The following is a 72,089-nucleotide window of genomic DNA, read 5'->3' as shown; positions in this document are numbered from 1 at the left end:
CAGACCGAAATGAGTGGTCACCCTGGGAGGACTTCTCTCGATCGTCGACCTCCGGGCTTCCCTCCTCGTCGTCAACCCGGTACTCCCAATCTTCGGCTCTACCGCTCGTCATCTTGGTGGCCCCTCACTTCGGCCCTGACGGGCGTTGTAGCTATCTAATGATGTAAGGGGGTCCAAATTAGTTAGACCCTCGGGCGTCGGTCCCCCACCTGGTTGTCCTGTTGAGGATGGTTACGTACCTATGCTCCCCGGGCACTGCCTGCCCCCAAGCGTTGTGGCTTTCGCGTAGGTGCTCCTGATCGGGCATCCCTGCGAGGTAGGAACTGATACTCCGTTCTTTGGGTCGGATGCATCGGCCACTTTCCTCGAATGGGATCTCTGGAGTCGGAAGAGCCGGACACCTTGCTGCCTCTCTCGACCGCTTCGAGCCGCGCCTTAACTTCCGTAAGCTCGGCGATCACGTTAGCTACCATGACGGGGTCCACTCCCGTGTTGGCACTTGGCCTGAAACGCGCACCTGTGTTCCCCCAACTGCGGAGACGAGGTACGCGGGGTGGCAACCCGTTCCTCTGAGGTTGTAGTGGCGGAAACTGATCTGAGGTGGGATGGAAGTCCCGCGCTTCTATGGGATCTGATGTGGCAGGCCGACCTCCATTTTCTTTGACCACCCTCACCTGGGGTCGTCGTTCGATGACAGGAGTCCCAGCCACCCGAGAGTACGTGAGGCGAGGATGGGCACGGGAAGTGGCAGCGTCCCTCATTGGAGAGCGGATTGGTGAAAGTTGAGATCGTGACTGCTGTGAGCGGGTTTGGGCCATTGGCTTAGATTGCAAAGGGTGATACTGACTTCTAGATGTGTCGTCCCCACAGACGGCATCAGATGTTTGAGCTCGAAATTGCCAAGCTCGAATAAGTATTAGATCGGAACGTACGGAATGAGCTATTGGCCGCTGTTCCACTCCTTCCCAGACCACTTACGAAACCTGCAAAACAAAGTTAGCACTCCGACGAGCAAGTTAGTTCTAGTCTGAGCTAACTCGCCGAGTTTATCTAGGATTGCGTACCTTGCATTTAAGGCAAGGGTTTCTATTTATAGAAACTGGGCCCGACAGAAACTCCGACACACTCTAAAAACGCGGCGTGTTGTCGAGTTCGAAAGAGACCGCGTTACGGACTTTGTCATAGGTCGGCTCGATGTTCTAGCTCATACTCCGTCTGCCGACCTAAGTGTTTTGGAGTCAATCTTTATATTTTGTGTGCGTGTCGATTCAACTCGCATCTTCGAACATGATACGTGGCAATCCAGGATTCGTATCCAACAAACTAAAATTTATCTTAGAATTTCTTATAATTGATGCTTGTTGATTTTCTTGTTAATTTTTGTTTAGAAGGCATCTTGATACGGAGAGTTTAAAAAAAAAATTAAATGTCTTTTTTTTGTCCCTTGCTAAGAGGAAGCGTTAAATTGCTTTAAAAATATAAGCTTTTATGTGTTTATTATTATTTTTCTTACTTGTTATTTTTTATTGATTCCAAAATGGGGAGAGGTAATAAGAAAAATGAATGAATTTGTGAGAAATTAATTTTTGAATGAATTTCAAGTATGATCTATATGGTAATATGTTGAACTTAACGTTATTATTACTTAATGTCTATGCATTTTTCATTAGTATTTTGTCATCATCAAAAAGTGAGAGATTGTTGGTTTTTTAGCCCTTAATCTCAAATTTATTAATTTTAAATAATTAATTAATTAATATTTTGGTAATAACAAACTTAATTTTGTTTATTAACAATTTTAGTGTTTTTAAATTTCCACAGCGTAGAGCTCGAAACGACAATTTTTTTCCCCCAATTTTCTCTCCTATTCTTCATGTTTTTTTTTTCTGTTGAAAATTTCAATGTTAACATTGAAATTTTTTATTTGAGAGATCTTGAGCTTGTAATTTTATTTTCTCTTAGTCATTTGACGGCTTTTATTTGTACGAATTTTTTTTACAAAGATGTGAGGGTAAATTTGTACATCCACTCTTTGAGAAAGTTGTAATCTTGTTATTTAAATTTTAAATCTTGTAAGGGTTGCTCCTTAGCCCCGAAAAAGAGTGTTTGTAACGGTTTGATCCTGAATCGTGGAAAGCATTGAGATTCTTCTTACCCCCGAAAAAAGAAGGCATTGTATCAATTCGACTCCTACCGTGGAAATAGTCAATTTTCTTAGTGGAACACCCAAGAGGAGCTTGGGAAGTGGAGTAGGCCGATGTTGCCAAATCATTATAAAATTTTCGGTGTTATTTTCTCTTACCCTCTTCTATTTAATTTTTGCAATTAATTTTATTTATTATAAATTGCATGAAATTAATTGTTAGAATTTATTATTCATGTTTTATGTTTAAATTAATTAGGGTGCTTGAAATGTTATTTTTAATTTAGTAATTAATTTTGTGTTAAAATTACAAGTTCGTAAAAATTTTACTTATTTGTTTAAATTGGGCCCACCATGTTAAAAAGTTTATAAAGTTTCATTAAACCCTATACACCCCCCTCTAGGGTTGTCATACCGATCCAACATGTACTATGTAAAAAACATTGTCTTAGCAAATTGTAAAAGACTTTCTTCGTATATGTATATGAACGCTTTAATTTTATTGTATACAACTTCATTATATAATTTTGTGTTACTGTGACATTGATAAACTATAAACTATTGTTTATTCTATTTTTTTTGACCTTTTTAGATGTCATTAAATCTGTCTACCGTGACGTTTATCAACATCATAAAATTCATTTTTTGTGACATTTTTTAACCATCACGAAATCTATTCTTTCCTAAGTGTTTTAAATGTCACAAAATTCATTTTCGTGGCGTTTTTTAAACATCATGAAATAAGTAGTTTGTGACATTTTTAACCATGAAATCAGTCTTTTGTGACGTTTATTAACCATCACGAAATTTGAAACTGTCACATTTTCTCTTTTATTGTGACGTTTATTAAACGTCATGATTTAACTTTTTTCATGACGTTTTTTAATTGTCACAAAATCATTTTTTTGTGATGTTTTATCACCGTCACGAAAATCTACTCTTTTTGTGATTTTTTTAAATGTCACGAAATCTATTTTTCGTAATGGGGGCATAGGTGACGTTGTAAAAACGTCACGAAAGGGTTTCGTGACGTTTAAAAAATGTCACAAAAAGTGGAATTTCTACTAGGGATATCTGAGGCTCACGTATCCGTTCTTGATCAACTTCACAATCAAACAAATATAATTAGGCTTAATATGACCTTTAACTCCACAAAAAATAACACGTAGTCACAAATTTGATTTTACATGCATATATTTAGAATTTTCATGTTTAGGTACAAATTTAGCAATATGCACATAATTAGTTCTAACATAAGCGTGTTTATGCACAAAGTTCAGTTTTGCATGCATATTTCTATCATTTCCATGTTTAGTCCTAAATTTAGCATATGCCTTTAAATTTTTTTTAGACAACTTGCATTTACATTTCAAGCATTGAATTTAGACAAGTAACCAGAATAAGCTTTATGTTGATACTTGCCACATGAGAAACAAACAATATTATGCAATCATTTATTTCTTTCAACAAATTTAAGTACCATACTTTTCTTTGGGAAATTTTCTTTTTGAGCTTTGCAAAACTTTGCTTTTCAGAAAATTTTCTTCCTTGAAGAAGTAATTTGAGCATATTTCAATTTTAAAAACTTATGTCTAATATGATCTAACCACAATTATGACATATAGGCACAAAGCTTGTTATATCATACTTAGATACAACCTTAGGTATATTAAGCATAAGCACAATAGGAGACGTTTTAACAAACATAGGTTTAAAATTTGAACACGAGAGAGTATTCATCTATGTAGCCTAAACTTCTTTTATCATCATAAGGTTTTACCTACTTCAATTATTTTGTCTAATCTTTGAGCCTATATTATCAACTTTTTAATGACTCTTTTGCAATTTCAAGCTCTTTACTAGCAAGCATTATTTCATTTTCTTTAAGCACATACAAAAAATAATTTTTCTCATGACTATCACATTCAAGAAAGTTGATTTTATCAATAGATTTATTTCTCTCTTTTTCTAAAGAAATATTGCTAGTTTATAAAACAACAATTTAACTTTTCAAACTAGCAATTTTATCTTTTAATTCTAATGAAAAAAGTTTCGGTTTTCTAATTTTTATTCCTCAAATCATTTAATTCATTTTTTAATTCATTAGATAAAGATTTGAAATCCCCATTTTCTTTTTCAAAAAATTTAATCCTATCATTCAAAACATTTCTCTGATCACAACAATTATCAATATGCAAAACATCAATAGTAACTCTATTTTTCAAGCAATGATTTTCATCTATCAAAGATTTGTTCTCTATGAATAATACCTTATACTTCTTTGATAGTTTTACATATTTAGAGCTAACTTTTTCAAGGTCACATTGCATGTTTTCAAAGGCATAATATAATTCATCATATGAAGGGGCTTACGAGTTATCTCATCCTCATCACTTTCAAATCCGCTCTTATTGTCTGAATGGGCCATCAAACACAATTTGATTTCATCATGCTTTTCTTTTTCGATTCCATGACATTTTTCTTGACTTTGAGAATTATAATTCTCCTTCACTAATAAATCATTAGTAGTACAAGCATAATTTTCTACATTATAAGCATCATCATAATAAAATTCCAAATATATATCATATGCATATGTAACATGTGAATGTTTATCACGTATTATTCTATCTAAAGCACAACATATGATATTTATAGCTTGAACATTAAAGAAAACATTTCATCACTTAATTTTAATTTTGATAAATCATTTTCACAAACATACAAAATATCAAAATCAATAGATAACAAAAGAGGTTTAGGCTATAAGAGAGGGTTAGACAAAATGACAAAAAATTTTATAGTGGTTCGGCAACATCGACCTACATTACTCTCCTTGCTCCTCTTGGGTATTCAATTAAAGAACCCGACTCTTTCCACAACTAATAGTAAACCGGTACAATGTTCTTTTTTCGAGAGCAAGAACAAACCCAATCCTTTCCACGGTTCAAGATCAAACCGTACAACGCTTTGTTCCGAGCTCAAGAGCAACCCTTTCAAAGAATTGATAATTTCAAAAAAACAAGCTTACAACTCTCTCAAAGAGTACATATACAAATTTACGCTCACAAATTTGTAAAAAAAATCTTACAAATAAAGGTCCTGAATTAGCTAACTAGCTCAAGAATCTCCCAAAATAAAATCTCTCTAAAAAAATGAGGATAACATTGAAAATTTTCAGAGAAAGACATGGAGAAATTTGAGATAAAATTTTGAGAGAATTGTTGTTGTGATTTTAGGAGAGAATGATTGTTTAAATAGAAGGGAGAATGAGTTGAAAAATATTGGGAATCAGGTTTAAATTTGGAGCATTAGATATTTAATAATTATAGATCCGAGGTGGAGATTGAATAGAATAATAATAATAATAATAATAACAATAAAAACAATAAATTAAGCACTCATATTCTATGCCTTGAAATGAGTGTATTCTATCGATTGAAAGACTATTTTGTATCAGACAACTTTTGTTTGAGTTTTGTGTCTGGATTTTGTTTGTGAATCCAGTTCCAAGGATATATATTGAGGAGTTACTAACGGTTTGGGATAAAATGAAGTTGTTTTCTATGGAGGAAGAGGTCACAATAGATATCGGCATTGGTGCTGCTGCATCTTCTAGAAAATGGCTACATTTGTGCTTTGTTGGTAAGCTCCTTCTTAAACAAATAATTTCTTGTGAGGGATGCAACATATTCTACGACAGGTTTTGCAAGTGAAAAATTGTTTGATGGTGGAAAGTTTTTGTTGGAATATTTTATTTTTCATTTCAAAAAGAAAGTTGAAAAGAATAGTGTGAAGACCTTGGTTTTTCTACAAGGGGCTTCTTGTTTTTGAAAAACCCAAATTCAATGGTGACACCAGTGGATCTTGATTTTACAAAAGTTGGGCTTTGGGTTCATTGTGGAATAGTGGATCATCTTATCAAATATAGTGATGAGATTTTTAATGGGGATGAAACAAATGAAGGCAAACAGAATCAATACCGTGCGTGGCTCAGATTCACGAACATGATGAAATCTTCGATATCAATAAAAAATTAAGGTAAAAAAGATGTCGATAATCCTTCTACAAATTTAGAAGGCAGAGGAACAAATTCTCTTCACAAGAAATATATAGAGGCGATTGGGCAGATGTCTGGTCAGCCGTTTCTAGCAATTAGGAGGAACACTGAAGTTACACAAGATGGATGGAAGATTGAGGCTTACAAAGAAAGTGATTATTGATAATAATTATGGCATAGGAAATTTGGAATCTAGGTTGGTTTTTTGTAACAGCGTTTCCAAGTGGGGAATTTTTTTAAATTGAATAGTAAGTCACAGTTGGCATCCTTTTAAGAAAGAAAAATATGTTGGTCAACTTGTATCTAATTTGACAAATTTCCAACGAATGGAGAGGGACCGACAAGTGAAAATCTGGATACAATGTGTCAACCAGATTTGGTGGTACAGGTTACGACCGAGAAGCAATGGATGATAGGATATTCCAAGTAGAAGGATGATGTTACTACATTTATATTCGTGATAAGTAAAGTTCTAACCGGTGAGATATATTTGTTATGGAGAGATGAAATTGTGGTAGAATTGGATTGCCCTCAGGCAATTCTTCCGATCACAGTGGTTAAGAAGACAAATGCTAAAGCAACAAATTGGATAAGAGTTATTCACGAGTCTTTTCCTCTATTTTTTAACATATCTTTTCTGAATGTTTGTAGAAACCAAAATGGTGCTGCTGATTTGCTTGCAAGACAAAGGGTTAATAAAGTTTTGTCTATGTTGTGGACAACCCACTTCCCTACCTAGTTGAGTCATGTAACTAGGGATGAGGGTCTATCAATCTGTAGCGTAAGTGACATTCTTTTAGAGTATTAATTATAATTTGTGTTTCAAAAAAAGGAAAGAGCAGTTCTATATTTTCCCCTTTTTGAGTTTGTTTTTTTTTCTTTCATTTCTTTTCTCCTTTTTTTAATTCTTTTTTTTCTTTTCTCTTCTCATTACTTTTCTTTCTTTTCTTTTCCTTTCAATTCACTACAAGATATTCAATTTTTGGCGGTGAAATTCCCGCACTTTCTTAAAACATTTGACTACAAAATTTAAATTTTGTCGTAAAAAGTTATTACTGGCGACGAAATTTGAATTTCGTTGCCAAATATCCTAACCGCCCAAATTTTCGATAAAAAAGGACAATTTTTTTACTTTTGGTGACGAAAGCGTCGCCAAAAGTGAATTACATAATAATTTTGTGCTTCATTTTCACGAGTTTGGAAAACCCTCCACTTCTTCTTCATTTTCTCCGTACCGTTCCCCCTATCTCCATCGACGTCGCTCGCAGCTTTCTTCCCCTCCAGCCACCCGCTTTTTCTCTTCCCCGTTTGGCCACCACCTTTCTTCTCCCCCTCCGGCCGACAACCTCTCTTCCCCCTCCAACCGCCTATCTTCCTTCTTCTGCCGCTGTCCTCTCTTCCCCCTCTGGCTATCGTGTATCATTTAGAGCTTTCGTTCTTTGCCATGGAAGTTTAATTTTGCTTGTAATTTCTTTATTCCTATTCCAAATCTATTTTCCAATTGAGTTATGGCTATTTGATGAATATTTATGATTATGATAATTGATGGGTATTTAGAGTGTTGTTGTGAAACTTTGTGGGTATTGAATTGTTTGTGTTTTGAAATTTTGAAATTATTTGGTGGACTCAATCTGAAACATATTTGAGATTAATATTTTATGTATTCAACTTTATGATTGTGGAATTTGTAGATAGTCGAGGTTTGAACGAATTGTATATGTCATGTTATTACGAAATGTGGTGTTTGATTCTAGCTTGATTGTGTAAAACTAGAATCAAGTTATAGTTATAAAGTTATATTGTTTGATTCCAGTCTTGTGTAGTAAGCGTTTTGTCCTTGTCCCTATTCAAGCAAGTCGTCTGCATGCTCGAGCTTGTGTTGTCTGGATATATCTGTCTATGCTGGAGCATCTAATTGTGAGTAGCACCAATTTTGTTCTACCTCTAGTCCGGTTTGAGTACCAATACCCTAACATCTTTCTATCACTACTACTCACAAACAACGCACCCCTTTAGATAAGTTTCAATTGCAACATATCCAGGTTCAAGCCTTACTTCAGTATTACTATGTTGGACCTCTATATTCCCCCCTTTTGGACTCAACATTTACCAACCCTTGTACATTACTTGTCTATTCTAGCAAACATCTAAACATCTCTCATTTTTCATAAGCTTATAAGTTTGGAGGTATGCTGGAGCTTTTTCTTCGATTGTCCTTAGTCGTATTAAGGACAATCATCCTTTTAAATTTGGGGATGTGTGCATTCGCTTTGCCTATAGCCTTTGGTAGCTAATCTGCTGTACAACTATGAATCTTTCTAATATTGTAATTCAACCCGCCTAAAACAAACGAAAGAGGCTGCAGGATTAGTAAGAGCTAGTACCTCATAGTTGAAGACGCCCAAACGAGTAATATAAAAGCTAAAGGTTCCAAGGAAGTGAAAGGGAACTTGAGAAATAAGTCTATAGGAGAAGCGAATTTGTGAAAAAAGGAAAGTAGAAAGAGGTTAGAGCATGATGGAAATAACCTTATCTAGAGTGAGCAAAAACTAAACTACTCTCTTTTTGTGCCCTAGCTGAAGCGATCTGTAAAGGTTGCTTGATTTCTTAGTGTAGCAGACAAAAGTTATATGCAGGGGCATGAGGCCAGGTGCTTGCTCATAAGCTGTGAAGTATTTTCTCTCTAAAGGATTTTGAGCATGGCCTTGCTTGGGGACAAACAAGATTTTAAGTTTGGGGGTGTGATAACTCACCAAAAGAGAGTTATTCTGGTAATTATTCAGATAAATCTGTGCATAATTGTGAGGTTTGTGAATAAATTGTTTATAAAAGTGAGGAATTGAGCAGACAAGTTAATTACCATGTTCTAATTCCTTGTGTTGAAGAATTTATGCAAATCCTGCTTATTTTTTCCTATTTTGAATTAATTATGCAGAATCTGGAGAACTTGTTGAGGAGCAGCAAAATTAGAGGAGAAATGTCGGAGCGTTGCTAGGCTACATGTCATGCTGGAGCATCACTTTCTACAGAAATTCTTGGGCAACGCAGTAATAAGTTTCACGTGGTATTTTTATTTATGTCCATACAGTACGCATTTTATTGAGTTTTTGTCCTAATTTTCGGGGGAACAATAAAAGCAACAAGATGAGGTTGTCTCATCATCAATCCCTAAGGGGAAAGGATCCCAATAGAGAACATTCCTGGCATGCTGGTGAAGATAAAGAAAACCATTCCATTTTCGGGAAGAAAGCTAAGGACAAATGGAGGAAGTACCTGGTCCTTGCATGCTGGTGCATTTTTCGTCTGCAACTTTGACTTATTCCTTAAAATGAGTTGTATCTTTTACTTACCCATTCAGTTTTCCCTCTTCCCCATGAACCAAACCCCATTTCGGGGGACATATCCATGCTGTAACTCTTGAACAATCGATAATCTAACTGGTTTCATTTTTCTATTAAATAGAGCTGTACTGATTTGTTTCATCTTGCTAAGCATTGTTGGCCACTTTGTTTAGTTTGCTAGCTTCTGTATGATCCTAAATGATGTATGGTTAGTTAATCTGCTCTATTTGTGATTTAGTTGCTGTTTATTTTAGTAGGTTCGTGGATACTCAGGAATAGGGTCCATTTAATTTTATTGCTTGGGTATCTAGCAACGGGAGTTGTGAGTATTCATGTTTGGGTATCTTGGAAGGGAATTGCATCGAGTTGAGAGCAATAGCAATCGATTTCATGCTAGAGTGTAGATTAGGATTGAGTGAGAGCTAAGGAGTCTCCCTCGTCTTTTCCATATCTATTATCCCATTTTCTATTCTCTATGCTACATCTTTGTCTTGCCCCAACATCAATAAGTTGAATTCATTTCTTGGAATCATTTATGGCTTTCGTTATTGTTATATCATTCACAATTTTCAGCACAAATCACTACTATTTTATTTTCTTGCACATTTGGTATTCTTAAGCATAATCTTAAAATATTACACTAAGTCTCTGTGGATTCAACCTCGTTCGTACTACAATTGATGAATATAGTGTACACTTGCACTGGTATTCACCTCACTTGCACGGGTGTTTTCTCATTTTTTCCATCACTTAAGATTGTTTTTATAAAGTTTTAAGTTTTAATTTGGCCAATTAAGGTTTGAACATAGAAGGTTGGCAAGGCTTTTAGATATAAATGTTCCGTTCAAGTAGCCTAGATATAGAATCTTGATCTGTGGTTGCGATTATTTTTAAGCTAAAACTAAGAGACTTCTAGTAGATATATTAGAAATAACTTAGTACTTCGAGATCACCTAGATATAGGTAGATTAAGACGCGTAGTCATTAATGAGCAAGAGAGATGCTGAGCATCCGAGCTAGTCCCCACATTTTCTAGCTAATTTGAACTTAGAGTTGGGTTTTATTTCATTAAGTTTTTAAACATCAAAACCAATATCAATTGGGTTATTTGTTACTTCAACATCAATTGCAAAGTCGCTGATCATCATCATTTTATTAAAAAAGATTTCATTAGTCCCTATAGATCGATACTCAGAATACTGATTCCATTTATTACTTGTGATGGGTGTACAATTGCGCTCTAATTATTTATTTCGAATTCAAAATTTCAAACAATTAACAAAGAATACAACGAACCCTAACTTCACCTTATTCTTTTTCGAGCTTGAATGGAGTTAAAACTTGCTAGAAAGAATTTAAGAAAAATAAATAAATGCAATACACACGAATTGAAACATCAAAAGAACTAAATGAGAATTAACAATTGAGTTACAATACAGCTATGTTCGAAAATCACTGAATTGTAAAAAAACGAGAACAAACTAATTCAATTTGAGAACTAAGACTAAAAGATGGTAAATTCATGATCTCTTCTGCTGAGGAAGCTCTTCATTTTATAGGTGTGAAGATGGTTGTAACTTTCCACCAAAATATGAGGGACTTGAAGCTTAAGACATGGGATTTTGTTGAGCATACTGATTCTTTGACTCAAACCATGTCGATTTTGGCTAAGGAAGCACCTTGGAGATGTCTATATTATCCTTAAACCAAAAAACATACGTTTCATATGACTACGCGGCGGTGGCCGAAGAGGACTACGCGGCGCTGGCGGCGGCGAAGACGGCAGCGCTGTAAGTGAGAGTGGGGAAACCGGTGAGATTCATGCCGATGATGAAGAACGTGAAGTCGAATAGAGAGGGCGGCAGAACAAGAGACGCAATGAGGAGTCGTTTAGAAATTAGGGATTTCGTCTGAAAGGGTAAAGGGAGATTTACGGATTTAGTGTGAAGGAGAAGTTTTCATGAAACCTTTACCCTTTTAGAGAATACAAAATAATTTTTAAAAGATTTTGTAGTTAATTTTATTTTTTTTCCTCTTCTCTATGTTTTGAAATTTACATTCTACAAACAAAATTTCTTGTTTTTTTCAAGATTTTCTTTCTCAAGATTCATTAAATCTTTTCGATGGAAGGAAAAAAATATATGAAAATATTGGGTATTAAATATATAGGTAAAATTAGAAAGTAAAAAAGAAAAATCGTAATTATTTGGCCCTCAATATTTAAATAATATTATGAGAGCAAAATTTCGAATAAATTTTAGGCTTCTAGACTTTTATGTTTTCTTAACTTACATTCGAACAAATTAGCTTAAAATAGTTAAATTCTTTATTTTTTTTCTCCAGTTTTGTAATTTATAAATTTCAACAAAAATTTTCATTATTATTTTTTTAAGATTTGCAATATCAAATTGCAATCCATTGTATTAAAAAATGTAAGCATTATTTAAATCTTTTTGGATTGATGAAAAAAAATCCGTGGAAAACTGACTTTAACACGAAAAGCAACTTTTAGTGACGTTTTATCAGATGTCACTAAAATATAGTTTTCCAACTTATAATGACATATAAACAACGTCACGTAAAGTCATACCTTTTCACGAATAAGACTGAAATCTTCTTATCGTATCGTGATGATTATAAAATGTCACAAAAAATAATATTCCGTGACGTTTTATACACGTCATGAAAAAACCGCCAATTCGAAGAACTCCGTCTTTTCCCGCCGAAAATGCGCTCAATTTTTTCGTGACGTTTTTTAGACGTCACGAAAAATAAGTTATGGGCAACTTATCGTGACGGATAAAATTCGTCACGAAAACACGACAATTCGGAACACTCCGTCATTTCCCGCCTAAAACGCGCCTCAATGTTTTCGTGATGGAAAAAAAGCGTCACTAAAATTCAAAAATCCGAAATTCTCCACTTTTTCCCTCCAAAAATGCGTTTTAACCTTTCGTGACATAATTAGACAATCGTGAACAATATTTTACTGTTCAGTACCGTCACGAAATCCAAAAATTCTAGTAGTGCATTAAAAATGTCTCGAAAGTAGCGCCAGGTGCTACTTACCTGCATGTTGAGAAAACATAAGTTTTTGTTATGTTTTTACCAAATGGTATTTATTTTTATCTCAAAATGCTTTGCTTTGCATACCGTGCAATAATAATAAGTTTTTTTTTTCACTTTTAGGATTATATAATCAAATCATGCATAGTAGGGGAAGAAATGAGTTATTTTTCATATCCAAACATGCGTAGAAAGTAACCTAAAAACCACGACAAACAAAGCTCATCACACCCCCAAACTTAGCTATTTGCTTGTCCTTAAGCAAAAACAAAAACCTCTATTCCAATAAACAACATACTAAATGAATGAATGAATCACAATCCAAATGAACTAAGAGAATGACTAATATTTGTCTTACGAAAAATTTCAAAGGCTGAACTCCCTACTCTTAATCTCAAGCCAAGTTATCATAATCATAATTTTGTTTTGAAAGTGAAAATATTTCTAGACCCTATTAGTTTCTAAACCAAAAACTCTTTGCAATATTAATAAATTTGCACACTTCTTGTTTGTTTCAAAATTTAAACATCAAGAATACATGTGAACCGGTTACTAGCCCCTGGGTTTTCAGTGCTCTAACATCAGCTTCCAACCACAGCCACTCATAAAAACCCTTTAGGGTAGTGACCTAGTCATAACATATCAACAATGGATTTCACGAAGTCACATTAGACTGTACGGGAAAGTCCTTATACTTACCTTATAGAGCAATCTTGAATTCTGGAGATGATGATGCCATTCTTGGCCTTTGTTGGGTTGGAGGAAAGTCATTCTCTACTTCCAAAAGTTTCGCAATCGAACCACTTGACTAATTAACTTTGTATTTGGATTTACTTGTCCTCCATTTGGTTTTCACATTGACTTCTCCAACGTAACATTTTGTGTTCTCGGCAATAGCATTGTTTAGAATATTTCTTGGACAAGTAGTTTCCATAATTCCCTTCACTTGGACTTCACTTGTCCATGGTCACCTACAAAGAGAAATAGCCTAGTGAGTAAGAAGAACAAATATATCATACTATACTCACCATGAAGTGTTATTACAAAAATAAATCAAAGTAGTAACAACTTTAAGATTTAATTCATACTTACTTTGTAAGACAATGTTAAAGTCATGATATAACGGTATGAATGAGTCCTTTAAGCTCCATTTTTTCTTTTATTACCCAGTAGTCGTCAGTCCTTTGGTCTCTATGCCCCTATACCTGGGGGTATGCACATTGTTCTTTAAGCTCCATTTGGTCATGAACCTTCAAAGCTTTCAACATTAGTTATTCTTGGTCACGATTGATACAAAGAGGTTGTAATCTCCTGTAAAAATCTTAGAAGAGTACGTACAAGTACTAGGACAAAACATGTTAGCTTGAAAATAAGGATCTATATTCAACATTCTAATAAGCTTTGGCTTGTGGGGCCAATTAAGGATGATCCTACTCTTCCTCTCTTCATTCTTCTCTCTAAATTCATTTATTTTTCTCTCATATTCCTCAACTCACATACATCCACATATGCATGATACTTCATGCACTCATGTTCCAACAATAGATATCTCTCCATCAAAAGAAACTTTGTAACCTAAGTGACTAGGAATGTTATGCATAGAATCATAAAGTATTTCATTTTCTACTATACTATTATTCTCACTAATATCAAGCAATGTTTTGTTATCAATTGGAATAAAAATTTAATGCATGGTTTCACAAAGCATTTCTTCTTCAATCTCATCACTTCCATTTTCAACAATAGACATACAATCATGTAATACTATGCAATCTAAAGGAATGGGATAAACATGCATGTCATCACAAAGTATTTCATTTTCAATCTCATTACTTTCTTCATCAACAATAGATATAAATTGGTGCAATACTTTTCTATACTTGTTGAAGGTATTTCATATATAGTTCAACATAACATTTCATATTCAGGAGTGGAAAAATCGTCAAACTAATGTTATTCATGATCTACCTATAAACGAAGATGTAGATGCTGAACATAACTACAATATTTGGTTCAATCACATTAGTTGGAGATTTCTACCAAAGCAGAACATAATAATATTATTAGGTAATTAACAACATAACTAAATTTTTATACCACCTCATTTACATGCATTAAACTTTTTTTCACCATTTTCATAATATCATGCCCAACATGACTGACTGCAGTATGATACATCTATCCAATGTTACCAATATATATTGATCTATGAATTTGGATGTAGCCATATCGGATCGTAGGAGAAGACGACAACATAGAGGATCTAATATCTTCTATTATGATCCAAATGAGCAAGAATAGGAACATCACTATAGATGAAGGTGAGCTTAGATATACATGATTGCTTCAAATAGTGACCATGTATAAGTATAGTAATTAGGTTTAAATTCTATTTTTTTCTATGAATTTTGAGGTTTATTTTATTTTGATCCATGAAATTTCACGACATGTTTTACTCTATGATTTTTTTTTCCAAAAATACTTAATTTGATCATTACTATTACTCTATAATTGTTTAACATATAGATGGTGAGAGACTTCGAATAATTGAATTAACATGCTAATGTAAACTTGTATTAAAGTCACCTAATTTGTAATTTAATGATGTTGGTATTATGTTGGGTGAAAATTGACGGAGAATGTCAGTAAAAGAAAAAATAATTACTTTTTTGAAAGTTATACTATAATTGAAATTTTGACTAATAAAAGATTGACTTAAATATAATTTGAATTTAAAGAAGAAAATTATTAAAGTGATTTTGAATGTAACAATGTGCTAGATTTACGAGTTTCAATCATACCAAATGTTTTGATGATAACAACCTCTATTTACTTATGATTTTAGTGTTTTAAAGTGTCCATACAAAACCAACACCTTTTGAATTACTCAAATCAGAGTTCAAACGAAAAAATTATGGTCAAAACAAGTTGGTATAAAAATCCTACTAATGGAGCGAACAATTCATTCTGCAGTTAAATTATTGGATCGGCATTGAATCTATACTTAGAATACTAAATTGATTGAGAGAGTATAATACCTTTGTAGAATCTCTTCACAAAACCTTCCTCCCTATGACTCGAACAATGGAACAAAGTTTATGGGAAACTCCTTGAAAGAAATGAGACAGAATTTCGAGAGGATTTGTAAAGGATATGAGTGTGTTTTTGGCTTATCCAAAGGGTCGTATTTATAGGAGCTCGAGGTAGAATTTTTTTAATATCTCATACTAAAAAGTATTATATTGTTTGATTATGATAATATTTTATCTTAATAAAATATTATCTTTTCCTTTCAATGTATCAAATACATTAATTTGGATTTAATTTTATGCCAAATAAAATATTTTAATATATCATATTAAAATTTTATATTACTTGATTCTTAATCAAATAATTATTTTATTAGTATATCTTATATATTAATAAAATATTTTTTTTCTTTAAATGTATCATATACATAAATTCATTATTCTCTTTTATTATTTAATGTAATACATTAAATATGAATTCTTGAACCTTTCAAATTTAATTTTGTTTCAACATAATTGATCAATTAATGTTATTATGAGCTAGCAAGGAGATTTTATGGACCTACAGTTTATAAGCTCAAATGATACATAATTAATTAATTAATTAACTTTCATTCATTAACTCAACGTTACTCCACTATAAACTTGGAGTTGTACTCTTACGCAATGTAGAACAGGTTATGTCCATGAATATAATCACTACATGCAGGTAGAACTTTCACGAGTTGTTCGAAATTACAGCTGGGTCAAAAGTTCGTTTTACCCCTATAATTACATCTTATACCTTAAGTACCACTATCCTCTAATGAACAATCCGTTTATGATCCAATCATAAACTAAGTCCCTCTTGGACCAGTGAGAGAGTGGGGTCCCATTGTTCAATTCTTGAAATCAACACTTAAGGGAACTACTTGGAAGGAGTGAATTCCATCTTGTGAAATTATGTTCTCATCTCCCTTTTGGTCACGTCCCAAAAATAGTAGGCTTATCGAATCGGTTACAAAAATCATTCTTACCCATGTAAATCAAAAGACATGCTCTCATAGGCAGGAGTTCATAAATCACTCAGGATTAAGATCGAGTCACATATGATCATCTTATTGAATAATTATCTTATCTTTTAATGGATTTACAAAGAAAGATTCAATATTTCGTGGTCCAGTACTCTTATACAAACTCATTGTATATGATACTCCCACTCACATGTCTCCACATGAACAATTTTGATCAAATCATCTGTAACATTTACAAAGTGGATCGTATCAATAGTGTTACCAAGATAGGTCACCCAACCTTATCTATATACTATGGACTATTTAGCTTATAACTTGAACACAGTCTTCTTGTATGACAACTATATACTGTTAAAGATTACATTTATAACCTTGAATTTTCATAAAATTGGATAATATTTGCAAACAAGAAGGTAAAATAAAATAATTACTTTATTCATCAATAATTGAAAGTTTACAAACTACGAGGCTTTAGGGCATAAATGTTAACATCTACGTGGCAAGTGAGCTTGGACAAGTGAAAGACTTAGAAGTTGACACGTGGCATTAACATACATATATTTGCTGATGTGACATTCAATAATTGAACAAATGAGAACATGACATGTGGCGATTTCAAATAGGAAGAAACCACAAATCTCCATAAATTTGATTTCAATTTCCATATTTTCTTCCAATCTCCATAAATTTCCCTCATTCCTCTTCCTTATTCTTCTTCTTAATCTCAATCGTTCATTCAACTTTGCCCTAAATCTAATGGCCAAAATTTTTCCTCGAAATTCTATATAAAGCCACTAATTTCATTCTCCTACACACAAATTATCCAAGCAAAAACTAGCTTTCTCCTCTTCAATTTTCACTCTCCAAATCTCTAAATTCCCATTCTCTCATATATCAAAATTTGCTGATTTTTGTTATTGTGAGGGATACATTAGACTGGGAGCTTCGTCTGTGTATTTGAGCGATATTGTATATTCACCTCTGTGAGGTATTTTATTTGTATTGTTTATTTTACTTCATTTAGGATTCTGTATTAAGGTGTGGGTGCACCTTGAGATTGTGATAGCAGTTTGATCTTGAACCAGTTAAAAGGATCGTAGTGGTTTGATCTTGAACTAGTGAAAAAGATAGTGTAGGTTAGGTCATGAACCTGAAAAGGATCATTAGGGGGTTTACTCTTGAGCCCACAAAAAAGAGTGGTCGATCGGTTTGGTTCTCATACGCAAGAGAGTTGTTGCAGTAAAATACCTAAGAAGGAGTCTTGTGGAGTGTGAAGGGATGTAAATCCCGCAGCGGAAACGACGATCTTTGTTCTTGAGTCTTTAGGAACAAAATCCCATAAAAACAAAGAGAAAAATACAGGGGAAAAGAATTTTCCTTTACTTTTGAAGAACTGTTCTTCAAGGAATCACCAATGAACACCACCCCCGATCTTCCCGCTATCCTTTGGGAACGACGATCTCGCTTGTGGGAGCTTTGATTTGGAAACCAATAGGGAGTTGAGAGAGAGATTTTTTAGAGAAAAAATCACACGGTAAACTTCATCAGGTTGTTTTTGTACAATTATTATGCAAATAAAACAAGGATGACGTGGGGTAATTCCCCACGTCATAACCACCCTCCCACTCCCCTGCAATTAAGCATGGGAGTGTTAATATTAATAATAATCAAATTAATATTAATTATATTAATAATTAATAATTCATATATAATAATTAATATATATAATTAATTAATCTTATCAATTAATTAATTAAATAAATAAATAATTAACACTTGATTATTTATAACAAAATTAGAATCATATTCTTCTTGGGTGTGTTGCCCTAAACTCGTAGTTTGTATTTATGTAAAAACAAATGTATATTCAATAAAGTTTTATTCAATCAATTTGTTCTTGAATTCATAGCATTACATTGTCCAAAATCCAATAAACTAAACATCCAAGGTTATTATCATGTAACCGGGACAGTATATCTATTGGGTATATATTTGATATACCCCTGATATACTAGGTATATATTTGATATGCCCGTTATATACAAGCGGATAACGTTCCGTGAATAACCTAAACGATCTATAGTATATGGATAAGGCTGGGTACCTTATCCTGACAACACTATGGATACAGCCCACTCTATAAATGTTACAGACAACTCAATGCAGGTCGTTCGTGTGGAGACATGCGAGTGGGGGTATCGTATGCAATGACTTTGTATAAGACCGGACTGTGAAATAGCTAATCTTTAGATGTAACGTCATTGACTAACAGATTGCTATTTCATAGGATGACCAGACAACTCATTCTCAATCCTGAGTGAGTTATGGACTCCTGGCCGTGAGGGCTCGTCCTTTGATCTGTATGGGTGAGAGTGGCCCGAGTTGCTGACTCAATATTCCTACCATTTTGGGGACGAGACCGAGTGAGGAGCTGGGAACATAACTTCACAAGATGGAATTCACTCATCCCCGACTTTAAGGGAGTAGATGATTATTCTCTTAATTACTGACTCTGGGACTTGAACAAGGGGCCCACCCGCTCACTGGCCCGAGAAAGACTTCCGATTATTGGTCGGACCATAACCGGGTTGTTCATTAAAGGAGCAGTGGTATTTAAGGAGCAAGATATAACTTATGGGTAAAATGGTAATTTGACCCAGCTTGAGTTACGAGCACTCGTGAAGGATTGACTTGTCATTAATGGTCATATATCTATAGACACGAAAACATTATGCAGTGAGAATAGTGCAACTGCGGGTCTTTAGTGGAGTGACCCGTAGTTAACGAATGTTGATTAACTCGGTCAATGAGTTTGATCGATTAATCTCGTATCGTTGGAACTTCTGATCTGTAGGTCCATTAGGTCCTCTTGCTAGCTCATAACGAGTAAAATGAGGATCAAGTTTTTGGAAGAATTTGAACTGCTCAAATTGCACAAGAGAATATATGTATATTGATACATTATAATATATAGTTAAAACTATATATTATCAGAGAAATTATTTGAATCAGATTCAAATAAAATTAATATTAATATAATTCATATTAAAACTATAGGTTCAAAATAATATGCATAAGATGTACATTACAACTATAGGTTATACGAGAGAAATGCTATAGAATATGATTCTATTTTTATAATAAATAATTAAATGTTAATTATTTATTTGATTTATATATGTATATATTAATTGTTAATTAGATTAATAATTAATTGTTATTTATTAATTAATAGGATTGATAAATTAAATATCTATATTAATTATTATTATTTATTAATAATATTAATAAATAATAATATAATTAATATATATAACTCCCCTGTAAAAATACAGGGGAGTGGGGAATTAAGTGACGTAGGGTAACTCCCCACGTCACTGTTTTTTGGTTTGCTTTTTGCAGAAAATTGCTAAGCCAGGAACAAAACTTCCATTGATCAACATTCTCTCACCATCTCAATCTCTCTCAATACTCCCTCTCGTTCCAAACAAACTCTCCCACAAGCGTGTTCTCGAGACCCAAGAGGGTATCACAGACGATTTGGTGGTGGTGTTCGGGTGGTGATTAGAAGAACGGTTCTTCAAAGGTAAAGAAATAATCTTTCCCCTGTATTTTCATTTTTGCACACCTTTGATTTTGTTTCTCAAAATTCATGAACAAAGATCCGTTTTCGCTCCGGGATTCACATTCCATCAATTGGTATCAGAGCTGTATTGATGTTCTGATTTTTTGGGAGCAAAATCGGTGTTCTTGGTGGGTGTTTTCATATTTTCGAAATATGGGTTTGCGGGTTGGATTTTTCCGGTTTTGGCATGTAGATTGCAATTTGAGTCTTGATTTGATCATGTAAAGGCCCGGTGTTTTGGGCATTGAGTTTCTGTATCGAGTCTGTAAGTTCAGGTCGCTCGAAATTTGTTCGTGGGCGTCGGATTGGGAGAAAAGTTGCAGAAAATAGCGAAGAAGACGAAACAGATCGCGCAGACAGTGCCATGGCACTGCGGGGACAGCATACATCCCCACGGCGCTGTAGCTCCGCGGCGCTTTACAGCACCATGGTGCCATGCTATAGCACCGCGGCGCTGCCCTTAGGCGCCGAGGTGCTGTCCTGGGTGTTTTTCGACGTGTTTCCAAGGCTCCAGTTTGCGGTTCGAGGGTGGTTGCAATCGTTTTCTTATTTTTGTATTATTTTACTTTCTTAAGGTTCCAAAAACCGGTCGAACTTTGCTATTTAATTATTTTATGCATTATAAATGTGTATTTTAATTAAAAGCATATTGCATAGTGTATGTCATATAGTTTTAAAATCCTACCATAGGTTACATGTATAATATGTATGTTTGATATATAGTATGTATGTATGATCATGCATCATATAGTTATAAATGTTATAATGTATGAATGCATGTTTTATTTTCATGATTAATATAAGTGTTGTATTAATTAGATGAAAATAAAGTTGCATTGAGCATGACATTACTTTGGTTAATATAATTGTTATATTAATGTGTGCTTACAATGCATGATTATAGTTTTAATTTCTTAAATTTTATAAGAGTTATAAAATGTGGTAGATAGAAATTAAAATCTATAATAAAGAATTGCATGTAAACATAGGGTCTAAGTTAATTAATATTAAAGGGGTTTAAAATTAATTAGACCTCAGGTTATATCTTCTAATATCATTAGGGGTAGTCTTTTATTTTGTTTTAACTACATTTAAAATGAAATGATAAAAGACTAAATATAAAATATTGCCTATAAGAGAACCTTGTCTAAGGAAGGTTCTGTCTAGGTTGAGGTATTTAAGCTGACCGTAAGGGAACACCTCTACCTGGGAACCGACCTAGGGGTTGAATGAGTCAATATTTTATATGCATGCAATAATGTCCTTAGTTTATTAAATCGTTTAATAATCTAAAACATTAATGTACAACTACCAATGTAATAGTTATATTGAGCCGACTAAAAATTCACTTAGTTAATTTCACTTAGCCGAAATTTATCTAAGTAATATACCCTAGTCTTAGAATACTAAATGGGAGCAAAAGAGAATATGTAATATACTGCGTATATATTTGATATACAAAGTATATATAACATACTTTTCTCTCTCTTTCACGTTCTCCTTTACATTCACACTGTAACTTCCATGCTCGGCTTCGTGTCGCCCTAGACGCGGCCTCCCTACGGAAGGTGTTTGCATGGTTCAATATCGAGGTGAATGGAGATAGTATTCATAGTAGGTGGGAGAAGGACGTGTGACAACATATCCTACGGTCTCCACCATTGGTTTGCGCTGTGAGGTTTCATAAATGACCTGCGTGTCGTCCTAGAGCGACCATCCCTACGAAGGGTTCATTGTATGGAATCAAAACCAAGGCAAACTCCAGAAATGGATAAGGGTCTCTTAGGTTTTGCTCCAATATTTTCCTTCCATACGACGGGATTATTGGGGCGGACCTCTGAGGTTTGAAAATGATGGGTCACACTTACGGGGAGTTGTTAAGTTAGTTAGCAATTTTCTGATCAAATAAACGATGACTAAAGTTATTCTGGTGTAAAATTTAGTTGAGAACGTCTCAATTTAGTGAAGGAGTACCTGTTGTCCTACAGTGGCTGTTGCTTTAAATCACTGAAGCGTCGTTGCAAAACAATTTTGTTAGGGTGGTTAATTAATTTTGGTAAAATATGATTGAGTTTAAAGGCTAATCTCGTATCGTTCGTTCGAGCTATAGGTCCGCCCCGATTAATTGCTAAAATATCGTTCGTTTGACCGATTAATCTCGTATCGTTCGAGCTTCTGATCTGTAGGTCTATTAGGTCTTCTTGCTAGCTCATAACGGGTAAAATGAGGATCAAGTTTCTGGAAGAATTTGAACGGTTCAAATTGCACAAGGGAATATATGTATATTGATACTTATAATATATAGTTGATTCTAAATTAAAACTATATATTATGAGAGAAATTATTTGGATGAAATTCAAATAAAATGAATATTAATATGATTCATATTAAAACTATAGGTTAAAAATAATGTGCATAAGATGTACATTACAACTATAGGTTATATGAGAGAAATGCTATAGAATATAATTCTATTTTTATAATAAATAATTAATTGTTAATTATTTATTTGATTTATATATGTATAATTAAGTGTTAATTATTTATTAATTGTTAATTATATTAATAATTAATTGTTATTTATTAAATAAATAATAAATATATATATTAATTATTATTATTTATTAATAAATAATATTATAATGAATATATATAACTCCCTTGCAAAAATGCAGGGGAGTGGGGAGTTAAGTGCTTTGGGGAAACTCCCCACGTCACTATTTTTTGGTTTGCTTTTTGCAGAAAACTGCTAAGCCAAGAACAGAACTTCCATCGATCAACATTCTCTCACCATCTCAATCTCTCTCAATACTTCCTCTCGTTCCAAACAAACGCTCCCACAAGCGTGTTTTCGAGACCCAAGAGGATAGCACGGAAGATTTGGTGGTGGTGTTCGGGTGGTGATTAACTTGAAGAACGGTTCTTCAAAGGTAAAGAAACAATCTTTCCCCTGTATTTTAATTTTTGCACACCTTTGATTTTGTTTCTCAAAATTCATGAACAAAGATCCACTTCCGCTCCGGGATTCACATCTCATCAATTCTAAAGCATTTCTCTCGGTTAACCTATAGTCATAATGTACATCTTATGCACATTATTTTTAACCTATAGTTTTAATATGAATCTTATTCATATTAATTTTATTTGAATCTCATTCAAATAATTTCTCATAATATATAGTTTTAATTTATAATTAACAATATATTATAATGTATCAATATACATATATATAATCTCTCGAGAAATTTGAACATTTCAAATTTTTCCAAAAACTTGATCTTCGTTTTACCCGTTGTGAGCTAGCAAGGGGACCTAATAGACCTACAGATTGGAAACTCCAATGATACGAGATTAATCGGTCAAACTCATTAACCGAGTTAATCAACATTTGTTAGCCATGGGTCACTCCATTAAAGACCTGCAGATGCACTATTCTCACTATAGAATGTTTTCCTGTCGATGGATATACGACAATTAATGTCAAGTCAATCCTTCATAGTGCTCGTAACTCAAGCTGGGTCAAATTACCGTTTTACCCTTGAGTTACATCTTACTCCTTAAATATCACTGCTCCTCTAATGAATAACCCGGCTACGGTCCAACCAATAACCGAAAGTCCTTCTCGGGCCAGTGAAAGGGTGGGGCCCTTTGTTCAAGTCCCAGAATTCACTCCTTACCGAAAGTCGGGGAGGAGTGAATTTCATCTCGTGAAGTTATGTTCCCAACTCCCCACTCGGTCTCATCTCCAAAATGGTAGGAATATTTAGTCGGTGACTCGAGCCACTCTCACCCATTTAGATCAAAAGACAAGCCCTAACGAGCAGAGTCCATAACTCATTTAGGATTGAGAATAAGTTGCTTGGTCATCCTATGAAATAGCAATCTGTTAGTCAACATCGTTACATCTAAAGATTGGCTATTTCGTGGTCCAATCTTATATAAACTCATTGTATAGGATACCCCCACTCACATGTCTCCACACAAACGACCTAGATCGGGTCGTCTGTAACATTTACAAAGTAGGCCGTATCCATAGTGTTGTCAGGATAAAATACCCAGCCTTATCCATATACTATAGACCCTTTAGGTTATTCCCGGGACATTATCCACTTGTATATCGAGAGTATATCAAATATATACCCAGTATATATACTGTCTCGGTTACATCATAATAACCTTGGATGTTTAGTTTATTGGATTTAGACAATGCAATGCTATGAATTCAACAACAAATTGATTGAATAAAACTATATTGAACATAATTTTGTTTTACATTAATTACAAACTACAAGTTTGTGGCAACACACCCAACCAAAAAAAGTGTAGTTTAGGTCCTGAACATGCAAACGGATCATTAGGGGGTTTACTCTTGAGCCCGCAAAAAAGAGTGGTCAATCGATTTAGTTCTCACACGCAAGAGAGTCGTTGAAGTAAAATACTTAAGAAGAAGTCTTGTGGAGTGGAGTAGGGATTTCAAACCACTATAAAATTTCCTAGTGTCATCTCTCTCTACTCGTTTTTAATGTGTGCATTTAAATTTCGTTTGATAATTGTTATTGTTGAACTTTCTTCTTAAAATCTACAAATTCATAAGTAACCATATTCACCCATTTAGTGTTGTCATATCGATCCTACACAAAGATACTATAATTTTTGTTTTTTTTAATATAAAAAAATAATATTCAATTTAATTAATTTAAAATATATAATTTTGAATTAAAAAAAGTAAAATATTGAATTTACTTTGAATATAATAATGTATTAGTAACCAACGGCAAAATTTAAGAAAAATAAAAAATAAAACATAACATGCATCCAAGCAAAGTTGACTTAAAAAAAAATAATTTTGTTAGATTGGCAAGGATTGGATTAGAGGGAAAGTTTAAGAAACAAAAAATAATTGAGGAATCTAAGCACATTTGGGATTAAAAAATAAAATCATTCAACCATATTTAATATATTAATAAAAAATAATGAATTGAGTTTAATATTTTATTATAATTGAAATAATACCTCCCCATTTAATACCTATCACCGAAATAATGACTCAATTTAATACGTCTCACCAAACAATTACTCTATTTTAATATACTCTCCATTTAATACTTCTAACCAAAATAATTGTCAAACCAAAATAATATTCAATTTTAAAAAGGCGATGTTGATGTCTCAAGGGATAGCTTGGGTGGCTTAGGGCTTCAAGGAATATCTTTGAGGTATCAGATGCAACCGCCGTTACATAAGATGTAGTGGTAATTGGCATATATGTCTAATCAAAAGGTTGTGAGTTTGGTCCTTACACCCACATATTGTAGTAAAAAAAACACGCAATCAACGCCCCTCTTTAAAAGCTCGTTATATTAATTGCAACACCCTAAAATTCTAAATAGTTTGAACTCCAATTTTTTTTTTTTTTTTTAAGAAATACACATGAGCTCAAAAAGTCCCACAACTTTAGGGCTTATGATGGGGTTTGCTATAAAGATGATAAAATCAATTATATTTTTTAGGATAATGTAAACAAATTATATATTAAAATTGTTAAAGGTGGTTCTTACATGGAAAGGAATAAAAAAAATTGGGGAAGCGGGGTGGAGATAGAAAAATAACAAGAAGTACTAAAAAGAAGATTGGAAATAAAGACACGAAACTCCTAAGACATACCAAATAAAGAATTTAATACTTTGGTGAGTTTTGTAAAAATTGCAAAATTTTTAAAATATTTCTTTTGGATTTTTTTGTTATTCCAAGATTGCCCTTTTAGATTTCCAAGCAGTATATCAAATGAGTGATACCATTCGTCAATCAATATTCATATAAGATATATCATTATAAATGAATATATTGATGTGATACATATAGAAAATACATCATCACTTAACTGATATATTTTGATGTACTTCATGCTAGGTACCTTTATTGTTGTATCTTATGTGTACATCAAGGATATACCATGATGTACTACATCAGTTATATAACTAATATACCCAATAAGTAGAAGTATATTAGTTATATCTTATATATTCCTTATATGAAGTATATAACATTACATACTTGATGTCAAAGCGAGCAGCGGTAATTGGCATATATCTCCAACCAAGAAGTTATGAGTTCGATCCCCCACCCCCACATGTTGTACTCAAAAAAAAAAAAAAAACATTACATACTTGATATAGCTAGCTAATTTTAAGTACATAAAGGTACATCAAATTGATAATTTCTACCATGATTTCATTGTTTTGAGAACATAAGTGGAAAGTTGTTATGATATCCCTTCTATAAATTGGTACTTGAAACATGTGTTTCTAATGTGAGGAATTATTTTCTCTTCCCTATAAATTTATCAAATTTAAGGTTTCTTCATCACAATTTAGACCACAGATCAAACATAATTCTTTTAGCCTGCTATATTTTCTGTTAAAGGTCAAAACTTTTATTAGATAACCTCCTAATTAAATGTACCAACAATTGTGAATGACGTCTCTTAATTACAAATGATAAAAAATGTCCAAAGATTCAATCTTTGAACAATTCTAAGATTCATTGTTTGAACAATTCTATCTGGGTTAGAAATAAAAAGTTTTTATGATCTTATCTAAGATTTATAATTTTGAGTGAAACTAAACTTTCAACACATAATTGCAAATGAGAAATTATTGGAGTAAAACATAACATATCAACACTAAAGTATATCATTGGTATATTGACATTCACATCAAGTATATCAACATTTAAATCAGGTATATCAATAGTATATAAAATCAGGTCAATGAATGGGTATATCAATACTAAGGTATATCAGTAATTAAATAAGATATATCAACGATATATCAAAGGCTCAGTATTATATCAATGGTATATCAAGATAAATATATATCAGTAATTAAATAATGTACATCAATTGTAAATTAAAAACAAAATGATATGACTTAGAGGTATATCAATGATATATTAGAGACTAAATGATATAACTTTGAGGTATATCAATAGTATATCAAACACTTAATGGTTTGAATATAATGTCTATCAGTGATATACAAAAACTGAGTGGTAGGACTATGAGGCATATCAAAATAAGAGAGACTTTCCAAAATTTTATGTGTTTTTTTTCAAAATTGATATGTAGTTGCTAATTAGTTTTGCAAATAAGTACTAGTTTTTGTTGCTAATTTTACCATGCCCAAAATAAAATGTAAAATTAAACATGCAAATAAAATCAGGAGAAATTAAGGGGGAAATTAATAAAAATAAATGAAATAATAAGGGGAACAATTAATAAAAATAAATGAAATATTATATAATTTTGAATATTTAATAGCAATTAAGGGGAAATTAATGAAAATAAATGAAATAAAAAAATATTATATAATTGTGAATATTTAATAACCATTAATATACTAATAAATATTCTCCATCAAAAGTATATTCAAACCGACTTTTTTTTAATTAAATAAGTGGCCTTAAAGGTTTTGGAGGTAGGGATTCAAACTCACAAAATCTTTGGTTGTAAATATTATTATTATTTATTTTTTAGATAGAGTGTTAACCATAATTAAATTGGCTAGTGTTAAAGGGTTAAAGTATGGTGAGAAATTAAATTGACATTTTATGTTGAAATTCTTTTTGTGATATTTAATGTAGGCTAGAGTTTCCCAAATATTGTAATAAATATAATTATTAACTTGCACTGATAACCACAAGACCATTTGTCAAAGCGTGTATATCTCATGGATAATTGAAATATATAACAATTGCAACAACCCCATATTTTAGAGATAGTTTGTGCAATTTTCCTTATTTTTTTTGTTTAACAACTTTGCAAATATGTAGCAACGAGTTTTAGGATTTTTTTTAAAAAAATAATGCATTTAAAAAAATGATATAAATAATGTAGTTTCAAAAGTATTTACAAAATTAAGGTAGGTAAATCGCAACCATTGATTGCAATTCAAATAAAACGCATCCAATGACCATAATTTAAGGAAAATCAAAAGAAGGTCGAAGCCATGTCGATGTGATGTGGCTCCAACTTGACAACCGTTTGAATGGATCATAGAAGGTGCAAGATGTGCTTCTATTCCTTTACCTATTTTTGTGCTTTTGCATTCTTTTATCACTAAGCAAAAAAGGATCCTTGCTTCTGGCAACTTGGGACCCAAAAATTAGATAGGGGTCAAGATGCATTCGGGTGTCGGCAGCTAACTCAAATGCCCCCAAGCATCGTCCCAATTCCAATATGATCCCCTTGTCTCACTCGCCAACTGGTTCGTGTAGAAGAAGAAGTTACACCCTTGAATTCTTCGGTGATAGGGAATCCTTTTTTCAAATTATTTACTTATTTTTTATTTTTATTTTAAGATTTTTTTAATAATTTATTCTTCCAAAAGTTCATTATAATGATAACATTAATTTGTATCAGTATGCATTTCTATGTTTTATGGTTCTTTTATTTTTATCGTCTATAATTTTAAATAATTTTTTTTTCAATTGGTATGTTTCTATTACATACATTGATATTTTTTGTTCTATAAATTAGAGCTCGTAGCTCCCTATTGATATAAAAAGGGATGAAGGATGAAAGAAAAAATAAGAAGAGATCGATATATTTTTATTTATAATTTTTCCTATTTTTTTAATATATATATATTTATTTATTTATTTTGTTATGGATGTGGAGCTATAACTTTACTTATATATTCAAAAATAGTCAAAACACTAATAAATAAATAAATAAATAAATAAATATATATATATATATATATATATATATATATATATATATATTTATTGTTATGGATGTGGATCTATAACTTTACTTATATATTCAAAATAGTCAAAACACTAATAAAATAAATAATATTTTGATTACCCCGAGTCTTGCCACCCATTATAAGTTTTTCTATAAAAATTATATTAATTTATTTTTTATATGCTTAAATTTCACCTCTATAAATTGCAAGCTCCTCGGAGCTGTTTTGCATGCCAACCAAATTAAAGCACAAAGTTCACTTAACAAATCCAAATCCTTTTTTTCATTTTTTTTTTGAGCTCAATGACCTTGCTACTCATTCTCTCACAAAATGCATCATCCATCAATGTTGATACTCGTCCATCCGCAAACTTTCCACCAAGTACATGGGGAGATTATTTTCTCTCCAACACTTGTGACACCATGGTATTGACTTGTTTCTTCTCGTTAATGATAAATTAATAATAGTTGTTCGATATTTTTGTTGAAACAGAAATTACGGCCAATTACTAAATGCCACGTCACAATTTAAGGACAAATCACAAATTTACATGTGTCCTAAATTAATTTAAAATTGGTGAATATCTCTTTTATAGCCGTTCGATGAAATCAACTAATTGGATCAAATCCATAAAGAGATTGGGCTCAAGCCCTTGGCCCATTAAGCCCATGGCCCATATAAGACCCACCAAAACTCTATAAATAGAGGGGTCACCTCTCATTTGAGTGGGGGAGAGATCCAGAAGCATCGAAGATTCAGAGTCATCTACAACCGTTCAGAGGGCGAAGCGGATCCAGAGCAGAGGCATTCAGAGGATTGAGAAGAATTTCAGACTCAAAGTTTTCACCATCCGGAGTCAAGCGAAGCATCCAAAGCCAACAAGACTTGAAGAATTGGAGACTTGAAGAGTACGAGACTTCAAGAACATTGGATATTATCTTCCCAAGCAACAATACTTGAAGACTCCGTCAAACTGCAAAGTCTTCATCAAATTGGCAGGAGAACTTCAACAAGCTGCAAAGTTGAAGAACTGCACAAGCTGCAAAGCTGAAGAACTTCACCAGCGCAAACCGAAGAACTTCACCAGCGCAAAGCCGAAGGCTTCACAAAGTCTTCATTAAGCTACAAGTCAAATAACTTCATCAACAAGTCAAAGTCTTCAACAAGCTCAAAGCCGAAGACCTCAAAGATCGTTCGACAAGCAAGAAGCGGAAGACATCAACCATTGATTCAAGAACAAGCCCACAAGCCCTTGAATTAAAGTTTACATTTGAGAGGATTAATCAGAGGATTATACATCAGAGATTGTAACACTCACATACATAAATACAAATACAAGTTCATTAATTCGAGTGTTCTCCTGTTGAATTTCTCGTCGAACAAATTGGCACGCCCAGTGGGACCTCTCTACCTCTCATCTCTTTCTCTCAAACCAAAGTAATGGCATCCAAGGAAGCTCCATCCACCATGGAAGAAAAGTTGGTAGAAATGGAGAAGAAACTTAACATGCTGACAAAAATGGTCGAAGAGAGGGACTATAAGATTGCTTCCCTTATGAACTAGATCGAAATTCAAGATGTTGCAATTGTTGCTGAGTCAAGCCAAAATCAAATTGCGAAAGTCAGCGACAAAAGAAAGAACATCATGCAAGAAAGACAATTGGAACACTCTGTTTCAATTGCTTCACTATCTGTCCGGCAGCTCCAAGATATGATCACAAATTCGATCAGAGCTCAGTATGGCGGACCTTCTCAAAGCTCCCTCACGTACTCCAAATTGTACACCAAGAGGATCGACAACTTGATAATGCCTGTGGGATATCAGCCTCCAAAGTTCCAACAATTTGATGGAAAAGGCAATCCTAAGCAACATATTGCTCATTTCGTTGAGACATGTGAAAATGCTGGCACTCGAGGAGATCTACTCGTCAAACAATTCATCCGAACACTAAAGGGCAATGCTTTTGACTGGTACACAGATCTGGAGCCTGAGTCCATCAACGGTTGGGAGCAATTGGAAAGAGAGTTCTTAAATCGGTTCTACAGCACAAGGCGAATCGTAAGCATGATGGAACTCACCAACACTAAGCAACAAAAAGATGAATCTATTGTTGATTACATCAATAGGTGGAAAGCTTTGAGTCTCGACTGCAAAGATCGACTAATGGAATTATCTGCTATCGAGTTGTGCATTCAAGGTATGCATTGGGGACTTCTCTACATCCTTCAAGGAATAAAACCTCGCACGTTCGAAGCATTAGCAACCCGCGCCCACGACATGGAGCTAAGTATTGCTAATCGAGGAGATAAAGATCTTTTAGTCCCTAACTTAAAGAGAATGAGCAAGAATGCTGAGACGACTCTTGAAGAATCAATGGTTATCAACACAACTTCTCTCAAATCTTCTTCAAAAAGAAAGGATAAGAGGGTCGAAAAACGATAAGAGAATGAAAGGCGTCGCCTAACTCTAAAGGATTGACAAGAAAAAGATTATCCTTTTCCTGATTCTGACACCTCTGACATGTTAGAACAACTACTGAAAATGCAATTGATCGAACTCCCTGAATGCAAATGACCAGAAGAGATGAGAAAAGTAAATGATCCTAACTACTGCAAATACCATAGAGTTGTTGGCCATACAGTGGAGAAATGCTTCATCTTAAAGGAACTAATTCTAAGTTAGCTCAAGAAGGAAAAATCGAGCTGGACATTGATGAATTAGCTCAAGCAAATCATATTAGAGTAGCGACAAACACACGTCATCAAATATGCTCGAAGTCATGTCATGGTCAAAATGTGGACGAATTTGCAAGTACACATTACATAAATGTGGAGGAAGTCGACGATTCAAAAGAAATCAAACAAAAGACTTCTGTCTTTGATCGCGTCAAGCCTTTAGCTACTCGAGCTTCAATCTTCCAAAGAATGAGTATGGCCGCGATGAAAGAAGAAAATCAATGTTTGACTCGACCTTCAGTCTTCTAAAGGTTAAGTGTCTCTACATCAAGAAAAAAATCAAGCTTCAACATATACTTCGGATCGTCTTAAAGTGGGGGCAAATGATCAAAACAAAGGAAAGATGAAGATCTTGGAGACGAAAAATTTTAATGGCAAAAAGATTGACAACCTTGTTCCTTCATGTATGAAGAGAAAATTCTCCCTTGTCGTAAGTACGGAAAGTTGCTTGAAGGTGAAGCAAAGTCTTGTCATTTCAACAAATCCTACAAATGAAGGATACGGTCAAAATCATGACATTTGAAATGTAACGCTCCTTATAGCAAGAGCCTAAACTGCACGATACTCGTAGCCCACATAAGTTTAAAAGGTGAACGGTAAAAAAAAAATTTGCAAATGAACTACGTTATGACTTGATCCCTCTCTTTAAAAGGGTACGTAGGCAACTTAAAGAAAATTTTATGTTCAGTCCAAGTTCAAAAAAAAAAAAATATCCAAGTTAGAAAAAAAAAGAATCAAGTTAAAAAAAAAAGAATCCAAGTAAAAAAAAAATCAAGTTAAAAAAAATCCAGGTAAAAAAAAAGGATCTTTAAAAAAAAGTATGGCGACACCACAATGACGCTGCAAGATGCATATGTACAACCTTCCCAATGGTGATGATATGGTACTCAACCCTATTGAAGGCTAGCTCTATAGCATAATGAAGGATGGTCACCAGGGGCATAAACCATCAAATTAGGTTTTGCTCTTTATGATAGGCATCATCCCCAAACAGAGTTTTTGCTGGATCGTTGATGAAGACACTGCATCCGCTCGATCTTTGGCGAAGAAGTTGCACCCGCTGATCGTTGGCGAAGAAGTTACACCCGCTCGATCGTTGACGAAGAAGTTGCACCCCCTCGATCGTTGGCAAACAAGTTGAACCCGCTTTATCGTTGGCGCCGCACCCGCTGGATCATTGGCGAAGACGTTGCACTCCCTCGATCGTTGGCGAAGAAGTTGCACACGATCCTTGGCGAAGAAGTTGCACCCTCTCGATCCTTGGTGAAGAAGCTGCACCCACTAGATTGTCGATGAAGAAGCTGCACACGCTCGATCGTTGGTAAAGAAGTTGTACCCGCTCGATCGTTGGTGAAGACGTTGCACCCCCTCGATCGTTGGCAAACAAGTTGAACCCGCTTGATCATTGGCGTTGCACCCGCTGGATCATTGGCGAAGACGTTGCGCCCCCTCGATCATTGGCGAAGAAGTTGCACCTTCTCGATCCTTGGCGAAGAAGCTGCACCTACTGGATCGTTGATAAAAAAGCTGCACACGCTTGATTGTTGGTAAAGAAGTTGCACCCGCTCGATCGTTGGCGAAGACGTTGCACCCCCTTCATCGTTGGCGCTACCCGCTAGATCATTGGTGAAGACGTTGCACCCCCTCGATCCTTGGCGAAGAAGTTGTACCCGCTCGATTGTCGGCGAAGAAGCTGCACCCGCTCGATCGTTGGTGAAGAAGTTGCACCCCCCTCGATCGACCCCCTGATTGTTGACGAAGAAGTTGCACTCGATCCTCAGCGAAGAAGTTGCACCCGTTCGATCCTTGGTGAAGACGCTGCACCCACTCGATCCTTGGCAAAGAAGGTGACCACTGCTGACCCAGGAACACTTCAACCAGTAGAAGAAGCGTTAACCTACTCAGCAATGAAATTATGCAGGAAAGGTGACCACTGTTGACCTAGGAACACTTCAACCAGCAGAAGAAGCGTTAACCTACTCAGCAATAAAATCACTACAGGGAAGGTGACCACTGCTGACCTAGGAACACTCCAACCAGCGGAAGAAGCGTTAACCTACTCAGCAATGAAATCACTGCAGGGAAGGTGACCACTACTGACCTAGGAACACTTCAACAAGCGGAAGAAGCGTTAACCTACCCAGTAGTGAAATCACTGCAAGGAAGGTGACCATACTGACCTAGGAACACTTCAACCAGCGGAATAAGCGTTAACCTACTCAGCAACGAAATCACCGCAGGGAAGGTGACCACCATGACCTAGGAACACTTCAACCTGCGGAAGAAGCGTTAACCTACTCAGCAATAAAATCACTACAAGGAAGGTGATCATGCTGACCTCGGAACACTTCAACCAGCAGAATAAGCGTTAACCTAAACCTACTCAACGATGAAATCACTGCAGGGAAGGTGACCACCGCTGACCTAGGAACATCTCCAACAGAAGAGGCATTAACCTACTCAACAATGAAATCACTATAAGGAAGGTGATCACTGCTTAATGTTTGTCAAAGATAATCAACCGCTGCAAGGAAAAAGAATGTTGTTAGAAGCATTACATTTGAAGGAAAAAAAAGTGGAGGTCAAAGTTACATTTAAAAAAAAAAGGTGCTGGCATTGAAAAAAAAAAGATGAAAAAAAAGAAGTATTGTTAGCGAAGTCTTAAAAAAATTGCCAATAAAAGAAAAAGAAAAGAAAACGAAAAGAAAAATACGATGAAAAAAAAAAATAGCAACACTAAGAAGGCAGCCGTATTGGCCACCGCTTGCATATGAAGAAGAGAGATAAAATCTCTCTCTCTTACACATTCAGCTTTACTGAAGGACCTCAAACCTCCTTCATCGAGCCAGCGAGCCACCAGACCACGATATGTGGTGGCATAGCAAAGGTGATTGCCAATACTTTGCCGGCGACAATCTTTAGGAGCGTTGAAACCCACACCGGTAGACTGACCCAAGCCATCTCTTTCTTGAGCAATATCGCAAAACGGTGGAAATCACACCGACGAACCAGGCGGCGATGCTGCAACCACGAACGCCCACACCATCTACTTTCACCCCGACGACTCACTTGTTCGCAGTGTCTTCCATTATATATAATTTGGAGAATATAATTCTTGGATCTCATTGATTTCAAATGAATGATTTTTTTTGGGAGGATGAGATTCTTTCTTTTTTTTTCCTACAATTCGAATCGGGAAGGATTTGCTTGATTGAGAATCAAAATTTTTGGTACTGCCTTATTTGACAGCAACACAATTCAATCTCTTCAAGACAAAGCTCCAATTCCTGTTTTACTCTAAACTCGGATGAATCAGGGGCCATTTACGTAAATAAACTTGGAATCAAATCTCTCCAGCGGTCCAAATCCAAATAAAATCAATTTGGAAGCAAATGTCACCAAATTCCTCTTGCTTTTCGTTCAAATTTTAGAGTATAAATCTTACCCGAAATCAAAATTAGGGTAAATTTTAAGCTTTATTCTGAAGCAAAATTTGAATATATTATTTGTCAAATTTAAATCAAAGTCTTGGCCACATTATGGGTTTTAATTTTGGTAACCAAATAAAAAGGTGAATCAAAGTTAAATGTCTCCATAGTTGGAAAATATTATTTCAATTTTGACGAGGGAAATGTTGGTTTGACATATTATTTATGGAGTACACAAATCAAGTCCGTAAATCAAGTTTAAATATCTCCAAAATCAAAGTCAAAGTCAAATAAGGATGACAATTTCAAATTTTAAATGTCATACTTTATCAAATTCTACTCCAAAATTCAAAATACGAGTAGAAATTTAGTCGAGAATAAAAAAAATCAAAATTTGGTGCTAAAATTGATATGCACATTGAATCAAAATTATAAACCATACTCTATAATTTTGGTTAAATGTCACATATTACTTTTTCGAGATTCACACACTCATATACGTGTATAAATCTCGAAAAGGGGACATTTGTTGAAACAGAAATTTTGGCCAATTACTAAATGCCACGTCACAATTTAAGGACAAATCACAAATTTACATGTGTCCTAAATTAATTTAAAATTGGTGAATGTCTCTTTTATAGTCGTCCGATGAAATCAACTAATTGGATCAAATCCAAAAAGAGATTGGGCTCAAGCCCTTGGCCCATTAAGCCCATGGCCCATATAAGACCCACCAAAACTCTATAAATAGAGGGGTCACCTCTCATTTAAAGGGGGGAGAGATCCAGAAGCATCAGAGATTCAGAGTCATCTACAACCGTTCAGAGGGCGAAGCGGATCCAGAGCAGAGGCATTCAGAAGATTGAGAAGAATTTCAGACTCAGAGTTTTCAGCATCCGGAGTCAAGCGAAGCATCCAAAGCCAACAAGACTTGAAGAATTGGAGACTTGAAGAGTACGAGACTTCAAGAACATTGGATATTATCTTCCCAAGCAACAATACTTGAAGACTCCGTCAAACTGCAAAGTCTTCATCAAATTGGCCGGAGAACTTCAACAAGCTGCAAAGCCGAAGCACCTCACAAGTTGCAAAGTTGAAGAACTTCACAAGCTGCAAAGCTGAAGAACTTCACCAGCGCAAACCGAAGAACTTCACCAGCGCAAAGCCGAAGGCTTCACAAAGTCTTCATTAAGCTACAAGTCAAATAACTTCATCAACAAGTCAAAGTCTTCAACAAGGTCAAAGTCGAAGACCTCAAAGATCCTTCGACAAGCAAGAAGCGGAAGGCATCAACTACTGATTCAAGAACAAGCCCACAAGCCCTTGAATTAAAGTTTACATTAGAGAGAATTAATGAGAGGATTATACATCAGAGATTGTAACACTCACATACATAAATACAAATACAAGTTCATTAATTCGAGTGTTCTCTTGTTGAATTTCTCGTCGAACAATTTTCTTTTCCGTTTGAGTTCTTCTTGTTACTTTAATGTTTAAACTTTCAAATATTCTATCTTAGCGGTATATAAAATTGTTTTTCTTTGTAAAAATATGTGTTGGATTTGCAAGAGATGCAAACAAAGTCTCACATTGGCTATGGAATGAGTGATCAATGGTATATAAGAAAGGACAATTATCTCCATGGTGTGAGATTTTTTAGGTGAAACCAAAAGAAAAGCCGTGAGGGCTATGCCCAAAGCGGACGATGTCATACCATTGTGGAGATACTTGGGGTACGAGGAGTACCATTGTCCTTAACAATATCTCTATAGAATTAGAGCGCGAGAGTTCTCTTATTTGTTTCTCAATTATTCGTTAATGACTTGTTTAGGAGAGGGAAGATGATAAGCTTGAGAAAAAAGTGGAAGAACTGAAGGAGGAAGTGAGAAAATTGCTGATTACTTGCATGGATGACAAGCCTTCCCAACAACTAAGGTTGATTGATTCAATCCAACAGTTGAGAGTTGCTTATCATTTCGAAACTGAGATTAATGAATTATTGGATCATCTTTATAAGAAATACAATGAGATTGGTGAAAAAAGTGACGAAGATCTTCAAGTTGTTGCTCTTTGGTTTCGCTTGCTTAGACAATGTGGATTCTCTATTTCATGTGGTATTACTCGAGTTACTTATCTTTGTTTCATAATACTTCCATTTATTCTTCTGTCATTTTTTTCTTATTTTTTGTTATTTAAGAAAGACAAAAAAAATGTGTTTGGTAATTATTGTTTCTTATTTATTTGTTTTTCTAATAAAAAATATTTAAAAAAAACATAAATTTGTTTAGTAATAATTCAGTGTTTCTTTGTTTCCTTGTTCTCTTATATTTTTCATTGAACAATATTATTAAAGATTACAAAACTGATGAGATTTCAAAGGAAGACGAAACTAGCTCCAATGGAATTTTGTTTGAAACTTGTGATTCTTGGAGAGATTTATTAAATGGTCAATCTATGCATTGATTAGATTTATTACATGCAGAGACTATGAACTAACTCAATAGTAATATTTTTTTTCTTGGATCGGAGGTTCAAATCGCCACACCCCACATTTGCTGCACTTAAAAAGAAGAGTGAGTTTTGAGAGGGTTTTAATTTTAAACTTTTTGTTAAATTTGAGAGAATGAAGAGAAAATTCAATAATTTTCTCATCCTCTTGTTTAAATTATAAATACAATATGTCTATTTAGTCTAAAAATAAAATAAAATAGGTACACATCACTAAACTAATTTTAGTTACACGTAAGTTTTTTCTTTTCTAAAAAAAACAAAGAAAAAACTTTAGATTACCACATCTATTTTTTAAAACATTGATTTCAAAAATAAATAAATAAATAAATAAAATGATTATCAAACGGAACTCTGCCTCATTTTTGTTACCGAATACAGATATGTTTAACAAGTTTACAGATGAGAATAGAAATTTCAAGGAATCAGTTGCAAATGATGCACAAGGATTGCTGAGCTTGTAGGAAGCATCTCAAATGTGATGAATTATTTTCTCTTCCTTATAAATTTATCGAATTTAGGGTTTATTCATCACAATTTAGACTCGTGATCGAACATAATTCTTTTAGCCTACTACATTTCTTTGAATGTTAAAGTTCAAAGCTTTTATTAGGTAACCTCCTAATTAAATGTACCAACAATTGTGAATGACATCTATTAATTACAAATGATAAAAAATGTCCAAAGATTCATTCTTTGAACAATTCCATTTAGTTAGGAAAAATGTTTTTATGATCTTATCTAAGATTTATAATTTTGAGGAAACTAAACTTTCAACCCATAATTCTAAATGAGAAATTTTTGGAGTAAAACATAATATATCAATACTCAAGTATATCATTAGTATATCGGCATTCACATCAAGTATATCAACATTCAAATAAGTTTATCAATAGTATATAAAATCAGGTCAATGAATGGGTATATCAATACTAAGGTAAATCAATACTAAGGTATAACAGTAATTAAATAAGATATATCAACGATATATCAAAGGCTCAGTATTATATCTATGGTATATAAAGATAAATATATATTAGTAATTAAATAAGGTATATCAATAGTAAATTAAAAACAAAATGATATGACTTTGAGTATATCAATGATATATTAGAGACCGAATGGTATGACTTCGAGGTATATCAATATATCAATAGTATATCAAACACTAAGGACCCATTTGATAACCATCTATGTTTTTTATTTTTGGTTTTTCTTGTTTTTAGTTTTTGGTTTTGGTTTTCTGTTTTTAAAAAACAAAAACCATATATGTTTGATAACCATTTTTTATTTTTTTATTTTGAAAAACAGAAAATCAAACATGTTTGGTAACCATTTTAGTTTTCTGTTTTTAAAAGTTAGAAAATTGAAAATAAGAGAGAAAATTCTATATAGATTAGAGATGACAATGGTGTGGGTGCGAGTGAGGATATTATCAGGGGTGTTCAAAAAACTTGACAACCCAACCCAACCCATAGAGTTGGATTAAACTTTGGATTGGGTTGGGTTGAAAAATTTTCAACCCGATCGGTTCGGGTCGGGTCTCGGGTTTGCCCTTTAAAAAGTCGGGTCGACCCGACCCGACCCGAAATGATGCTTTTTTTTAATTATTATTATTATATATATGTATAATAAATATATATAATAATTAATATCTTTAATGTTTCTTTTTTTTTATAAAATATATATATTTTTTTGTTGTCATGGATGTGAATCTATAACTTGACTTATATATTCAAAATACTAATAAAATATTAGGGGTGTGCATCATACCCCCAAAACCCGCCCCGACCAATCGAACTAAGTCGGTTCGGGTCGGTTTCAGGTACAGGTCGGTCGGTGTCAGTTTTACAATTTGTAAAACCAATCAGTCGATCAGTCGGTGGTTCCAAATAAAGAAAAACCGACCGACGGACCGATTTCTATGTTAGATTGGGAAAGATGTCCGTTTTTCAAAGTGCTTTTTAAGAAAAACCATGGGCGCTGATGGTTTTCTAGAAACCACCAACGTTTTATATTATTTTAATGGTTTATCTTTCCTCTCTCATCCACCATTTCCCCAAATCACTCGTTACTTACCTTTTCATTTATTACTCTCTCTCTCCTCTCACCATTGTCACTCTTCATCATTTGTCTTTCTTCTTACCATTTTAAATCTTTTTTTCTTTACAGTGTCTTCTTTTCTTTTATTTCTCACTGACGATGCAATCTTTCAAAGTTTTCTTAATTTTTATTTCTCATCGACAATAATAGCACACTCGCCAGTCGCCTTCGTCGGTCGCCCTCGTTGTCCCAACAGCCCCACAGCTCCAACCCAATCGGCAAAAAAAAAAACTATCGGTTAAACCGACAAATCGACCAATCGAACCGATCGATCGGCGCCAAACTGCATAGGGAAACCGTCGATTTTGGCGTCAGGGTCGGCCAAAAATCAACCCCGACCGACCGATGATCAGCCCTATAAAATATATAATATTTTGATTGTAAAATAATAAAAAACAACATAGATATAAATATATAAAAAATATATTTTTAAAAATTGGGTACGTTGTAAACATTACATATATCTCATATTTTCTCTATAAATTAGATGGTTTTTTTCTATAAAATATATATTTTTTTTGTTATATGAATATGTATGGATATTATACTTCTAATTATATATTTAAAAGGGCTAAAATAAAATTTTATTTGTAAAATATAAATATATAAATGGAAATCGCGTAATTGTACACGACTTTCATAAATGGTAATATTTCCATAAATGGAAATTCCGTATATCGTACGTAACTCCCATAAATAGATTGTAAGCGATTTCTCTGGCTGACTCATTTCTGAATATTCATCTCATATATGACGTGTCGGTACCTAAATCGCATCTATTGTATGCGATTTTTTACTTTACCAATACTTAACCTATTTTTGTTATTACTTTTAAATCTGCATTATTTTTATAATGTGTATTTAAAATTACTTTATTCTTGCCATCATAAGTTTTCTTATAAAAATTATATTAAATTTATTTGTTATATGCTTAAATTTCACCTCTATAAATCTCTTTTGCATGCCAATGAAATTAAAGCACAAAGTTCACTCAACAAATCCAAATTCCTTTTTTTCATTTTTGAGTCCCACAAAATGCATCATCCATCAATGCTCATACTCGTCCATCGGCAAACTTTCCACCAATTACATGGGGAGATTATTTTCTCTCCAACACTTGTGAAATCACGGTATTGACTTGTTTCTTTTTCCTTTGAGTTCTTCTTGTTACTTTAATCTTTAAACTTTCAAATATTATGTCTTAGCGGTACATAAAATTGTTTTCTTTGTAAAGATATGTGTTGGATTTGCAAGATATGCAAACAATGTCCTACATTTGCTATGGAATGAGGTAATTTATGGTATATTAGGAAGGGCAATAATTATCTCCATTGGTGTAAGGTCTTTTGGGTGAAACCAAAAGTAAAGTTGTGAGAGGGCTTTACCAAAAACGGACGATATCATACCATTGTGGAGATACTTGGGGTACGAGGAGTACCGTTGTCCTCAACAATATCTCTATAGAATTAGAGCGCGAGATCAATTCTCTTATTTGTTTCTCAATGCTTCGTTAATGACTTGTTTAGGATATGGAAGATGATAAGGTTGAGACCAAAGTGGAACAACGGAAGGAGGAAGTGAGAAAATTGCTGATTACTTGCGTTGATGACAAGCCTTCCCAACAACTAAGCTTGATTGATTCAATCCAACGGTTGGGAGTCGCTTATCATTTCGAAACTGAGATTAATGAATTATTGGATCATCTTTATAAGAAATACAATGAGATTGGTGAAAAAAGTGACAAAGATCTTCAAGTTGTTGCTCTTTGGTTTCGCTTGGTTAGACAACGTGGATTCTCTATTTCATGTGGTATTACTCGAGTTACTTATCTTTGCATTTTTTTCTTCTTATTTTGTTATTTAAGAAAGACAAAAAAATGTGTTTGGTAATTATTGTTTCTTATTTCTTTGTTTTTCTAATACAAAATATTTTAAAAAACATAAATTTGTTTAGTAATAATTCATTGTTTTTCTTGTTCTCTTATATTTCTCATTCAACAATATTATTAAAGTTTGACTGATCTTTAAAGTAATTTTTTGGGAAGAGTTAAATTTTTACACTTGAATTTGACAATGTATTGATATGTTTACATGTGTATTTTCAATTTTCTTGGACCTAGACGTGGACAAGTATTGCAATATTTACGGTACAGTATTTGAATAAGTGTTACAATTTTTACCTTTTGATAGACTTTTGTTTGAGGAACTACTAAAAAGTTATTCTTATGCGCATTGAGTGAATTATAAAACATACGCAGAGTTATGAGATTTCAAAGGAAGACGACACTAGCTAGAATTGAATTTTGGTTGAAACTTGTGATTCTTTGAGAGATTTATTAAATGGTCAACTATGCATTGATTAGATTTATTATATATAAAGAGACTATGAACTAACTCAATAGTAATAATATTTTTTTTCTTAGGTCCGAGGTTCAAATCACCACACCCCACCACATTTGTTACACTTAAAAAAAAATGAAATGAGGGAGCTTTGAGAGAGTTTTAACTTTTGTTAAATTTTGAGAGAATTGAATAATTTTCTCATCCTCTTCTTTAAATTATAAATCCAATATGCAAGATGTCTATTTAGTCTAAAAATTAAAAAAATGAAATAAAATACCTACACATAACAACACTAATTTTAGTTACAGGTAAGTTTTTTCTTTTCTAAAAAAGAAAAAAAAAACTTTAGATTACCACGTCTATTTTTTAAAACCTTGATTTAAAAAAAAAAAAAACAAAATGATTATCAAACGGAACCACGCCTCATTTTTGTTCCCGAATACAGATACGTTGAAAAAGTTTACAGATGAGAAAAGAAATTTCAAGGAATCAGTTGCAAATGATGCACAAAGATTGCTGAGCTTGTACGAAGCATCTCAAATGAGGATGCATGGAGAAGATATACTTGAACGAGGCCTTAGTTTCAGCACCATGAGTTTAAAGGCAGCCATTGCAAGCCATGTCGAGGATGGGTTTGCAACTCAAGTGAGGCATGCATTGAAATGGACTTTTATGAAAGCCATTCCAACGTTTGGTATAAGACATTACATATCTTTCTATGAGATTGATCCATTGCACCACCTGCTAATTGTTACAATTGTACCCTTACACTTTCAATAGTAAAAAAATTATACTCTCGAACTTTTATAAATGAAAAAAAAAGCCTAAACTTTCAGAGGTTGAAGAAGCTTTCAAACCCTATCAATGGAACTGAACTGAAGAAGGTGTTTTTAACCGGATGAGTGTAAATTTTAAACAAATAGATTTTTTTTTTTTTTTTTAAGTTGGAGAGTTTAATATTTACAATTGAAAGTTTCGTGGTGCAATTTTCTCACTTGAAAGTTTTAAGAGTTTAATTTTGACTATTGAAAGTTTAGGATCTAATGTTTTTCATTTTTAAAATTAGTTTGAGGGTTTACTATCTACGATTGAAAGTTTAAGGATGCAATTGTATTAACTGCTTATATAAGGATGGTTTGTGTAATTTACCTTTTTAAATGACGTTACAACTTTTTTACTTTTTCTTTTCAAATATAGCATAAATATAAATTTTTCTAATGTGTGTTTCACATGTTACATTTGATTATAGGTTTGATTTGAATGATGCTATTTTTGTAAGATTTTTAACTTTATGCTAGATTTTTAAAATATTATTTATTTTATGTTATTATAGTAAAAGCCTCGTACTTTATTTTACGAATAACCTCTATTAAACTAAAGAGATTTTAATTCAAATAAAAAAATAATAATAATAAAGAAATTGTAAATACAAAGTTTCAAATTGCATATTAATGATCTTTACTTTTAGAAATTATCCTAAAATAGTTTAAGAAAAAACTATTTTTCAAATGGCAAACCAAAAATGGTCTGTGTGGATTATGTTAGTTAGAAAAGGAAAAATATGTAATCAATATTCGCGTTTAGAAATAAATACTAATTTCAATTATACAAAAATTATGTCATTTGTTAGAACACATTAAAAGAAAAACTAACAAATAAATATCTACACAAGTTTGTATATACATATTCTATTTAATTATCAAACCACATGAACTCAACTAATGTTTCTCCCTTGATGATATTGATGAGAAAAACTAAATAGGATGCATAATTCAAAATTATTTAGGAATATGATTAATTATTAGATATTTTAATTTTAAAGTATAGAAATTAAAATAAATATGATACTTAAAATTTAGGTACATAAATTCAAACTTAACATTTAAAGATTTTTTTTGAATAATAATAAAAAGACTAGTTTTATTAAGTAGCTCTTTTTTTTTAGTATAATAAGTAGGGTAGAAGGTTCAAAATCATATAATAGGATATTGACCTGCTCGGTAAAAAAAAATGATATAACTTTCAAACGAATCCAAACTTGGACCACATCATCTAAATAACACATTAAAAAAAATGATAAAACATTTCAAAAGAATCCAAACTTGAATGCAAAACCACACCATCTAAAAAACATTACAAAAAAAAAAAAATGATAAAACATTTCAAAAGAATCCAAACTTGAATGCAAAGCCACACCATCTAAAAAACATAATCAAACATTTCATCATATAATACTATTTAGGACTTGAATATTTTTATGCATTAAGGGTGGTGAAAGATATTTTTTTTAGTTTTTTTTTTCAGTTCATCAATGGTAGAGTTGGTATCCAACTATCGACTTTATAAATGGTAACAAATGCTAATTTTATCGGCCTCTTGAACTATATTTGGATTAATAGGTGGTGGAAAGACTTGAAGTTGGCGGAAAAGCTATCTTTTGCAAGGGACAGATACGTAGAGTGTTATATTTGGGCAATGGCAATATGCTTTGAGCCTAAGTACTCTCCCGCTCGAATAATCACATCCAAAGTTATCATGATGCAATCCATTTTAGATGACATATACGACGCATATGGGACATTTGAAGAACTCCAACTCTTCACTCGAGCAATTGAAAGGTTTTGACGATCACCAGTTAAATTTCGTTTGATAACAATCTTTATTTTTGTAGAGAAACCCATACTTGTTTGTTAAAACCTTTTTAAAACTTTTCGTCAAATTTTTTTCTTATGTTTCATTTGGATTTTAAAGATATTTTGATAAGTTATCTTAAAAAAATAATAATAAATAAAGAGATTCTAATAAGAGAGATTACAAAATAAAGAAATGATCGTAACAAAATATATGTTTTCGAAGGAAAGTTCACCACCTTTTACTTCCCACTTTTTTTTTTTTTTTTTTTAAGAAAAACTTCCCACCCTTAATTTAGGTGAAACCAATACCCTCAATTAATTATATTTTTTAAGTACTGATTATTGATTTGAACCCACCTTTTAGTTGGAGATAAGTACCTTAAATGAGTTAAGTTAAAATTGGTTAAATTCAATTAAACTAACAAGATCTAACAACATGCACTAGATTTTGTGGCTAGATTTGCAAATATTTATCATCACTACTATATATGGGCACTTTATGTTATAACCTGATTTCTTAGTATTTTGTTGGATTATTTGTTGTGTGATAAACAATTTTCCAATTTAATTTTCATAGGTATTAATTATCTTCACCAATTCCTTAAATTTAGGGTTAAATGTGATGAAATTAAAAATTTTAATTTAAACTTAGTTCAACATAAAATCTTACCTTTAAATCAAACTAACAAATTAATTTTATTTTTATTTTTCTCACTTTTTAGGTGGAATGTTAACTGCATCGAGGAACTTCCAGACTACATGAAAGTGTATTATGAAGCTCTAATGGATATTTACAGAGGAATTGAGCAAGATATTAGCAAGGATCACATTCCCTATGCTATTCATTATGCAAAAGAAGCCGTACATTCTCTGATATCTTACCATATATTCACTACTACGATTTGAAGCTTTCCTGATGCTGGTCAACAGTAAAAAAACGTTTAAAATTTTAAAAAATGTTGTTTAATGGTCACGAAATTTGAAACCATCACAAACTCTGTTTTTTTCTGTGACGTTTTTTTACCATTATGAAATCTTCTTTCTTAACGTTTTATAACAGTCACAAAATCGTTGTTTTTTAATTGTCACAAATCTAGTTTTATGTGACGTTTATAATAAACATCATGAATACCTTTCATGACGGAGGAATACATGACGTTGTAAATAACGTCACAAAAGAGTTCGTAACATTTTTTAAACGTCTCGAAAAGCCAAATTTATCTCATTTGATAGTCTTTCTAGTAGCACTCTCTCTCATTTCTCTTTCTATCTTCCTTAGAATAATTTAATATTTAATTTTTTTAACATATCTCAGATGAAAAAGAAGGCTAGATACTTATTTACCGAAGCTAAATGGTATCATGATGGATATATACCTACAATAGAAGAGTATTTGAGAGTTGCAAGAGTTACTTGCTACCATTTGATTCCTCTCACTTCACTTCTTGGCATGGGAGATTCTACTACCATGGAGGCATTTGAATGGATTGCGAGTGTCCCGAAATTGCTTATCGCTTCGGGAGTCATTGGCAGAATCATGAACGATATTACTTCCCACAAGGTAATAATACTATTTGAGATTTTCTCTGCCCTAATTGATTGAGTAGTTTTGACACAAGGTAATATCAAACATTAATAAAAAAAATATATAAATATGGGTAGTTTTGTAATTTGCACATAGATGTAAGCCTTTATTTTGACAAATGTGGAAATTGATTTTTACCCCTTTCTTTTTAGTTTATTCTGTTGGATAAATATACGCTGTATATATGAACTGTGTAGTACTGACAAACAGATTACAACGTAACTGGCTACAAACGATATAAATTTGAACAACTTTATGAACACCAAAATTTGATAAAAATAGTCGAGGCACGCTTCAATAGAGCTGACCTGAAGACAATTAGTCGCTCTGCACAAGTTGCTAGCATACTACAGCGATCGTCTCAGCAGGATACAACGACTAACTCCGGTAGAACTGCAACCTCAAACTACTCGGATCTGACAGAACTCTTAGATACTTGCTCTCAACGAAAAACAAGAAGAACAACTCAAAAGAAGAGAGAATTCTTGTGGGAGGAGGAGAATACCCAATTGTGGTATGCTTGGATATCTCAAAATGAACAAAACCACAACTATATATAGTTGTCCAAAACGAGTAACATCTCACAAGCATCATTAACACATATAAAGTTACAAATTGTAACTTTAACAAAATAAAGAAAAAACTTCTCATTTGAAGTATAACTTCAAGTTTAACAACATGTAACTTTAACAAAATAAAGTTGTTAAAGTTACATAACACAAAATTGAAACAAAAACAACTTCATGAAATAAATAATGAAATTATTACAAATGTAAAATAAGTATCAAATTCTTAATATACAAATTTAATTTTTGGATGTTAAATTTGTATACTCAACGGTTTTCTCACTTTCTTTCACATATTAAACATCCAACAATCCCCCACATGAAAGAAAGTGAGACAGACAAAACACGACCAAGACGTTGAGAGCAAATAGATAAGTTATGCATCAGGAGATATGTCTTTTGGACTTGAACCTTCCTTAGTGAATATTTATCGAATTTACCGAAGAAATAGTGGGAACTAGCTCTGGAACTATCCTTCTCATGATAAATTGAGACAACAAATATCACACATAACTTATCTTGTATCTTTGAGTTCTATACGGTTGTGTCCATTTTGGTCCTGGACAAGATCCTGAATTCATGAGAGCTTTAGAGAACATAAGCCATTTGAAAAGTTCTCATAGAACCGACCCAATTCTACTCTCACATAAGTGATATTGATTAAGAGTATTCTGTCACTACTCCTCTTATAATCAAGATATCAATATGACCTTAACATCAACAGATCACACATATAACATCATAGACATGGGATGAAACTGTAAGTTTCTTAGTGTGTCAACTATGAATTATCCAGCCAGTTTGCCTATTGAACCTAGATCTTGGGATCTCCAGTCAATTAGGTTAGGTTACCACCAGATATTTCATTTCATAGGCTTTAGCCCCATTTCCCTCGTTGTATAAGCAACTTGCTCTATTGACAATCCTTTCGTCAAAGGATCTGCAACATTCTCTTTTAATTTTACATAATCAATGGAAATTATTCCATTAAAGAGCAACTGCCTGATAGAATTATGCATGCGTCTTATGTGTCGTGACTTCCCATTGTAGACATTATTCTTAGCTCTCATTGAGGCTGCTAAGCTGTCATAATAATTACATATGGCACTTACAGGCTTCGGCAACAATGGAATATCTTCAAGAAAATTTTCGAAGCCATTCTTCTTCTTCTCCAGCTTTATCAAGAGCTATAAACTCTTATTCCATAGTAGATCGTGCTATACACGTCTGTTTTGAAGATTTCCATGACACAGTTGCTCCACCTAAGGTAAATATATACCCACTGGTTGACTTAGTCTCCATGCTATCAAAGATCCAGTTAGCATCACTAAATCCTTCCAGTACAGATGGATAATTCGTATAATGCAATCCATAGTCTAAAGTGTACTTCAAGTACTTTAAAACTCTGACTAACGCATTCCAATGATCATGCCCGGGATTGCTAGTGTATCTTGCCAATCTTCCTATCGAATAGGCAATATCAGGTCTTGTACAATTCATTATGTACATTAAACTACCCATAACTCTAGAGTATTCTAGAGAAGATACACATTCACCATTATTCTTCTTCAACTTACAATTTGGATCAAACGGAGTAACTATCGACTTATTCTCAAAATGACCAAATTTTCTCAACACGTTCTCTATGTAATGAGATTGAGAAAGTATATATCCATTTGGATTTCTTGTTATTTTGATTCCAAGGATAACATCAGCAAGACCAAGGTATTTCATATCAAAGTTGGAATTCAACATCCTTTTAGTGGAATCAATGACACTTCTATTTGTGCACATTATCAACATATCATCCACATATAAGCAAACAATGACGCAATCTTGATCTATGGTTTTAACATAGACACATTTATCACACTCATTTATCTTAAATCCATTAGATAACATAATATGATCAAACTTCTCATGTCATTGTTTGGGTGCTTGTTTCAACCCATATAGAGACTTTGCAAGTTTACAAACCTTATTTTCAAGTCCTTTTACAACAAACCCTTCAGGTTGTTCCATATATATTTCTTCATCTAAATCTCCATTTAAAAATGCAGTTTTTACATCCATTTGGTGTATTTCCAAATTTTGTAAAGCTGCTACAGTAATTAACATCCTTATAGATGTAATCCTCGTCACTGGAGAATAGGTATCAAAGAAATCTAGCCCTTCTTTCTGACGATAGCCTTTAGCTACTAAACGGGCTTTATATTTTTCAATAGTGTCATCAGCCTTTAGCTTTCTTTTGAAAATCCATTTACTTCCAATTGGTTTACTCCCAGGAGGTAAATCAACCAATACCCAGGTATTGTTTTGCAAAATGGACTCTATCTCACAATTGATAGCTTCTCTCCAATAAGGTGCATCTGGAGATGACACAGCTTCTTGAAAATTTTGAGGCTCTCCATCTATCATATATATTATAAAATCAGGTCCAAAGGAAGTAGCTTTCTTAGCTCTTTTGCTTCTTTTAGGCTCGATCTCAGTTTCCTGATCATTTTGACCTTTCGAAGAGCTAGCCTCATGATTTCTTTTGGTACCATTACCTTTTGGTATTTCTTCTTTAAAAGGAAATATATCCTCAAAGAATTCAGCTTCAATAGATTCCATGAAAGTATTATGATTAATATCAGGTATTTCTGATTTAATCACCAATAATCTATAAGCAGCACTATGCATAGCATAGCCTATAAAGACACAATCAACTGTCTTAGTTCCAAGTTTTGTCCTTTTTGTTAAAGGAACTTGTACCTTTGCCAAACACCCCCACACTTTAAGTATTTTATACGGGGGTAACTTCTTTTTCCACACTTCATAAGGTGACTTATTAGTCTTCTTATGTGGAATTTTATTTAAGATAAAATTTGCTGTAAGCAAAGCCCCCCCCCCCCCCCCCCCCCCCCCCCCCAACAAATTATGGGGTAAACCTGAACTATTTAACATGAAATTAACCATGTCCTTCAAAGTTCGGTTCTTTCTTTCAGCTACATCATTTTTGTTTTGGTGTATAAGGTGCTGTAGTTTGATGGATTATACCATTAACTTCACAAAATTCAGAAAGTGATGATGATTCATATTCACCACCTCTATCTGATCTAAGCACTTTTATTTTTCTCTCAAGTTGATTTTCAACTTCTGCCTTGTATGTTTTGAAAACATCTAAGGTATCATCTTTACTATGTAATAAATATACAGAACAATATTTATTACAATTATCAATGAATGTGACAAAGTATCTCTTACCACCTCTTGTGAGAATACTTTTCAAATCACATACATCACTGTGGATTAAATCAAGTAACTCATTACTTCTTTCCACAAACGAAAATGACTTTCTAGAAAACTTTGATTCAACACAAACTTCACATATGTGTCTATTATCAATGTTAAAATTAGGCAATAGTCCTACACTTACCATTCTTTGTAAAGAATGATAATTGACATGCCCTAGCCTAGAATGCCATACATCACACAACTCAACAATATAAGCAGAAGAGTTGTTATTATTATTGTTGTTCTTGGGCACTTGTGCCAGTACATTCAATTTGAACATGCCATCATTTAGATAGCCCTTTCCCACATACATATCCCCCTTAGTCAGAATAAACTTATCTGACTCAAATACAAGCTTGAACCCATTTTTGTTGAGTAGGGTTCCTGACACAAGATTCTTTCTAATCTCTGGCACATGCCACACATCAGTGAGGGTAAGTATCTTTCCAGAAGTCCATTTCAGTACAACTTTTCCTCTGCCTACCACTGAGGTTGTTGAAGCGTTTCCCATGTATAGTTTATCACTGCCATATAGCTTCTCATAAGTGGTGAATAGTGATTTATCCCCACAGATGTGCCTAGTAGCACCAGTATCAATCCACCAACCTTTGGTGTCAGAGGCCATATTTACCTTAGAGATGATAGTAATTAAATTGTCATCTTCCACAGTGTTGGTCTGGTTGTTGGAGCTTTGTCCCTTCTTGTGTCTACAATTTGCAGCTATATGGCCACTCTTGCCACAAACCCAGCAGATTGCACGAATGCGCTTGTTAGCGTCATTCCTTGGCCCAAGATTCACATTCTTTGTCATGGCTTGATTCTTCTTGGGATGACGCCTTGAAGCTTCAGAAATATGGGCATTAGCTTCAACTTTACGTGGCTCTTTGTCTCCCTTTTTGTTGTCCTCTTCAATGCGGAGTTTCATAGTAAGATTCTCCATGGATAACTCCTTTTCGCTTGTGTTTGAGATAACATTTGAATTCTCTCAAAGCAGGAGGCAATTTCTCAATCACAGCAGCAATTTGAAATGGTTCATTAATAACCAATCATTCACTTTGCAAATCACTGATGATAATTTGCAATTCTTCCAACTGGTTGATTACCAACTTGGTATCAACCATTTTATAATCTAAGAATTTTCCAACAAGGAATTTCTTAGTACCAGTATCTTCCAGCTTATACTTCTTGTCTAATGCCTCCAACAATTGCCTTGAAGTATCAAAGGCATTGCAGTAGACATTATACAAGGTATCATCCAAGCAACTTAGGATATAGTTGCGACATAGAAAATCTAAATGCAACCATGCTTGCTTGGCAGCCTCAGTTTCAAGAGTGATTGCTTCAATGGGAGTAGTTGGGCAAACCTCCTTTAGGATGTGAGCAAGATTTAAGGTGGTGAGGTAGAAGATCATCTTCTGTTGCCATCTTTTGAAGTTTTCTCCCTTGAACTTCTCTGGTTTTTCTGCATGTGATTTGACAATGGTAAATCCCATCATCGTAGGAGCATTGGCAGAAGTGTTTGCAGACATTAATTAATTGTATTTAGGATGTTGGATAAATATACGCTGTATATATGAACTGTGTAGTACTGACAAACAGATTACAACGTAACTGGCTACAAACGATATAAATTTGAACAACTTTATGAAAACCAAAACTTGATAAAAATAGTCGAGGCACGATTCAATAGCGCTGACCTGAAGATAATTATTCGCTCTGCACAAGTTGCTAGCAGACTACAGCGATCGTCTCAGCAGGATACAACGACTAACTCTGGTAGAACTGCAACCTCGAACTACTCGGATCTGGTAGAACTCTTAGATACTTGCTCTCAACAAAAAACAAGAAAAACAACTCAAAAGAAGAGAGAATTCTTGTGGGAGGAGGAGAATACCTAATTGTGGTATGCTTGGATATCTCAAAATGAACAAAACCACAACTATATATAGTTGTCCATGACAAGTAACATCTCACAAGCATCTTTAACACATATAAAGTTACAAATTGTAACTTTAACAAAATAAAGAAAAAACTTCTCATTTGAAGTATAACTTCAAGTTTAACAACATGTAACTTTAACAAAATAAAGTTGTTAAAGTTACATAACGCAAAATTGAAACAAAAACAACTTCATGAAATAAATAATGAAATTGTTACAAATGTAAAATACGTTTCAAATTCTTAATATACAAATTTAATTTTTGGATGTTAAATTTGTACACTCAACGGTTTTCTCACTTTTTTTCACATATTAAACATCCAACATATTCTTTAGATGATTGATTTTCTAGAACAACAGACATTGTCTTTTTCTGTTGGAATTTATTAATTTATTTGTGAATATACAGATTTTAAAAGCGTAATAACTTTAATAATTTACCAACCAATAATGGTTCTTAAAACAGTTTTGGAAAACCTCCCAAACATGACCTTAGTGAGGAAGTCTTTGATGCAAAATTTTAACCATGATAACCTTTTTGTTTAACATATATAGTTCGAACAAGAAAGAGGACCTGTTGCTTTTGCCATTGAATGCTATATGACACAATACGGTGTATCAGAGAAGGAGGCTGTAGAAGAATTAGAAAAGCAAGTTACAAATGCTTGGAAGGACATAATTGAGGACTACGTCCAATCGCCTCATGTTCCAAACACCATTCTCATGCGTGTTATAAACTTAGCTCGTGTCTTAGATCTCTTTTATAAAGATGAAGATGGATTCACATTTTCAAATAGGGAAATCAAACTTTTCATCACATCTTTGCTCGTCGATCCAATGCCAATTTGAATTTAATACTTTTCTAGATCTCTATGTATCGAAGGATGTGTAATAAGTATAATAATGCAAGAAGTGAAGTACTATACTCAGAGACTTCTTGCAAGTTTAAATATGTTGGGATGTATACCCTGAAGCTTGTAATTCTATGTAAACGTAATAAATATAAATAAAATAGGCTTATCATTAACTATGTGCATCTTGTTATAAAAGAAAAACTTTCATAACCAAGGATTGAGATATCAATGTCGAAGGAAATGTTGAGGTTCCAATTTTATGGAAATGTCGATGGAAATGTTGATATCGACGAATATTTCATAAAAAATCATGTAAATTGTTTAAATTAGTAAATGAAACTTTAATTGTAGCTTAATTAGGCTCTAATTGACCACTTTTAACCATTGTATGTAAAATATGAGTAACTTATTTATGGAAATGTCGACATCAATGGAAAATGTCGGAACAAGATAATGAAGATTGATGGAGATTATTTGAATTAGTAAATTAAAGTTAAATGTTGCTTAATTATGCTTTATTGATAATTTATAATCAAATATAGTCTTTACTTATGGGTGGTGAGGTCCTCTACTTATGGGTGGTGGTCCCGCTAATCTAGCGACGGTTACATTCGGTAATCTCGGGACCGTCGGTTACACCCGGTAATCTCGGGACCGACGGTTACGCCCGATAATCACGCCGCAGACAGTTACTCATCTCGGCCCCTACCGAGCTCCCCGGTAGGTCAGACCTGGGCCAGGTTCACCTCGGCTCTCATACTTAGCATTTGTCGGCGTTGGTGGCGGCCATCTCGGCTATCTGAGCTGGGCATGACTCATGAGCCATCTTGGAGCACCAATAGGGGTCCTCCACGTGTCCAGGGTATTCCCTTCCCCAAACATTGGCCCCCTCTCTGTCTGGTCCGATCTCGACCTGGCAGAGAAGTTCATTCGACTTGCTTTGGACACGTGGCGACTTCCTATTCGTGGGAAAATACAACCGTCGCGGAAGATTTATCGTCGGAATATTCAAATATTCCGACGCTTCGGATCTCAGAGAGGATCCTAGCCGCTCGTTGATTACACGTGTACGGTGGGGAAATTCTTCCGACGGGCTATAAATGCCCCCAATCCTTCAGATCATACTTTACGTTCCTTGAATTCTTGGAGTTCGATCTGAAGGCAGCTCGAACCCTTGGTAGGTCGGTCTCTTCCCTCTCTCTTTCGAACGTAATTGCCATGTCGTCCTCTATTAGCAGCAACCTAGGATCCGATTTAGCTCGTAGGTTAGAGTCCGAGCTCGAGGAGATAGAAAACTTTAGAATCTCCGATGACGGGGAGGATAGTGACGCCTCCACTTCAGGTCAGGGTTTGGAATACCCTTCTAGGATACCTGAGCACTACCTCGGATCCCTTCGTAGGGGTTCGCTATCCCTGAGAACATCCTCCTCAGGCTTCCGGAGGAGGGGGAGAGATCTGACAATCCTCCAGAGGGATGGGTCACTCTCTACTTCAAAATGTTTGAGTACGGCCTCAGACTTCCCCTTCACCCTTTTGTCCAAGAATTTCTCTTCCGGACTGGGTTGGCTCCGGCTCAAGTGGCCCCCAATGGGTGGGGTGTCATTTTCGCTTTGGCCATCCTCTTTTGGCTACGAGCTCGGGATAGTGAGGAGGCCGAGCTGTTGAACGTAGACCAGCTCCTCGCGTGCTTCGAGGCGAAAAGGATAGCTAAGAAGCCTGGTCGGTTCTATATGTGCGCAAGGAAAGGCGCAGGCGGTATAGTTAAGGGGCCGACCTCCATCAAGGGATGGGTGAGGAAGTGGTTCTACGCTTCCGGGAATGGCTCGCAAAGGACGAGTCAGGTCGTTCCTTCTTTGACGTCCCCACTAGGTTTGGGAACCTAGGTACGGAGTAGTTCTTACTTTTCGTAATTTTCTTCTTCTCATTCAGGTCTAACTCGGATTTTGTCTTCGTGCAGTTTCAATCCGACCAGTCCCCGAGCTTACGCAAGCCTCCTTCGATACGCTGAAATACTACAAGGAGCGCTTTCCGAGGGGTAGGAAGGTCGGAACCCTGGTGACTGACGAACTGCTGCTTGAGTCCGGGCTGCTAGATTACAACCCTGCAGTTCGTCCCATTGAATCCTCAAGGCCGAACTTTGAACTTGGTATGCCGAGCTCGCCTCCCCCTTTTTTCCTCTAACCTTGTGTTGACCCCTGTTTTTATTTCGCAGCCATGGTTTGCGGATTTGCAAGCGGCGTGAAGCGCAAGTCTAAGGGCCGAGCCCATGCTCTTGAGGCCGCCCAGAGTTCGAAACCTGCCACCCCTGCCGTGGTAGGGCCTGCCTCAGAAGATCCAGCCTCGGTGATCGAGCTGGAGTCTTCTGGGGGTCCCTCGAGGGAGAAGCGCCCCAGGGATCAGACCGAGGTGGTGGACGCCCAGACCGAGGAGGTGGACGTCCCGCCTTTGGGCGAGGAGGCGAGGGAGGAAGCCCCTCTGAAGCGAAGAAGGAAGAAAAAGAAGGCGATCTCCCCCTCGGAGGTCGGAGCTTGCAGGGTCTTGCCTGCAAGTTTAGCAGATCGGGTGGACGATCCTGCGACCAGGATGGGCGGGACGTCCGACGTGATGGCACGGTTCAGAATTGAGCCGTCAAGTTCCGGGGTGAGGGACCAGGTGTCCCGCATCTCAGCTGCAAGTTTGGACTGCTGCCTAAGGAGGGCGTCCAAATTTGTGAGCGACCCTGGGTCCGTTCTGCAGAGGACCATCGACTACGCCGCCGAGGTAAGACTAGTGCCCCATTTTTTCTTGATTTTGCCCAACAGGTAGTTCGATCTAACTTTTTCCTTGTACCATTTCTTAGGCGTTCGTTGCTTCCATTCAATCGGCTCTGGCTGTAAAGGCCGAGCTGGATGGGAGGGAAGTTCTGGCAGCGAGGGAGAAAGAGGAGTTCTCTGCTGCCTTGGAGGCTGCTTCCTCCACCATGAAGGATGAGCTGCTGAAGGCTCACTCTGAGGTGGAGACTTTGAAGGCCGAGGTGGAGTCCCAGGCCGAGCTGCTGAAGAAGGAAGAGGACAGGCGCAAGGCCCAACTCCGAGCTGCCCACGCTATTACCAGTGGCCTGGAGAGGGAGAAGTTCCAACTCCTAAAGAAGAAGGACGACATGCTCCAGGCGCTTGAAGCGAAGGATAAGGAGCTGGAGCATGCGACTGCCGAGCTGGAGACGGCGAAGGAGCGCCTCAGCAATGGAGTCCTACTGGAGGAGTCGTTTAGGCAACATCCTGACTTCGATGGATTTGCCAAAGATTTTTCTGACGCGGGCTTCAAGTTCCTCATGAAGGGCATTGCTTCTGACATGCCCGACCTTCAGATCGATCTCAGCGGTCTAAAAAGGAGGTATGCCGAGAAGTGGGCGTCTGGTCCTGGCGGCACCCCTGGCCCCCAAGCGTTGGTGGATCAGTATGTCAGAGATCTGGACTCTGACTACTCCGATCCCGAAGAGGACCAGGTCGGCTTCACTCAAGAGGGCGCTCCTCAAGCGGGCTCTTAGGCGACCACCCTTCACGAGGCTTTTCGCTGTTCTTCCTCCATTTTCTTTGGTTTTGTAAGTGTCAGGGCAGAGCTGCAAGGTCTATAAGCCTTGGCTCTGCTCTTCATTCAATAAAGAGACTCCCATTTGCTTCTACTTTGTTGTTGGCAACCTCTTTTCTTTGCTTTTCCTTTGAACTGCAGCTAATGTCACCTCGCACCTCTTACTTTTGAGGTCGCGCCTTTAATTAAAATAATTTGAAAGATTGAGTTTGAATCTCTTAATGTTCAATACATTGCACCAACTCTGGATTTTTAACATTTCACCCTTAACTTAAAAAAGGTAAAAAGGCTAAAATCCTAAGTCCGTAGCTATTCTTCATATCGTTCCTCGTACCCCCAAGTTCGGAGGCTTGATCATTTTGAACTTTCCACATCGCCCCCTTTGCCTTGAAGGTTTGAATTTTAAGTTCGTCAGTGGTTTTGGCATCGCACCTCGTACCCTTAGGCTTCGAAGGATTGAATTTGAACCAACTGCTGGAATGCGATCGCGTGGGAGTCCGTGGCCTCCATTTAATTTCTTGTCGAACTCGGAAGCATGAAATTAAATCATCACATTTATTCCGATCATAATTCTTTTGGAATAGTCTTTACAGATGCATTGAAAATCCTTTTGTCATTTCAAGGATAATAACGCTTCAGGTGCTCCGCGTTCCACGGGTGCGCGAGGACGTCTCATTTCCGATCGGCCAATATGTACGTCCCAGGTCGGACTATGCCCTTGATCTCAAACGGGCTCTCCCAGGCCGGATCAAGGGCACCCACATGCGTTTGGACCCTCCTTAAGACCAGATGTCCGACCTGAAAGGCCCGAGGTCGAACGCGGGCATTGTAATGTCTGGTCATTCTGCCCTGATATTCCGCCAAGCGTAGCTGGGCCATTGCTCTTCTTTCTTCCAACAAGTCGAGGTTGAGGAGCAGCCCATCCTCATTCGTCGTAGGCTCGTAATGCTCTACTTTGTCAGATGGCATGCCGATCTCAACCGGGACTACAGCTTCGGAGCCGAAGGCCAGGGAGAACGGGTTCTCATCCGTTGACTCTCGTTGGGTGGTCTGGTACGACCATAGAACCTCTGGTAGCTCCTCGGCCCACCTGCCTTTCTTGGAGTCCAGTCTAAGCTTGATGCCTCGCTTGATGATCTTGTTGACTGCTTCCACCTGCCCATTTGCTTGCGGATGTGCGGGGGACGAGCTGAGATGACTTATGCCAAGTTTGCTGCAAAAGTCTTTGAACTTGGCGTTCTCAAACTGTTTCCCATTGTCTGTCACTATGGCCTGCGGTATACCAAAGCGACATATGATATTCGTCCATACGAAGGACGTGACCCTGGATTCCGTTATGTTGGAGAGCGCCTCGGCCTCGGCCCACTTGGTGAAGTAATCCACAGCAACCACAGCGAATTTGGTCTGGCCCTTGCCCAAAGGGAAAGGACCAATGATATCTACCCCCCACTGCGCGAATGGCCATGGGGCCGAGATGGGGGTGAGCAGCTCGAGAGGTTGGTGGATTATGGTTCCGTAGCGTTGGCAATTGTCGCAAGTTCTAACGAACTTCTTGGCGTCCTGGCTGAGGGTCGGCCAATAGTATCCTTGCCGGATCACTTTGGCTGACAGCGACCGGGCGCCTGAGTGATTGCCGCACACTCCTTCGTGGATCTCTCTGAGGACGTACAGGCCCTCTTCAGGGGTTAGGCATTTCAATAGAGGCAGGGAAAAGCCACGTCGGTACAATGCCCCATCTCGGACCACGAACCGAGCTGCCCGCCCTGCCAACTTTCTGCGCTCCTTGGGATCTTGTGGTCAATTGCCCCTAATGAAGTCCATGATCGGGTCCATCCATGAGGATTCTGGAGCGCCGATCTCCATCAGATCTGGCTCTAAGATCGAGGGTTTATCTAGGATCTCGACGGGGACCGACCTGGCGAGGTCGGTCTCGTACGCCGATGCTAACTTGGCCAAGGTGTCAGCATTAGAATTTTCTGCTCGCGGAATCCGGCTTACCTCGTAAGTTCGAAACTGGGCGAGGTATGATCTGACCTTGCCCAAATACTTCTCCATTCGGGTGTCTTTGGCTTGGTATTCGTCCTTGATCTAGCTCACAACCAGCTGGGAGTCATTGAAGACCTTAACACAAGAGGCCCCCAATGCTCGAGCGATTCGCAGGCCGGCAATAAATGCTTCATACTCAGCCTCGTTGTTAGAAGTCCGGAAGCTGAACCGCAAGGCATACTCAAATCGCTCACCCCCTGGTCCGAGCAAGAGGACCCCGGCTCCGCACCCGTTCTCATTGGAGGATCCGTCGACATAGACTGTCCAAGGTAGGTCGGACTCGCTCAGCTCGGAAGGTGGTGTGAGCTCGGCTATGAAATCTGCCGCTGCTTGTCCTTTAAACGCAGTTCTGGGTTCGAACTGGATGTCGTACTCACTTAGCTCTATTGCCCACTTCATTAGGCGTCCGGAAGCTTCCGGCTTGTGGAAGATACTTTTAAGGGGCAAGTTAGTGAGCACCACCACCGTATGGGCTTGGAAGTATGGTCTAAGTCGTCGGGCCGAGGTGACCAAAGCGAGAGCCAACTTCTCCATCTGAGGGTATCTAGTCTCGGCTTCGGTCATAGCCTTGCTTGTGTAGTAGACCGGGTTTTGCCGCGCTTCCTCTTGCCTGATTAGGGCCGAGCTGACGGCACTGTCAGACACTGCTAGGTACAATTGGAGCTTGTCCCCCGGCATGGACTTGGCAAGCAAGGGTGCCGAACAGAGGTAGCTCTTCAATTGCTGAAACGCTTGCTCGCACTCCGCTGTCCATTCAAACGGCCCTTTCTTTCGTAAGACCTTGAAGAAAGGGAGGCACTTATCTGTCGACCTTGAAACAAACCGGTTCAGGGCCGCAATCCTGCCATTGAGGCACTGAAGCTGCTTCCGCGTTTTAGGTGCCTCCATCTCGATCACGACTTTAATCTTTTCGGGGTTGGCCTCGATTCCCCGGTTGTTTACCATGAAGCCAAGGAATTTTCCCGAGGAGACTCCAAAGGCACACTTAGCAGGGTTGAGCTTCATTTGATATGCCCTCAGAACCTCGAAGGCTTCGGCCAGGTCGGAGAGATGCGACTTAGACTGCTTGCTCTTGACAAGCATGTCGTCCACATACACTTTCATATTCAGGCCGATCTGCTTGGCGAACATTTTGTTCACCATCCTCTGGTAGGTCGCTCCTGCGCTCTTTAACCCGAAGGGCATGACCTTGTAGCAGTACAGACCTTGGTCTGTTATGAAAGCGGTATGACCTTCATCTAGGACATGCATCTTGATTTGGTTGTACCCAGAGTAGGCGTCCATGAAGGTGAGCAGTTCGTGCCCGGCTGTGGCGTCCACGAGCTGATCAATCCTCGGCAGTGGGAAGCAATCTTTCGGACATGCCTTATTTAAGTTCGTAAAATCTACGCACATTCTCCACTTGCCGTTAGATTTTTTAACTAATACAACATTGGAGAGCCACTCGGGATACGAAATTTCTCTTATGTATTCAGCTTTCAAAAGTTTGTTAACTTCCTCAACAATTACATCACTCCTGTCCTTGTTTATAGGTCTTCTCTTTTGTTTCACAGGTCGGAATGATGGATCTATGCTGAGGCGATGCGTCATCATTCGCGGGTCAATGCCAGGCATGTCCTCATGGGACCACTCAAAGACGTCCGAGTTGGATCTGAGGAAGTGGATTAGCTCCTCTCTGTCGGTGGCCCCCAGCTTGGTTCCTATGCTTACCTGCTTCTCGGGACTAAGCAGAGGAACAAGCTCGAGCTCCTCAGTGGGTGCGGCAAACTCCTTCCTCGGCAGGTTGGCCTCGAACTCGAGCGTCCCATCCCTGAGAGTTTCGAGGGCGCAGATCGATGAGCCTTTGAGTGCGGCGGCATAGCATTCCCTCGAAGCGGTCTGTTCTCTTCGGACCGTGCCCACGCCATTGGGGGTGGAATACTTCAAAACTTGATGAAGTGTTGAGGGAATGGCCCGAAATGAGTGGATGATGGGTCTCCCAAAGATGGCGTTATAGGCCGATCTATCGTCAACTACCACGAACTCGGCCATTTGAGTGACCCGAGTTTGGTCCTCCCCAGCGTGACCGGCAAGTCGATGCAACCCTCTGGGATGACCGATTCTCCAGAGAACCCAACCAGCGGCGTCGGGCTTCTCTTCAATTACGACCTCGTCCAGCCCAAGGCGAGGTAGGTCGGTAAGGACAGTGTTAGCGGATGCGCCCCCGTCTACCAGCACTCTCCTGACCACCACATGATCAATCAAGGGAGCAATCACAAGGGCATCATTGTGGGGCAGGTGGACCTCCTCCAAGTCTGCACCATCGAAGGTGATTGGGCAGGTCGGCCCCTGCTCCCTGATGATGCACACCTCGCGCCTGGCTGCACGGGCTAACTCCTTTCTTTTATGTCCGGATTGACCCCCGCTTGGCCCTCCAAAAATGGTATTGATGACCGCAGGTCGATCGGTGCGCCAGGGTGGCGTTCTTGAACGCTTTCGCTCTTCCTTTTTCTCTGCTGAGCTGGTCCTGGGCTTTCCCACAAACTTCTTGAAGTACCCGTCTTGAATTAGATCCTCAATTTGGCGCTTCAACTCCCAGAAGTCCGACGTGTTGTGGCCGTGCTCCCGATGGAAGCGGCAATACTTGTCCTTGCTGCGCCTCTCCGGGGCTCCCCGAAGTTTCTCCGGACGCTTGAGTAGTTTTTCCATTCCAGAATCCTCGATGTTCGTTAGGATCTCGGAAATTGGAATCGTGCTTGGGGTGAAGCGCTCGTAAGGTCGGCTCCTGGTAGGTCCGTTCTCCGCCCTTCGATACTCAGCTGGAAAAGGATCCCTTGTCCTTGGACTTGGGATCTGCCCTTTCATCTTTTCCACTTCTGCCCCGGCCGATCTTTCGTTCAGGTCGGCCGGTTTTGGTTCGGAGGAGCTCCTGTCCATCGATGACTTTCTTCGCCTTCTGGAACACCTCGGCGAAGGTGGCCGGGGCCTCCTCTCCAAGTTTCACCGTGAGGGCTTCGTCGGCTAGACCGGTGAGGAAATAGCACATGGCCGAGTCATCGGAGCAGTGTGCAACCTTCAACTGCTCCTCCTGGAATCTGGTGACATACTCCCGCAGCGTCTCACCCTCCTTCTGCTTGATGGTGGCGAGATGGGTCGCTGTCTTTTTTTCATAGTGCCGAGAAGAGAACTAGGCGAGGAACTCCCTTCTCAGCTGAGAGTAGGTCGAGATCGACCTGGCTGGCAGTCTCCGGTACCACAATCGCGCGCTGCCAGTAAGCGCGATCTGAAAGGCGCGGCATTTGATTGCGTCTGATGCCGCTTGGAAGTCCATGAGGCCTTCAAAGACCTCAACATAGTCCTTGGGGTCCTTCGTCTCGTCATAAGGCTTCACGGTAGGAGCTTTGAACTTCGGAGGGATTGGTGCTTCCAAAACGTCCGAGGTGAAAGGCGATTCTCCCAAGTCGCCATCGTTCAGTGAATCGTCTTTCTGCTCACATTTGGCCTTTAAGGCCTCCACCTGAGCATCGAGCTCCCCCCTCAGCTGGTCGAACTCTTCCCTTGTGATTATCCCTGCGGGATTGTGAGAGGATTCAGCCTGCTGGTTGGAGCTCCTGTGGGAGCGGGATGGTGACTACCCTTTTCGGAGAGACGAGCCTCTCTTTCTGTTGAGATGCTCACGGAGGTCTCCCCTCTGGCGAGTGTACCCCTCACTCTCGTTGTCTTCGGGACGTTCTTCCTCGGCTGGGCCGAGGTGGGAACCCCTTTGCTCGCGTACGTCCATGCGCGTCACTCGATTTTCAGATCGAGACCCTGCGCCTCCAGCTAGCACCATTTCGTTATACATTGCCTCCATGGAGCGCATTTGTGTGCGCATTGCCTCTATCTCTCTCTGGAGCGCATCAAAGTTCTCGCTTGTTGGAGCCGGGGCTGGACCCCGGGTGCCCTTCTTAGAGGTCCCACCTCGGCCACGGGTGGCCTTGGACGTCCTCGGGTGCGCAGGCGGTAGGGCAGGCGCGGTGATCCGTGCCGACCTGCGGAGGGGTTCCGTTGCTAGGCCGTCGTGACCTTGCCCCTCTACCGCCGCTGCTCCGACCTCCTTCTGGTGGGCATCGCTGGCAGCTAGAGTCCTTCGATCTGTCGTACTGGTCGAATTCGCTGGTTGAACCATGTTCGCTCGCGTGTTGGTTTAAAGGAATTGGGATGACTTAGATTGTCAGTGTCCCCAAAGATGTGCACAACAGTGTGTTCCTGATTGTAGCTCGAACTCGGCCTCCGGACCGACCTGAACACTTGGGCGGACCTGCACAAAAAGGTGAGCACTCCGACGACCAAGTCAGTATAGGTCGGATTCCAAGTTTAGTTTGATGCCAGAAATCATCGTACCTGATCGGGGAGTGAGGTCCTCTACTTATGGGTGGTGGTCCCGCTAATCTAGCAACGGTTACATTCGGTAATCTCGGGACCGTTGGTTACAGCCGGTAATCTCGGGACCGACGGTTACGCCCGATAATCACGCCGCAGACAGTTGCTCATCTCGGCCCCTACCGAGCTCCCCGGTAGGTCAGACCTGGGCCAGGTTCACCTCGGCTCTCATACTTAGCATTTGTCGGCGTTGGTGGCGGCCATCTCGGCTATCCGAGCTGGGCATGACTCATGAGCCATCTTGGAGCACCAATAGGGGTCCTCCACGTGTCCAGGGTATTCCCTTCCCCAAACACAAAAGATACATATAATTTATACATTAATTTATTAAGATCTACATTTATATAATAGGTTTGTTTTTATTAATTTAGTATTTTACCTTTTAAAAATAATTTTGTATTTATTTTTTAAAAAATAAAAGTGTGAATCCAAATGCCCGTTGTTTGTGCAACAAAATTGGCCAATGTCAAACCTAGTCAAGGTATGTCAATTGGGAGAGCTGTAGTGTTGGGAATGAGTTGGAAGACCACTTGGCAAGGAAGGACCTACACAAGGGAACAAACACTCTGACGCTCAAGTCAGTTTTGAGTTCGACCTTAGTGTGGAGACTGAATTGGAATGTTTTATCTGACTCAAGAGTGAAGTGCCCTTTTATATGTGAATGCATCCGATAGGGAATCTGGTTGATAGTTGGGCAAGTCGGGCCCCAGGTTGGTCTATCGGGAGTAGCTATTCCAATTCATATGCTTGTCTTCTGAAATGTGACTAAGTATGGAAGGTTGTTTCTCCTTTGAATGATCTTTACGAAAGATCTTCAGGTGGTCTTCAAGGAAGGCCTTCAAGCTGTCTTTAGGCAAGACCTTGAGGTCGGTCTTCAGGGAAAACCTTGAGGTTGTTCTCAGGGTAGACCTATAGGCGGTCTTTAGGCAAGACTTTCAGGTTGGTCTTCAGGGAAGACATTGAGGTCGGTCCTTAGGGTAGACCTTCAGGCATCCTTTAGGTCGGTCTTTAGGGAAGATATTCAGGCGGTCATTAGATAAGACCTTTAGGTTGGTCTTTAGGTTAACCTTGAGGTCGATCTTCAGGGAACACCTTCAAGAGGTCTTTGGGCAAGATCTTCAGGTTAGTCTTTAGGGACGACCATGAGGTTGGTCCTCACGGCAGACCTTCAAACAGTCTTTAGGCAATACATTTAGGTCCGTCTTCAAAGAAAACTTTGAGGTCGGTCTTCAAGGCCGAGCTTCAGGCGATCTTTAGAGAAGACTTTCAGATCGGTCTTCAGGAAACACCTTGAGGTCGGTCTTCAGGGAAGACCTTTAGGAAAGATCTTCAAGTTGGTCTTCAGGGAAGACCTTGTCGGTTGGGCCTTTCTTTGTCCTCCATGTGGCAAGGCTATTTTTATCCCCCAACATTGGCCCCTTTTCTAGTAGGTCGAGACTCCGACTTGGCAGAGGAGATCTTTCAGATATGTGTTTTTGCCTACGTGGTGACCTACAACTTCCGAGCTTGGAATATTCTAAGCTAGTGAGGTTATGTTGGAAGGCAAGGAGAACAATCATCAGGTATGACGACCTGGGTTTCTCAACGCCATCATTTGGTATGACGACCTGAGTTTTTGTTAAACCTATGTAACGATCAAGTTACATAGGTTGAGAAAATTTTGAGAAGCTTGGTCAAGGTCTTAACCTTTTGAAAAATCGGACCTCACGACTTTAACAAACTTTGAGAAAGCTCGGTCAAGGTCATTCTCGTTCTAAGGTATGGCCGTTGTGAATGGAGCCAACTTGGAGAAGGTCGGTCAATGTCTCCTTTTTGTAATGTCGGACAGTCATGACTTCGGCCAATTTTGAGTATAATATTTGAGCAAACTTTGAAAAGCTTGGTCAAGGTCGGCAGTTTAAGAAGCTCGATTCAGGCTTGCCATGTTGATTAAATTTTGTGCTTGGAGAAGCTTGGTTTAAGCTGGGCGCTTGAGAGTTTAAGGTCGGAGCTTGAAGGAGCTCTACTAAAGTTGGGCACTTAAAAGTTTAAGGTTGAAGCATCGAGAAACTTAACTTAAGCTAGTAGTTAAAATTTTGAAGTGGCATAAGTTGAGTGCTTAGAGTTTGAAGTTGGAACTTGGAGAAGCAAGACTTAAGTTGGGTGCTTAGGAGTTTAAAGTTGGAGCTTGGAGAAGCTCGACCTAAGCTAGGCACTTAGAAGTTTTAAAGTTGGAGCTTGGAGAAACTCGGGCTAAGTTAGGCACTTAGGAGTTTGAAGTTTGAGCTTTAAGAATTTCTGCCTAAGCTGGGCATTTAAGACTTTGAAGTTTAAGCTTGGAGAAGCTCAGCCTAAGTTGGGTGCTTAGGAGTTGTTGATGGGATAACACTCAAGGTCGGCATTTTGAGAAGCTCGGCTTGAGGTTGCCATTTTGTTGAAGTTTGAGCTATGCGAAGCTTGGCTAAGAATGACATGCGTACTTTATATTTGAAGTGGAGGTCACCAACACCTAACTTCGGTCATTCCTGCTTGCTCAAATATGATAAGATGATGGGAGCTCATGTTTAAGCGGAACGAAGCTATGTAGTGGACGCCCTTCCACTAGGTAGAGGTGAGCTATCTAATGGAAGCTCTTTCTCTAGGCAGAGATAAGTTATGTGATGGAAGCTTTTCCTTTAGGTGGAATGAGATTATCTTATGGAAGCTCTTCCTCAAGACGATGATGAGCTTTTTTATGGAAGCTCTTCCTTTAGATGATGGTGAGCTCTGATGGAAAATCTTCCTTTAGATTAGGATGAGCTCTTCCTTTAGGCAGAATGAGCTTATCTTATGGAAGCTCTTCTTTGGGATTATGAGATTTATTATGGAAGCTCTTTCTCTAGATGATGGTGAGCTCTGATTGAAGCTTTTTCTCTTGATGGGGATGAACTATCTGATTAAAGCTCTTCCTCTAGATGAGGATGAGCTATCTGATGGAAGCTCTTCATTTAGGTAGAATGAGCTTATCTTATTGAAGCTATTCGTCAAGACGATGATGGACTTTATCATGGAAGCTCTTCCTTTAGACAATTGTGAGCTCTGATGCAAGCTCTTCCTCTAGGTGAGAATGAGCTATCTGACGGGAGCTCTTCCTTTAGGAGATTATGAGTTCTAAGAAAAATCTTCCTCTAGATCAAGATGAGCTATCTGATTGAAGCTCTTCTTTTAGGTAGAGATGAGCTCATATAGAAGCTCTCCCTTATCTATTTTTCTTGTACTAAGGGAGGGTCATTCTGCTTGTCATCCTTGTAGTTATGACAATCCTGTCCATTCATTGAGCGTGTTTGATGAGTTTTATTTTTCATGGTAAAAAGCTTCTTTTCTAGGCATTTGAGGATATAAAAACGACGTGGTCTGGTGAAGAATCAAGTTGTTTAAACAAAATTTCATGGCTTAAGCTCCAAGCTTCTCTTATTTTTGTGGGAAGTTTCAACCAACTCAAAGCCTATAAAATGGAAAGTCTCCTCAGCACCATGGACAACAATTTTACTGCATTTTAGTCTTAGTTCATAGTTAGAATTTGTCTGTACTTATGTATTTACAATTTATCGCTTTTCAATAAAGTTGTTATTGATGTTTCTTTTAGAATTGCATCAACCCAAATCCAATAAACTAACATCCGAGTTTATGTCATGTAACTGGAAAATTATATAACTTATATATGGTATATATTTAATATACATTGTATATATTTGATATACACTATATATTCGATATACAAGTGGATAATGTTCCAGTAATAACCTAAAGGAACTATAATATATGGGTAAAGTTGGGAACCTTATCCTAGTAAAACTATGGATACGACCTACTTTGTAATAGTTACAAACGACTTAATTCAAATCGTTCATTTGGAGACATGCAAGTGGGAGTATCATATGCAATGAGTTTGTATAAGATCGGATCGGGAAATAATTACTGTTTAGCTGTAACACCATTAACTAATAAATTATTATTTCATAGGAAGACCAGGTAACTCAATCTCAATCCTAAGTGAGTTGTGGACTACTGCCTATAAGGGATCGTCCTTTGATTTGTATGAGTGAGAGTGGCCCGGGTCGCCAACTCAATATTCCTACCATTTTGGGGACGAGATCGAGTGGAAAGTTGGAAACATAACTACACAAGATGGAATTCACTCCTTCGCGACGTTAAGGTAAGTAGATGAGTGTTTTCTTGACTCTGAGACTTTAACAAGGGGCCCCACCCTCTCACTGGCTCGAGAGGGGACTTCTGTTTAATGGTCGAACCATAAACATGTTGTTCATTAGAGGATCAGTGGTACTTGAGATGAAAGATGTAACTCAATGGTAAAACAGTAATTTGACCCAGTTGTAGTTACGAACACTCGTATAGGATTCGCTTACTGTTAATGGTCAATATCCATGGATGCAAAATATTCTAGAGTGCGAAGAGTGCAGTTGCGGGTCTTTAGTGGAGTGACCCACAGTTAACGAATGTTGGTTACTTTGGTTAATAAGTTTAATCATTTAATCTTGTATCGTTGGAGCTTCTAATCTGTATGTCCATTAAGTCTCCTCGCTAGCTTACAATGGGTAAAACAAGGATCAAAGTTTTTTTTTTTTTTTTTTTTTAAAGAATTTGAGTTGTTCAATTTAAATGAGGGATTGTAGGTTAATTGTATAAGATACAATGAACATAATGTATATAGATACCTTATAATATATAGTTAATTATGAATGACATTCATAATTAAACTATATATTATGAGGTTATATTTGAATGAGATTTAAATAATAATTAATATGAATTGGATTCATATTAAAACTATAGGTTCAAATTAATGTGAATGAGATTCGCATTAAAACTATAGTTTATGAGAGATATATATTTGAATATGATTCAAATAAAGCTTTAATTAAATATATGATATTTAATTATTATTATTAATTAATTAGTTTTATAATTAATTAATTAATTAAAATTAATTTAAGGCCCGTTTGATAATCATTTATGTTTTTTGTTTTTCTATTTTTAGTTTTTGGTTTTTGGTTTTCTGTTTTTAAAAAAACAAAAACCATATATGTTTGGTAACCATTTTTTTGTTTTCAAAAACCAGAAAACCCAACATGTTTGGGTAACCATTTTTAGTTTTCTGCTTTTAAAAAAGTTGAAGAATTGAAAATACATATTAAAGAGAGAAAATTCTATGTAGAGCAGAGATGACAAATGTGTGGATGCGAGTAAGGATGCTCTCCCCCATTTTCGTGCTTGTGAAATTTTTTAATCTCGGTCTCCATCTCGTTCTTCGGTTCGAGAGATGTTCTCGAGAAAAATTATCGGCTTAATAATTGTCTTTAATTATTTTTAGAATTTAAAAAATAAAAAGTGTAATAAATATATATGAGTTATTTAAAAAATGGAATCGTGGACAAGGTAGGGATATGCATTTACTATTTTTGGGGTCCGACCTTGCGGAAATTTTTGTCTTTACTAATGTAGATACATGAAAATAAAAGTTTAAAGATATCTAAATAAACTTTTGGAAGATAAATTTTAGAGAGATAAATAAAAAGTTTTAGAAAAAAAAATTAGTGAAAGAAAAGTTAAAGACAAAAAGAGAAAATTCTAGAGAGAAAAAAGTAAAATTGAGAGGAAAAGATATGTTAAAGAAAAAAAAAAGAAATTAGAAAGAAATAGAACAATTATAGTGCAAAAAAATTTAGAGATAAAAACAAGATTCAAAATAATTTCAGAGGAAAAAAATATATTAGGAAGAGAAAGAAAAGTTATAAAAGATGAAATTTTAGAGAGAAAAAAGTTCGGAAAAATATTAAATTTTTAGAGAGAGAAATGAAACTGATCTGTTAAAAAAATAATACAAATACATAGAGATTAAAATTTAGGAGAGAAAGACAAATAATAATAAATATTCAAAAAATATGAAAATTGTAAAGAGAGAAAATAAATTTTGTAGAGATAAATTTAGAAAGAAAAAATTTTAGAATGAGAGAGAAATTTTTTAGAGATAAACATGAGAAAGAAAAAAAAATTGAGTATTAGAACAAAAATGATTTTGAAATTTTTGAAAACTTTATTTTTTTTTTGAAATTTACATAGAATTTCAAACTCGTTTTTTGAAAAACAAAAAACAGAAAATTGAATTGATTATAAAAAAACCTTGTTTTTTAAAAACTAAAAACCAAGAACCAAAAACTAAAAATGAAATGGTTATCAAACAAGTCTTAATTAACAATCCATTTCCTTGCAAAATGCAACGAAGTGAAAAGATGGTGGGTGGGGAGGTTGCTTCCTCCCCACTCCTCTCCCTCTCTATAAAATGAGAGTGGAGGTTTTGTTCAAAGGTTGAACACCCTCTTTCAAAAAAGTTGTCTCTCGAAAACTTTCTCACTTTCAAAAGACGGTTCTCACAGATCGATCCTTGCCAAGACAATAACGGGGAAGACTTTTTTATGGTGTTTGTGTCTATGTTGAAGAATGATCTTCAAATGTAGGTTCTCGTTCTTTGTATTGCGTTCTTTTCTTAGTATTTTTCTAAACAAAATCGAAGCTCAAGCGTTTGCGCGCTTCCGCTGCGGGATTCTTTCCCTTCTGGGTCTTCCTCTTGAAATTGGTATTCCCTGAGAGAAAGCTGTCGTTGAGGGGAAGGTCTTCCTTGAGGGGAATGTCATCCTCGATGATAAGGTCTTCCTCTAGGGAAAAGTTGTCCTCCAGGGAAGATCTCGAACACGAAGATCTTGTGCCAGTGGACGATCTTGAAGAGCTTTGAAGGTACACCCGATTACCAAGAGTACTAGACATTCGATAAACTATGCGAGTCATAGTTTGGTTCGGTAGGAATGACTTAAAATGTTCATTCCTACAAATGACACCAAATTTTTGTGAACAAAATCAGCCAAGGTCAAACTTGGTAAACGTATGCCAACTCCGGAATAGCTGGAAGACCACTTGGTGAGGAAGGATATGCACAAAGGAACAAACACTCCGACACTCAAGTCAGTTTTGTGTTCAACCTTAGTTTTGAGACTGAGCTATAATCAGATACTTGGCTGAAGAGTGAAGTGCTCTATTTATAGGTTGGGGTATTCGATAAGGAATCTGACCTGCAGTTGGGCATATCGGGCCCAAAGTCAGCTGATAACTCTCCAAAAGATAGTTGTTTGTGTGTAAATTTCATATAAATTAGCTAAAGATAGCCACAAAAACACCCATTCTACTCTAATTGTTTTGTGCAAAGAATGTTTTTGAATCAGGTTCTTCTCATTTTTTACTGCTCATGCTGAAGCTTGTGAAGAACAGCCTAATTTTGGGTATTTTGCTACAGCTTTGACGATGCTACAACATCGTATTCAAAAAGTAACAGAAAACAACAAACTAATAGTGAAAGGACTGCTCAACGGGATTTACCGCAGTAACTCGGAGAAATACCTGGAATTTAGAGCTGGGGCCCACTTTATCCTTTGTGTTGCCCTAAAATTAAGGATGGGTATAAAAGTCCCCTTTTAAGGCAGCCTCCAAGATATTCTTCCTCTCTCCATTATTGGAATCATCCTTCCCACTCTCCAAGAAAAACCTGTCCAACTGCTCGTAGAAGAGGAAGAAGAAGCCCAGAAATCTGCTGCTGAGACAGAGAACAAGATGATTTCGCATGGAGCTGAAACCTTCAGCTCCTTCTCTTCATCTTTGAATCTATTTGTGTTATTTTAATTCTAGTTTTTATTTGATTTTCTTTTATGGCTTTGCGTAGCTACTCCCATTTGTGAGGGGAAGGTTGTTGTGAACCCTTGTGGCTGTAGACTTTGTTACTGTTTTTAAATGATGAAGAACATTGAGTTGAAGTTGTCTTATAAATTTATTTTCAATATGCTTGATCAACATGTTTGAATACCTTCTTGTTAACTTTTGGAAAATTGTAATAGGAAGCGAAATATTTCATCTCATGCTAGATTCTACTTTACTTAGAGTGTGGGTACTTAGAAATAAGGCTCACGAAGCAAGGTTATAAAGTTTGTGTAATATACTATTTAGTTTGTCTAAAAATCGGAATAGTAGAAATTTGGGCAATCTGGAAAGATTCCATGTCTGTTTGGCCAATGCTCTATCATCGTTTATGCTGTAGCATCATCTACTTAAGTCCACAAAAGTCACTTAGCCGCTTCCCCCTTACTCATTTTAATATCAGTATTTCAGTTCATATTTGCGCATGTTCCCCAGACATTTTGCTGTCATCTGTCTTTCATTCATTTTAACAGTAGTTCATTAGTGTATCGTTTGAGTTGATTTACTTTAGTTTTCCTATTTGTTATAAATACTTTGTTTGTTTAAAACGCCCCCATCTTAAGTGATTATTGACTGGAATGTTTATGCTGAACGCACGCGCTAAGCGTGGTAACAATTATATAGATGCAAGCGCACACCTGTCAGAGTAATATAAAATGGATGGAGTATCCAAGTATCGATCCTCAAGGACTTCTAAACAATTTCCAAACTCTAAAGTTTTAAAGAATAGTGAATGTTGGAATGAGTGATTCTTGTAAAATGGGAAGTGGTCACAAATAATAGTTTGGATTTGGGATTTGGACTTAGAATGATAAAACCTAGCCCGATTTACTTCAAGTTAGCCAATAAAGAATCAAGGACACGCTAAGGATAATATGCATTTTACTTTAGAAACTAACGACTACGCTTTTCACTTTACTTATGTCTAAGCAAGTTCAAAGTCCTAAGACATTCCCTAATATGTCTATTATGAGATATATCTTAGTTTTAGGATGGAAATAGTCGCAACCTCGAGTTAAGGTCCTATGTCTAGGCTACTTAAGCGGAACCCTTATGTCTAAGGCGCTCCTCTCCTCGGTTTAATCACTCAACAATGCAAATAAGCAACCTTTTCAGTATTGACTTGTTAAGACTTACAGTGGCCTTCTCTAAATCCTAACTTTTTGGGAAAACATGTTGAGCAATGAATGGAAAGTAAAAACACTACTTCTTAGCAACCCTTTTTAGACATAAAAGGCTAACTATCCATAACCGGGCTAGAGACGGGAATTTAGAAAGACATATTGAAGAAAATACAGCA

The 72,089-nt window shown here is 36.5% G+C and overlaps 2 protein-coding genes, 1 long non-coding RNA gene and 1 pseudogene across 3 annotated transcripts; all 4 read left to right on the top strand.

Moving 5' to 3' along the window:
- Positions 1-7,408: 7,408 nt before the first annotated feature.
- On the top strand, positions 7,409-9,685 carry LOC148208683 (uncharacterized). Its single transcript, XR_015788379.1, has 2 exons — positions 7,409-7,667; positions 9,139-9,685. It is a non-coding gene; the product is annotated as an uncharacterized LOC148208683 (long non-coding RNA).
- Positions 9,686-29,329: 19,644 nt separating this feature from the next.
- On the top strand, positions 29,330-52,991 carry LOC111013813 ((-)-germacrene D synthase-like). The gene is made up of 8 exons (XM_088119150.1): positions 29,330-29,452; positions 37,025-37,304; positions 42,589-42,919; positions 43,779-43,814; positions 44,534-44,761; positions 45,499-45,637; positions 46,092-46,337; positions 52,698-52,991. Exons 1-8 carry the CDS (start codon positions 29,330-29,332, stop codon positions 52,989-52,991), a joined length of 1,677 nt encoding a protein of 558 aa, XP_087975276.1.
- On the top strand, positions 30,468-35,062 carry LOC148208682 (uncharacterized; annotated as a pseudogene).
- A 2,219-nt stretch (positions 52,992-55,210) lies between the features above and the next one.
- LOC148208681 (uncharacterized) lies at positions 55,211-63,925 on the top strand. The gene is made up of 3 exons (XM_088119149.1): positions 55,211-55,756; positions 55,836-56,245; positions 63,829-63,925. Exons 1-3 carry the CDS (start codon positions 55,211-55,213, stop codon positions 63,923-63,925), a joined length of 1,053 nt encoding a protein of 350 aa, XP_087975275.1.
- Positions 63,926-72,089: the final 8,164 nt, after the last annotated feature.

This window comes from Momordica charantia (genome assembly GCF_013281855.1).
Source record: "Momordica charantia cultivar OHB3-1 chromosome 10 unlocalized genomic scaffold, Mcharantia_2.0 BLBB01000010.1, whole genome shotgun sequence".
NCBI lineage: Eukaryota > Viridiplantae > Streptophyta > Magnoliopsida > Cucurbitales > Cucurbitaceae > Momordica > Momordica charantia.
Note: the sequence above shows the minus strand (reverse complement) of the source record. Positions and strands in the feature narration are given on the sequence as shown.

Coding starts and splice junctions, on each gene's coding strand:
- LOC148208681 (XM_088119149.1), top strand. CDS start 55,211: ATGGTTTGCGGATTTGCAAGCGGCGTGAAGCGCAAGTCTAAGGGCCGA. Junction 55,757..55,835: donor CCATCGACTACGCCGCCGAG/GTAAGACTAGTG, acceptor ACCATTTCTTAG/GCGTTCGTTGCTTCCATTCA. Junction 56,246..63,828: donor CTACTGGAGGAGTCGTTTAG/GCAACATCCTGA, acceptor AAAGATCTTCAG/GTGGTCTTCAAGGAAGGCCT.
- LOC111013813 (XM_088119150.1), top strand. CDS start 29,330: ATGACCTTGCTACTCATTCTCTCACAAAATGCATCATCCATCAATGTT. Junction 29,453..37,024: donor CCAACACTTGTGACACCATG/GTATTGACTTGT, acceptor CTTGTTTAGGAG/AGGGAAGATGATAAGCTTGA. Junction 37,305..42,588: donor TGGATTCTCTATTTCATGTG/GTATTACTCGAG, acceptor TCCCGAATACAG/ATACGTTGAAAAAGTTTACA.